General features: G+C 32.0%; 1 protein-coding gene across 1 annotated transcript; it reads left to right on the forward strand.

Moving 5' to 3' along the window:
• The first annotated feature begins 1,831 nt into the window (after positions 1-1,831).
• On the forward strand, positions 1,832-53,637 carry LOC149902570 (proton-coupled amino acid transporter-like protein acs). Its single transcript, XM_090110050.1, has 10 exons — positions 1,832-1,941; positions 38,677-38,745; positions 45,431-45,547; positions 47,261-47,411; positions 48,066-48,187; positions 49,269-49,353; positions 49,761-50,005; positions 51,846-52,058; positions 52,408-52,577; positions 52,850-53,637. The coding sequence occupies exons 2-10, from the start codon at positions 38,693-38,695 to the stop codon at positions 53,143-53,145; spliced, it is 1,452 nt and encodes a 483-aa protein (XP_089966176.1). The 5' UTR covers positions 1,832-1,941; positions 38,677-38,692; the 3' UTR covers positions 53,146-53,637.
• Positions 53,638-64,759: the final 11,122 nt, after the last annotated feature.

Below are 64,759 nucleotides of genomic sequence, written 5' to 3' on the forward strand. Positions count from 1 at the left end.
CTTTTGTCAATAACCCTGTCATTATTTACAAGTTTTATGGATTGACGCAAAACACCTGTGAGTTACACAAAAAATAACAAGTTCCTGAAAATAACAATAAAATATGTTGTTTTTTTCGTTCAGTTCGGTTTCAACAATTATCTATAGTTTGAACAATTATCTCTTCACACCTCTCTGTACCATGTTTTTGGCAAATAAATGTTATTTTATATTTTTTATTTTTATTTTTTTATTCATGACGGTTTTAAGTAGAGTCTTACTTTATGGGGATCATATTATGGTACAACAATATACAATAATTTTCTTCATAAGTTATTTAATTTTGTACCTGTTATTAATAATATTATAATGTGAAAAAAATGAACCCTGTACTGCCACAGAACTCACAAGTTCTGCTCTACATTATAATTTCGGCTAATGTTTTCTGTACAGACGCAGACACATGATACATTCAAAGGTAGCTGTCGAATCTCATTGAACACGTTAATCCATGTAAACTATGGAAAACAGCTTCACTACATTTAAATTTAAATTTTTAAATTTATTTATACCAAGAATATTAACGTAAATAAATCTAAATACAATATAGTATTTATAAAAAGAAATAACACGCTACGCTACTGTTAATTGTTTGATACACAAGTAATTTGAGCTTCTTACAAATCCTGTCATTTACTGTACCTAGTATTAGTTCTAATATTGCAGTCGCTTTTTTTAAGCATTTTTTATTATTACCTACTTTTTTAAAATACAAATATAGTACAAAACAAAGTTTCTTGCCACTCTCTGTGTGTCTATATCAATAAATTTCTTATACTACGATAATTTTACTCAATCATAAAATCAGTAGTAAGTAAACTTCTTTAGGAAGTGCTTTTGAATTGACATTAACATGCAAATTGGTTATACTTGTTATAAAATAAATAATACAATATTGCCCATTTCGTATGAAGTTTGTCAACTTTAATCTGCACTTAGTATTTACGCACACATGCAAAGCTCACGCACACGCTGGCGGCTGGACGAATACTTTCCTCTGCGTTATATAAAGGAGAGTCTGATTATCTACGACACAGTTTCAAAATAATTATTAAAGACAATGCAAAAAACTGGTACCTCTTTCCTTATTATGTACATTTTTTATTCCGTGCAATGCTGAATATTTCAATCGATAGCATCTCTCTTTTTGTCCTTAAATTTTCACATATTAAATTTACTTTCAAGATACTTATCTACCTTTAATAAATGAAATAATGAGTTAGGTATTAGGTTTCGTTATAACAATTTAAAGAAAAAAATGTCTTACCTAATATATAGGTACTCTTCAATAGCTAACCAGTATATTATGTACATCATATAGAGATAGCATACAATATATAGATGGAAAATCTAGGTTAACTCACAAATCACAACACATTACGGTAATTTTTGTAACTGCACCTACTCCAAATAACAACCACCGTTAAGGACACACGTGTTATCAAGCCAAGGACAAAGATAGCTAACCTTATAGAATATGCATCATAATAGTACCTACTAGCTAACGGGCACATGCCATAAAGCGAAAGACTAGTACGAGCGACCCGATTCCACGCAACCAAGAAAACTCGCGACGGTCAACTTTTTTCCCGAATTTCTCCCGAAGTCACTGAACCCACGAAAACGAGGTATTCGAAAAGTTAATGCAACCGTGGGACTAATTGCGACCAGTTTAAATGACACCTACTTATTCCCAAAGTGTATGGGTAATTATATACCATCGGGGGTCTTGTTAGTCTGGTCGATCGATCCTGCGCAAACGCAACCGCGTTTTGCAAAGTAAATGTTTGCTGCAGTGCCGTTCCGACGAGCGGGTTGGTCGCACGTGTGCGACGGTGTAGTAATAACGTAAAGTGATGAATGGATACATTGTAAACAACATTTAATTCAAGAAAATAATATGTAAGTTTTTTGTTAAATTTTTTCTATGGTATAATGTATCGGTGATTTTTGTTATAACGGAATTCGTTTATGAAAAAATTAAGGTACCAAATTGCACCAAATTGCATATAGCGGTTTAAAAATAATTATGCGAAAATTACAACTGATTTTCGCATCGATTATGACAGCACAAACTGAATACATAAATGAAAAGCATGTCGAAAAAAAATATTTTTAATTTAAAATTTTTCGCTGAAACCTCTACATAAATGTGATTTATAAATATTATAATAATCCAAACAATATCACATCTGAGTGCATATTACATTTTTTTTTTATTTTCCGCAATAATATTATAATTTTTCCTTGAAATTTAATAATTTTAATGAATAAACTGCATTCGGTATAAAATATTATTTATTTAACTTTAAGAACCACTCCAAAATTGAATTTAGACAAATAACTACATTCAAAACAAACAACCTTGGTGTTAGAACAATGCGCCGAGAAACAGCCAAAAAATTGCCTTTCAAAAGTAACATTACACTGTAATAAAATATTGTAACAATAATCACAAAAAAATTATCATAGGTACTAAAATTTGGTGCATCTTACAGAAGTAATGCGCGTACGCCATTTATACATATTTTTTTTATTAAGGGCTGATTTTTCAATCCTTGGTTAAAGCTTATTCGTCGAATAATGTATAAAACTACCATTTTAAAAACGTATTCTAATTGCTTGTATTTGACAGTTTACGTGACATTTTAATATTATCGTGTAAAACTTTATTGGACGGATAAGTTTTATCCAAGCATTGAAAAATCGGCCTTTAATTTACATAATATCTCTATAACAATGACCCTAATGAAAAAATGTCATAATAATAATTATTCGCAGAGAACGAAACAAAAAAAAAACACAAATTTATCATTTTACGCAAAAGGATTTGTAAGCTTTTTGTAAAGTTTCTGTAATAAGCTCTCATCTCAGTAAAATATTATTATGCGATATTCGAATATTATAATTATGATATTAAAATAATTATAATATTCGAATATCGCATAATAATATTTTACTGAGATGAATGAACGAATATTATTTTTATAATTCTGATACACTCAAATACTCCTCTAATTTTGATGAATTCAACACACAGTATTTCAGGAAATATTCCACCAAGCCGTATTAAAAATGTAGTACTTACATGTATTCATAGATCCAAAAAATAAAGCAGAAGTTATAAATTTATAATGATTTATACTAAAACTCCTTTTGCCTGTTAATATTTGTTAATTCTGAGGTCAAAAGAGAACCTTGGTCACTTTATAGTTGACTTTCCTCTTAATTCTAAGCAACTTTTATCAAGTACTTTTGCTATTATCACTCTTTTAATCTTATTTTTATTTTTATTTATTTATGACACTTTGTTGTACAATACCAGTAATAACAAACATAATATATATATAATTTAACATGGAGAACATGAATATGGTAAGTGCACAATTATTTTTATTGCAATTATTTTTTTTTTTGTAAAAATAAAATGGATCAAAATTGCACAATTTCTTCGTAGTTAATGTTTTTTTTTACTCTGGTATTAAGAGTCATAAGCATGGATATAAATAACGAAGAAAACACATATTTTATAATATTTTTTTTGTTTCGAAATCACTACACAGAGAGATTTATTATTTTAAACAACTTGACTTTTTTCTGTTCATCATCGTGAACGATACTACTCTAATAATTGATCTCTCATTGAAATTTGATAATTGACCACAAACGATTTTCATCATAAATCAATACATTATTTCATTACTATCGTGTTAAAATGTGAATAATTGTAAAATTGTGACACTTGCATGAAAAATATTTGAGGGCAACGTACCTTATTAGAATAAAAATTTTGTTTTTGGTAGAATACTTATGTTAGTGAAGATAATTAATTATTTGAGCAATTAGTCATGATATTAATTAAAATTAAATCAATCATTATAGGTAGGTACCTACTATTACTTTAACATAATTATTTCTTTTACCTTAAATTTTCACATTACAAAATAATATATTTTCATTAGCAAACATTCATATCGTTTTTTATTTAATGTAATAAAATAAAATATAATATTTGTTTAGTTCATAAAATGCCCATTTTCTTGATTGGTTTTATCGTAATGTGTCTATCTATAAGGTCTTTGAATATATCTTTAAATTAAAAATACCACAATAGTGGCATTAATTAATTATTCAATTTACTTACAATTTAAATAAGATTATGATTTAAATTGTTTGGAATAGAAACGAAATTATATTTCTTTGTAATAGACACAAACAATTGATTTTCCCTCTTCCAATAATTACAAGATTTCTTTTATTATGATTGAAATATACATTTTGACATTCCTACACAGCAATTCTAATATTATTTCACATAGGGAATTCTTGTTATAATTATTTTATTTGTAGACAATATTAATTAAAACAAAAATAAAATTTTTACTTATAAAAATATTTTCTCAGTTTTGAATGTTTTTTACGATTAGGTACTATATTAAGTTTCGTAAAAATCTTTCTCGTCACTTTTTTCATAAAATTCCTCATTAATAAATAATAACCTTTTTTCATAATATCTGTGGTTATACTATTTATTGAATTTACAAATAAATCAAATAAAATACCGTGATTATTAAATGACGACCGGACTCACTGCATCATCATTATATTATCTTTCTAAGGTACCTACGATAAATTATAACTTAAACTATTTTTTATTGAATAGTTAACAAAATATCAATCAAACTATCAAATTATTAACTAATTCATTAACAATTAACCTAAAAACAGGTCTAAACGATGACTTTACATCTCCAAAATTAACAATACTGGTTTTATAGATACTGGTACATTTAATAATATAATTATATGCTTTTCTACGTCAAACGTTTCGTACCTACGCGAATTGATAAGTCACGATAATCGTGTTTATTTACCATTTTCGTGAACATACAAAACGCCACAACAAAGTGTGTTAGAAATTTTGGCAAGAAAAATGCCTACTCAAAAATCTAATTCAAATTGTTTTTGTTTTTCCATTAAATCTAGATAGATAAGTAACTCAACACTACCAAAAATAATCCAATCTTAATAACTCTACATTTTTAATCTTCAGTTACTCAACTAAATGCTAAACCAATAGAATAACAACAACAACCAAAAAAAAACAAAAAAAAAACAAACAAATACCTTACGCAGTTTGAACGCTAAGCACAGTAAAGCGTGGTATTGTTACAAAAGTAGTGAAAGCAAAGGTTCTAGTAACACGAGCCTGAGTCAGTCATTGCGACAGACATACATGCATATTTACTATTTGTTAGTACCTACATTGTTTACTTCTCTTTATTTCATGCAAAATATTAAAAAAGCGTGTGTTAACACACTTCTTTGGCAAGATTCAAAATACCAAAATCGTTGCCTTACTCCATGACGAGACGGTATTGCCATGACACGATCTTGAAATTTTGCTCTCAATGCGCCTAAAGGTTTTCCTTCCCTGGAACGTACTAAAATATTTGCAATTTTATTCTGTCGAAAAAACCTAATTTAAAATTAAACTGATGAAATGGGCAATGGTAGTACGGAACAGTAACTAAAGAGTAAATGGTTACAATTTTAAACGGCTGTTACTTACATTTTAATAATAACTTCAATAGTTTTTATTTTCCGCTAACACTTACGTATCGCTAAAAAAATTCATATATATTCGTCAAGCCATTTGAGGGAAGTTTGCTTACAAGCACTTGAACAGCAATTGTTTATAGGTATTTTAAGAAATAAATACGAGTGGCACTCGGGGACTGTCGCGGTAAAGCTATAATTGCATAGCATGCCTTCAAGCCACACCTCCGAGCCCGTCGGTGAGGTTTTTTCGTTACGGAATTTCTCGATTCGGTCCCCGCGCTCAACGCCCGCGATAGAATCTATGCAATAGCTTAAAATTATTTGTATTTGGCGAAGTATAAAACAGCAATTAAAAACAAAGTTTCACAACCTGTTAACTATTGGTATATGTATCTCGATACTTTGGAATGCCATAAAAACATTCGAACAATGAACCAAGGCCAGGCCTCTAGTAGGTCTTTTTACAGTTCACAATTGGCAATTTTTTGTACATAATTAAATAATAGTCTGTTTTCAAGAGCACAAATGGTTGAAATTGATTTGTTGAAATTCAAATGTTTATATTTTGGAAGAATTTACTTTACTTACATACTTTAGTCACATCACATCATACATAATGAATAATGTTTCAAGGATGTATGACAATTGACAACAGCGATGCAAATAAATTTATTTCAAAATATTTTAATCGAACAACAATAAAATCAATTTCCGTAGAAAAAAATACCTATACCTAGTTACCTAAAATTAAAAATATTGCTAAACAAAAAAATTAAAGAACGTCAAATATTACACCATACCTTTTATATGTATTATGTTTCGTAGATACCTTTTATATAGGTTATTTTAATTTAAGCTAGTTGGCTATAAAAATAAATCAAGACTCGAAATGGTACTGTTGCTTTTAACTGAGATTTACAGCAGTTTAAATATGCTAAGAAAATTCAGGGTATATTATTTAGTTGCCATATTATTTGGCTGTTTAAATTGTGATTACTGACTCATCATAGAGTATTTTTTTAAATAAGGTAAATATATTCATTAAATCACACACGTATTAACCATTTAACCGGATGCTTCAATAACAATCGTGAACAAATAAAAATATAGGTATAATATGGTCAAATGAAGGCTAAAAATTCACGATTAAACGCTTCCTAATAACAATGGCTCCATTTTTTTACAGAGCTTTGTCAGTTCACTTTGTGTATGTGTAATTGTGTATGTGTATAATATGTATGTTGTTCACAAATACAATATGTGCTTCAAAGATCATTTATTTTTCAATAAATAACTTTAACACATTTCGGATATACCTACCTAAAAAGGGATTTTATTATAAGACCCAAAAAGATAAAATCAGCTATAAAAAATACAGTTCAATTTAATTGCACAACAAATCATATCAATAAAAATATTTTTTACTCCAAAATTATAAAGCTGTTCAACGACTAAATTCGAAAAGCTATCCCTTTATATTATTAAGCTATCACTTATTAGCTTCAAGCGTAGCTGTTAGCGAATCCTAGACTCGATTTTGATCCACTATAAACGGACAGATTTAATTCAAACTTTGTACACTCATCAAGGATCGGTGACAATTCAACAATTTCATGTTTTAGCGTCTTTTTTAGGTTTCTTTTATATTCATCATATTATAAACAGATGCTAATGTTTATGTATGCAGCGTAAAACATTGTACGCGTGACATTCAATGAAGGATCTATGTACATGACTCACTCTTACGTCATAGCAAAACCGGAAAGGTATTTAGGCAACGTCATAATTTCGTGGTCATCGAAGTTGACACTGCATTACGTAAAGGCGCGTGCTATTTGTATACAAATGGGTTATATGAAAAAGAAAACAAATTTCCAATTGATATATTTATTAAATAATTTGAAGCCAATAGTAGGTATTCGTCAGTAGGTAGATGATCCTTAATAATTAATTAAATCAAAATAATTTGGCGATTAGGTTGTTCATCACTTCATCGTAGTATAAAAACACAATAAAATTAAGTCGCTTCCCGCTGTCTCTCAGTACAAACTGATGTATTTCAAACTGCGCAACGGATTTCAATGTGTTTTTTTTAAGATAAATAGTTCTCGAGGAAGCTATATAATTCGTTAAGTTTTAGCGGGCGAAGCCGCAAGTGGAAAGCTAGTGATAAATAATAAACAAAAAGAAATACTTTAAAACCATCGTCTTACAATTTATGCAAGAAAGATTTATAAGAAGTTTGCTTATTTAATTACACAAGTTTAATGTTCAGTAAATTTTTACAAGCTCCGCCATTTTAACCTCAGGGAATAAAGAAGATTCTAGGTAATCTAATTAACCTTTTTGATTTCATAATTCCATTATTATAAGATTGAAATTTTCAACGGCTATTAATTAATAGGGAATACGTATTTTAAAAGCATGTTGCAATATAGCTTCTATCGCGGGCCTTGAGCGCGGGGACCGAATCGAGAAATTCCGTAACGAAAAAACCTCACGCTCCCCACTCCGACGGGCTCGGAGGTGTGGCTTGAAGGCATAGCATGCAATAGCTTTACCGCGGCAGTCCCGGAGTGACACACGTCTTTTTTAATTATTATGCAAGGAGATAACATTACAATAGTTTGATATTTGATAAACCTTTGTGATTAAAATTAAGTTTGGATTGTGGTTTTTCTTTCGATACCTTGACAAAATCAAATATCGTAATTAATTGTAACTACGGTTTATGTTTTACTTATTTCATATAAGTTATCCCATAATTGCATATAATATATTTTTTGTTGTCAAATAGTGAATTTATTATTTTTTAAGCTATTGCATAGCTTTAACTCAGACTTTGAGCGCGGCGATCGAATGTAAAAATTCCGTAACGAAAAAACCTTACACCCCTCACTCCAACCGGCGATGCTATGCAATAGCTTTACTGCGGCATTCCTCGAGTGATAGAAACTCGATTGTTTAGTCTCTTCTGTCATTATAAGATATCTATTAAATGATAATTCTGATTAAATAACTATAGCATTAAGGCTGCAGTCTAGCAAAATTGCGTTTTCAACAAGTTATTTGACAATTTTTTCCCGGCTAATGAAATGATAAACTGAATTTTTTTTTCTTGTTTATCAATTAGTGTTATATACGCAATGCGCGTGAATTTTTTCACATTTATAAAGTTACTTTATTTTACCTTAATCAGGCCTTCAAGATAAGTCTCTTTCTCCCAAAGACATTTCGAGCTAAGTTTGTGCACTCACTACGTTGCAACCGATTACAATTTACACAATCTGATCAGCACATTATTATCCTTATATAGTCGTTATTAAAAACTGCTGAATACAATTGCCGAAAAACTTATGATTTTCTTAATTAGAACGTTATAAATTCATTAAATTTCCCATTTTTTGCCTTACAAAATCTATTGATAAATACTGCTAAAAGTTATTTTTTCCATTAATTTATTCGAGTTGGTTGAAGACCAATGAGTATTAATCCTTTAAAAAATTTTTTTTTTTGAATTTTGATAATTCTTTAAATATTAAAATATATTTAAAATAATTAGGAAAAATCCTAGCGAATTTCTTTAGTCGCGCTCCTTGGGCCGGAGCGTTCTGACGTGTGCTCTACGCTCGATTTTCCTTCATACCGAAGTGAAAGTTGCTCTACTTCATTAAATTTAATATTTTTGTTAATTGATTATTTTTATCTTAGTTTTGTGCAAATATTCGTATTTTTAAACATTTGATTTCGATATGGAAAATAAACGAAAAAAATACGCGTGTAACTACTAGAAAAAAAAAAATTATCTTCGAACATAAAGTTAATGAAACCAAATAGATTGCAAAGGTGATTGGCAAACAATTTCTTTATTTTACGGGGTGTCAGTAAAGGGATGTATATTTCTTTAAAACTAAAGTAAGCTCATAAATGTATTGTATATGTATATATATATATTAATTTATGACATATAATATATTCTGCCCTAACATAAATTATATATGCATATATTTATTATATTTATTTATTATTAATATTAATATAGAGATTGTCTAATCTAAAAATGAACGCCCTTTCACTAAACTTAATTGTTTCAATGTGTGAGGACAAATAATTATTGAACCACTTTTATATGTGTGCGCGCGGCGATTCTACTGCAAACTTTGACTTTCGCGCACTGATTTGTCAACTAATCGGGCGATCAGTTCAGGTGCCTAGCATTGTATGGCGGGGAGAGTGCGCTATGTACGGAATGACACGTCCGTTCTGTCGTGCATCGCGTCATTTATGCACTAGTTGGCCAACTGGTCCTGTCGTTCGGGCATGGACAGGACTGGAGGACTGAACGACCAATGAGGCAGACCAATTTGTGTGTATTGCGTCTATACACGTACTTTGAATGTGAGCGTAAACACAGTGGAGGGGCGTTCATTTTTAGATTAGACAATCTCTACTTCATTATGTATTTATTTTAAGTAGATACGCTTAATTTATTTTTTTTAATATTAAGACGGACCTCAACCGCCGGTGCAGCCTGAAAATCAGCGCTGTTTTTGTGCAGCATTTTGCTGAGGCTGTATCCGTTTGCTAATCTTAAGTTAAATTTTGTTATGTTGTTGGCTGTGTTTTTTGCAATAAATTTATTTTCTTTCTTTCTTTCAAATGTTCTTATAATATAATTTTTTTGAAGTTCCAAAAATGTTTATTTCTCGTTTGAGAAATACGAAATATAATATAAACTTGTATTGAGAACTTGAACTTCCCAAGTTCATCCGGGGAAATCCCCATACGGGGAAAATGATTTGTTTACTCCAAAATTGATCCGAGGTGTTTTAATTTTTTCTTCTAGTCATTTTCAACGTAGCGGCATGTTGTTTGATTATTAATTTTGTAACTTAAATACAGGATGTTGTTTTTATATTCTGATCTTACAGACGCGCTGACAAATTTAGTCCGCCATTTCTAGTTTAGTCTACCAACTCTAAGTACCAATATTAAAACGAATGGATTATCATCACATCATCAAAACTCAGATGTAATGGAAGATCACAATAACATAGAAAATTCAGTGGGTGTTGAGAACTAAACAAACAGAAGTAGACGCGAAGAATAAAAAAAGCGGACGAAAACGATAATTCGTTGATGCTTTCCCTTTTCGACGTATTGTTAGGGTACATCACCAATCTGCAAAAAACAAAACTGATGATTCCCAATTGCTGATTAAAAATGAAAAACAAATAATCGACAACAGTGGTGAAAATTTGCTGATCACAATGAAACATCCTTCATTGGTAGCAGATTTACTCATTTAAAATGTATCGGTGAACAGCGTAAAGGAGAGGAGGACAGGAAAACATTATGAATGTGGATGGTGGATTGTATACAGGGTGTAATCGATAAGTATGTGCAGGCGATTATGACGTTATTATTGCAGGTATCAAAAAACTTAAAACTGATATCGAAATTACTTTACCTAATGAGCAAAATGACAATAATAACTTTTTAAAAGTATAACGAGAAATATCTAAAAAATTTACTTTATACACTCCCATATCAAAAAGGGAAAATGGGACTAGTAGAAGTTAAATGTCTAATTCCGGCAAAAGACATGAATGCGGAAGATGCGGTTAAAAAAAAATTTAATATTTGAAATACAATGCAAAAAATAACACTTTTGTCATAGATAAGAATCATGACTATTTTTTCCAAATTCAGGGACAACTAAACGTTGCAGAAGCAGAAGTCTGCTTATTTGCTGTTTGGACTGGAGTGAATCATTCGTTAAAAATAGAATATATAAAAAAAGTATGTAACGTTTAGGCAAAATAAAATGATGGACCATTATCAAGATTTTACATAAATAGCCTACTGTCAGAATTGATTGATTCGAGACTTCAGCATTCGATGCCATCAAGGACCCATCCTATATCATTCAAGCGATTGAAAAAAAAGAGATAAATCCAGTGCAACCGATAAAGCATCAGAATGCTAGCAAAAGATTTATTAGGTTTATAAATATAAATCTATATATTATACATAATATAATAAATCTGTAGAAGACGCGAAGACTGACATCCGCGCGGACGGAGTCGCGGGCGGAAGCTAGTCAGAAATAAATATCTTTTGTTTTCATTTGCGTATTTTTCTATTTTATAATTTTTTAACACAAACATTACATTTTTTTTATTATATACAAAATTTGTTTATCCGTTTTATTAGTTAAACTGAACAACTTTCACTAAGAAACTTAGGTCGAAAAAAATGTATAGAGTTATGCATTTTGTATGGAAAGCTTATTTTTTTTTATATTTCGTCCAAATTTCTTTGTAAAAGTTGATCAGTTATATAAACATGAAGTTGAAGATATCAATAGAAAGTATTCGCAAATCTTGTGTACTGATAAAAAAAATCACCCGGTGTAATTTTCTCGAAAATTGTTTCAAATTGTCATTTTTGGTACTTATTACGAATATTAAATTATACGAATGATTTAATTTTTAAAAATTAAGTGGAGCAACTTTCCCTTAGTACATTTGTATTATTTACATATAGGATGACAGGATGCATTTGTTTGCACTACTAGACCAAGCCCTTAAGAGCCGATTTTTCAATGCTTGGATAAAACTTATTCGTCGAATAATGTATAAAACTACCATTTTAAAAACGTATTCTAATTGCCCGTATTTGACAGTTTACGTGACATTTTAACATTATCGTGTAATAGTCCGTTTTCTTATGGGCATGCTTGTATGGAAAGGTATACATTTTTGAGTAAAGCAATGCCATTTGGTACGAATGTTGTACTCGTCCACCTAAGCCCAAATCGCCTGGTAGCCAGTGTCTACTCCCCGGCAGAAGGGAGGGAGGGGGGGTTATAGAACAGAGCGCCCGGCGCTCGGAAAAAAAATTCTGGCGGATTCATTTGGCCCTTTGAGTCGAGTTTGGTGTCGTTATCAGGTAACTAGATGATGCCCGATTCATTCCCCATACCAGTTTTTTAGGGTTCCGTAGCAAAATATGTCACAATCTTTAAAATAATAAACTTTTGGCAGTGGCAAAATCCAAACAAACCAGTATATTTTTATATTTTTGTATCAAACTTGGTTTATAAAAAATACTGTCTGAAAGGCCATTTCATGCAGATTATAAAAACATTAACATCTAACATATATCTTACCATTTTCAATGTGAAATAAATTATAGAAAGTACAGGAACGTTCGTCAGCGCAGCGTAGGGGACGGCTAATAGACCCGAAAAATAAGTAATAACATAAAACAAAAACCAGTCAAGTGCGAGTCTGACTCGCCCATCGAGTGTTTCGTACTTATTTGTCCTATACCATGTTATCTTGTCTGGTAGGACCTGGTTAACTGATACACACACACTTTCGTCTTTATAATATTAGTGTGATTTTTAATCATCTTTAAATTATAAACGAAGTCAGGTAACATTGTTAAAAATAAAGATATATAATAATAGAACGTTTTTGTATTAATAATAATGACAACCACCTCCACAATTACATAATTCGGTACATTTGAGCTGGCGTATAAAACACTTCAATCTGGAATTGCAAGATTTCACGCACCGACATCTTATCAATTCAAAGCTTCTCTTTTCTTTGTATTTCAGATGGGCAAGGAACATTTTGATTATTTTAGGTCCCTAAATATATACAGCCTGTAAAACTGCCCTTAAGGTGTGTTGTTTAAGGGCAGTTTCTGTGGGAGGCAAATTTTCGATTTGCCTGTCCGTTTTTGTTAAAAATTTGTTTGCGACCCTCATTTACTGTCACAGCGGGGTACAATGTGAAAAACAAACATGTACTTATAATAATTATAAAAAAAATATAAGTTCTGGATAAGAGTATCCTTAAAATACCGTGACCGTCCTTACCTATCATGCATTGTAATCACAAACTTTTCAATTTCACTGTCTGCAAATTTGCCACTGTAAAGTGCTTCAAATCCTCGTGTGACATTCGGATATGCCTTCTATACCTTAAATGCAGGTGTACCTATAGTTCTTTTAGACCTTCTGGCTTTGAAACACACGATATAGTAGTAGTAGCCAAAATAATGTTAAGAACAGTCGACAGATATGGCTAGTACAGAATATCATGTATTCCAAGGTAGAAGGTCTAAAAGAACTATAGGTACACCTGCATTTGAGGTATGGAAGGCATATCCGAATGTCACACGAGGATTTGAAGCTCTTTACAGTGGCAAATATGCAGACAGTGAAATTGAAAAGTTTGTGATTATATTGCATGATAGGTAAGGACGGTCAAGGTATTTTAAGGATACTCTTATCCAGAACTTATATTTTTTTATAATTATTATAAGTACATGTTTGTTTTTCACATTGTACCCCGCTGTGACAGTAAATGAGGGTCGCAAACAAATTTTTAACAAAAACGGACAGGCAAATCGAAAATTTGCCTCCCACAGAAACTGCCCTTAAACAACACACCTTAAGGGCAGTTTTACAGGCTGTATATATTTAGGGACCTAAAATAATCAAAATTTTCCTTGCCCATCTGAAATACAAAGAAAAGAGAAGCTTTGAATTGATAAGATGTCGGTGCGTGAAATCTTGCAATTCCAGATTGAAGTGTTTTATACGCCAGCTCAAATGTACCGAATTATGTAATTGTGGAGGTGGTTGTCATTATTATTTATACAAAAACGTTCTATTATTATATATCTTTATTTTTAACAATGTTACCTGACTTTATTTATAATTTAAAGATGATTAAAAATCACACTAATATTATAAAGACGAAAGTGTGTGTGTATCAGTTAACCAGGTCCTACCAGACAAGATAACATGGTATAGGACAAATAAGTACGAAACACTCGATGGGCGAGTCAGACTCGCACTTGACTGGTTTTTGTTTTATGTTATTGCTTATTTTTCGGGTCTATTAGCCGTCCCCTACGCTGCGCTGACGAACGTTCCTGTACTTTCTATAATTTATTTCACATTGAAAATGGTAAGATATATGTTAGATGTTAATGTTTTTATAATCTGCATGAAATGGCCTTTCAGACAGTATTTTTTTATAAACCAAGTTTGATACAAAAATATAAAAATATACTGGTTTGTTTGAATTTTGCCACTGCCAAAAGTTTATTATTTTAAAGATTGTGACATATTTTGCTATGGAACCCTAAAAAACTGGTATGGGGAATGAATCGGGCATCATCTAGTTACCTGATAACGACACCAAACTCGACTCAAAGGGCCAAATGAATCCGCCAGAAATTTTTTTCCGAGCGCCGGGCGCTCTGTTCTATAACCCCCATCCCTCCCTTCTGCCGGGGAGTAGACATTGGCTACCAGGCGATTTGGGCTTAGGTGGACGAGTACAACATTCGTACCAAATGGCATTGCTTTACTCAAAAATGTATACCTTTTCCCATAAGAAAACGGACTATAATACTTTATTGGACGGATAAGTTTTATCCAAGCATTGAAAAATCAGCCCTTAGTATAAAGGTAGCTTAATATCTTATCTTATATATAAAATTCTCGTGTCACAATGTTAGTCTGCATACTCCTCCGAAACGGGTGGACCATTCTCATGAAATTTTCTGTGCATATCGGGTAAGTCTGAGAATCGGCCAACATCTATTTCACGGGCGAAGCCGGGGCGGACCGCTAGTTTAAAAATAAAAATCTGGGTTAATTGTTAATTAATCATATTGAATTTATTTTCATTACTGGAAACAAAATTTTACGTAGGTACCTAATTGACGTAATGGTCTAAGATCCGAATATAGGTCAACCTGTACCGGCGTGATAATAGAATGAGACCAATTTTATAATAAATGTAGTCTATTAAAAAATCTATTAAAGATGGGTTGCCTGAAATAATCCTGGACAGGATATTTTTAGTTAATTATTAAAAAAATCTTTTTATTTTTTTAATTATGCAGTGTTGAGACAATAAACAGTTTTGTTATAAAACAGCGCTCATGCTGATATATTATATATTTTTTTCTATCATCCCATCAAGTGAAAGTAACTGGTACGGACATGCCTGTTTATACCTGCCAACCTAGCAGTTTGTCCAGGTAAGGGCCGATTTTTCAATGCTTGGATAAAACTTATCCGTCGAATAATGTATAAAACTACCATTTTAAAAACGTATTCTAATTGCCCGTATTATTGACAGTTTACGTGACATTTTAATATTATCGTGTAATACTTTATTGGACGGATAAGTTTTACCCAAGCATTGAAAAATCGGCCCTAAATATTAGAAAACCCTATGACTGCACATTCTGTAGGTTTCATACTTCAAGTCTATTATAATTTTTTTATTATCTTGATAAGTACTGCAATTAATTAAAAAAATATTTTTTAAAAATTAATTAAAATGTCCTGTCCAGGATTTTTTCAGTCAACCCATCATTAATAGATTTTTTAATAGACTACATTTATTATAAAATTGGCCCCATTCTATTATCACCCCGTGAAGACACCCCTATATTCGGATCTTAGACCATAAATTAAAAACATTTCGACTCATATTTTTGACATAATAATTATGAATACACTTTTGGCTTAACTTTTATACAAATCTAACTTGGGTAGGTAGATAAATATGTATAAACCTTATTCTACTCTATACATAAATATAAAAATGAATATAAACTAAATGATGGTCTAATAATCTAATCTAATTCGAATTAATTGTTTGATTGACTACAATCGTTAAAAACATATTGGTTGATAATACGCTTAAACCATAATAACGATAGGTAGGTACGTGAAAGAAACCACAGAAACACTCAAATACGTTAAAGTCGAATTATTAATTTGAATATTAATAAAGAAATCTAGAGACAAAGATGATTATTAGAATATTTAAAGGCCTCTATAAAACCACTGTACATCGACATCTATAGATACTAATATTATAAAGCTGAAGAGTTTGTTTGTTTGTTTGTTTGAACGCGCTAATCTCGGGAACTACTGGTCCGATTTGAAAAATTCTTTCGGTGTTAGATAGCTCACTTATCGAGGAAGGCTATAGGCTATATACCATCACGCTACGACTAACAGGAGAGGAGCCACGGGGGTGAAACCGCGCGGAGCGGCTAGTATTCATACACATTTCTACAATATAATAATTATTAGGCTATAAGTATATAATGTGTAGGAATTTATTGTAATAATTAAAATCTTTCCACTCTATATTGATAATTTTGATTACCTGTTTTATATTTCATCCATTAGATATGCTAATTTTACTTGATTTTATTTCAAATTTACATTAAAAAACTAAGCAGTAGGCATTGCCGACAGAAGTGTAAACATGTAACATAGAAATTTTAGTAAGTATTAAAATTTTAAATTTAATAACATTAGCATGTCAGTGACGTGAGGAGATTTTCTGCCAAAAAGTGTTCTACTCGGATAACAGGTTTTCAATACCTACTCAAAATATGAGCCAACGAATTTCAAACGTATACAATACTATCTATATATACTCACTAAAATAATGAAACATGTTACTACGTTGCATAAAACAGTTTTAATTTCAGTGTGAAAAAATGACAGAGCTAAATACGTCTCCTAGCCATCACTTTCGCACTGGAAAAAATACTGCTTAAAGACATCATAGTAACCCCCAGGTCTACCCTGGAAGTAAAATGTATATATTTTAGTAGGAAATAAATATCTCTAGACATTATAATGAACTTTTGATAATAACAAATTTTCGTAAGAAGAGTTCAGTAACCTTTAATCTCCGATTATTTTAAGCCGAAACTTTTAAAGGAGTAATTAATTTATAAGTCAATTTTCTAGCTAAATCCGTGAAACAAACATTTAATAAACCAGGGGTGATTGGCTTCCTTATTGAAAAGAGATCGTTAACTTTACAGTGAATTTCAAGCGGTTAATTCTATGCTAATATACAATTTATTGTTAATTCCAACGCAGCTGTTTCTTATTATATCTGAAATTACGCAAATTGCATACTATACTGAAAAGGAGTACCGTTTTAAAAACAATGTGTTGAAATTGTATGAACAAATTTTAAATTGAAATATAATTTAAAATGAACGAAATCCTTGAATTATGATTAAATGTTTAATATATTTTAATGTTTTACAGTCTGCATTTTTTATACTGATCTGTACAACTTTAATAATATTACAAAACATGCTAAACAATCAAAACTTACAAATCATTTTCTTATAAATACAACAAGAAAGTATTTTATTTATTTTTTTTTTTTTTTAATCTTTTTTATTAAGGGATTTTAGTCCTAAAGGACGATGCCAATCCCATCGTACCTTATATACAAATATTTAACACTTCAGAAACTATCTTAACTATATTTTAAATTTAAATTTGAATAGCATTCTAGCTGCATCAGAGTGTGGTGCAGCTAGGATGCTATGATATGCACCGACATTCAAAACATTTATTTTAAAATTTGTCAATAAGTCTTTTCTTTTGACATCATTCCGGACACACTCCATGAGGAAGTGTTGGATATCGTCATATTTATGACAAAATTCGCAGCTGGGCGAGTCAGCTTTTTTCAGGAGATAAGCAAAACTTCCGCACGGTACGTGTCCGGAACGAAGTCGAAAAGCGGTTACAGTTTCGCATCTATTAAACTTATTGCTATAAAACCATGGTATGTGAAGAGGCTCACATTGTATGCTCTTGTACCAAATGCCCTTTAGTCTTGACCTTTCATTAAAATACTCTTTGAACCTATTTAAACACTTAAATTTGAATTTTGTTAGAACTTCCGAATAATTTGGTAAGTAATCGATTTCTTCTCCATCTAAAATAGCCGTTTTTGCTAGCCTGTCAACCTCTTCGTTACCACTCAGACCGATATGGGAAGGAATCCATTGCAGTGCCAAAGTAACATTGGAGTTATTAAAATTATTAATTTGTTCTATTATTTTGTATGCTATCGGGAAACCTCTCTTACCGGACACACAACGTTTAAGATGATGAAGGGCACTTTGACTGTCTGTGAGAATAACTATTCTTTGGGCATTTATATCTGCGGCATAGATTAAAGCCTTAGACACTGCAAGTAATTCCGCTGACATTATGGAAATGTAACTATTATTAATTTTATATTTATAGGAGTATTTTCTATTGGGGTCCCAAAAAGCAAAACCAAGGCCATTTACAGTTTTAGATCCATCAGAATAAATACAATTGTAACCGATGAATTTATTGTGGAGTTCATTCAAAATATCTAGTTTTATCTGTTGATCAAGATATTGAGACTTTGGACCATTTATACAATCTAAGTTAGTAAAAATGTTATTTTGTAAATTAATATTGGACACCCATGTGTCTAGAGTAAACGTATGGAGTAAATCAGATGTTGAGACCGGGTCTTCACGAGTATCCTTATAGCAGGTTGCAAGCAATGGTTTCTTTTTATGATTCCAATAGCTTCTATCACATAGATTATACAGTTCACTTAATAGTGCATTATTAATATTGCTATTCCAAGAGTGTGTTTTTAAACAGAACTTATAAGCTAAATACAATCTTCTTACACTCATCGGTGGAATGCTCAGCTCGCATTCCATAACATGAATAGGAGTGGTCTTTAAAAAGCCACCAATAATTCTCAGTGCCTGGTTTTGCAGTCTATCAATCTTAGATAGGTGACAATTGGCTGCATTATCGTATATGTAGCTGCCATAATCTAAACGGCTTCTTATAATCGCAAAATAAATCCTACGTAGGTGAATGGGATGTAGACCCCAATTGGACCCAGCTAATACTTTGAAACAATTCAAAAACTTCAAAGCTTTTGCACAACACTCATTTATGTGTTTTCCCCACCTAAGAGATCTGTCTAACCAAAAACCTAAGTATTTAAAACAATCAACGGGGCTTAATAAAGAATTATTAATATAAATTTGGACCTGTTGCATTCTACGGGCTCTACTAAACACACAGTACCTAGACTTTGTACCAGATAATTCCAAACCCAGTTGTTCCACCAATCTAACAAAACTATTAAGTGCTTCTTGCATGTTTAAAACACTAACTTCAAGTTTCCTTTGCTTTTCAAAAATTACGAAATCATCAGCGTATTGACATATAAATACCTGATTGATATGCTGACAAACACTAGTAGTTACAATATTAAATAATAAAGGCGATAAAGGGTCACCTTGAGGAATACCTTTATTTGTCGACCGTATCAAAAATTTATCCTCATCATCACACTGGATTTGAAGGTGTCTTAACCGCAAAAACTCCCATAAATATGTGCATAACCTTATGCCCACCTTTAGTTCATCCAAAATACTAATTACTCTAGAAACCAGTACATTGTTATAAGCACCTTCAATGTCTAAGAAACATGCAAGTGTTGGAGTATTGTAGGTAAAGCCTATTTGAATGCTTGAGACAAGGCGGACTAGACAATCCAAGCTAGATTGACCTCTCCTAAATCCGACTGTATTACGAGATAATATGTTGTGATGTTCGACATACCATTCGAGTCGTCTACATAACATTAAATGAAAGGTCTTACACAAACATGACATAAGGGCAATCGGACGAAGTTTTGAATGTCCGTTGGAACTATTTTTTGGAATGGGCAATATATTTATATTTCTCCATTGAGCAGGAACACAGCCATAGGTATAAATTAAATTATAAAGATTTAGTAAGAAACGTTTACCGCTTTCTGGAAGATTATATATCATACTATAATAAATACCATCCAAACCAGGAGAAGTATCTTGCTTTTTTAAGCAGTTAACCATCTCATGCATAGCAAAATGGTCATCAAGTTTGGTGCTAGATGTACCAAAAGTAGGTGGAGGTTCAGATACGAAGTCAGGTGTTAAAGTGGACAATAATTCTTCTTTGGCTTTGTCGGAGGCATAAGATTTCGCTTGACTAAAACCTTTAATCCACCTCATTTTACGCCACATGTCTGAGAGACTTGTATTTTCGTCTATACTACTACAGAAACTACGAAAGCTTTGAGATTTAGCTTGCCTTATTAACCGTTGACCCTCTGCTATTTTTAAGTTAAGTTTTGACAGATTCTGTGGAGTAGGATTCCTTCTAAAGCATTTAAGCGCAAGACGTCGTTCAGCTATTACCTTAGAGAGTTCTTGATTCCAATATACTTTAGGTACGAATATACGGTTAGAATTGATACACTTTTTTTTGTAAGGAATACTTTTGTCTGCTATATCGTTAATTATATTTAAAAAATGGTCATACATATCTTGAACGTGGTTAAAATTTCTGCTAATTTGTGAGAATAACCTATCTGCTATGTTTGAGTATTCTGTCCAATCAGCCAGTTTTAAATTTCTTTTCGCTATAAATTTTAGGCTTTCCTGATATTTAGCACAAATCCTAACAATTAAGTGATCGCTTCCAAGGTTCTCATTGGTAACATTCCATTCGGCATTTACCGCAATATCAGTAGAACAGAAGGATATATCTGGTGAAGTTTCCTGGATACTACCATTAACAAGCTTCACTCTTGTAGGGTCACCATTGTTAAGTGAAATGAAGCCAAACTCAAGAGAGCTATCAAAAAGTTGGCTACCCCGAGGATCGATCCTATTTGACCAGTTACTATGGTGACCATTAAAATCTCCTAGTATCAAAGTTTTCCTAGAGAAAAGAGAAAAGACATCATCCCAATCTACTTGGGACGTTCGCACAGATGATGGACAGTATATGGAAATAACATGCTGCAAATACTTACAATTTAATATGTTGATACCTACAATCTCAATGCCAGCATTACGCAGTTGAATAGAAGATCTTGAAGCTTTCAGCGACTTGTGGCAAATGATTGCAACGCCTCCATAACCATCCGACCTATCTTCTCGGAAAATACTATAACCTGATAGATTTAAAACTGATTCCGAATTAAGCCACGTCTCACTAATAACTGCTATATGAGTTTTCTCTCTGTTAAGAAGCGCTTCAAAATTTAACAATTTTGGTTCCAGGCTCTGAGCATTCCACTGAAGAACGTTTAACTTAAAACTATAACTATTAGCCATTACTTATGTTGTTAAAAAATAATTGTAATAAATTCCCTTCCTTAAATATATCACACAAGAAAGAAGTAAGCTCGTCGACAACCAACCGTATGCACAGATAAATTTTTTCATTAAAATCCTTTCTGGACAGTATTATTTGCTTTATCTTATTCAAAAATGCTGTGAATGTTCTCTCTTTTCTCTTTCCTTTACCTTCTGATACCGGTTCTCTTCCATCGTTACACTCGAGTACTTCGTCCCTTTCTATTATGTCTTCTGTAAATATTTTTCCTTTTGATTTGTTTCTTTTTTTCCGAAATGATGTCATGCCACTAATTTCTGAGGTCATTTCATTATCTATGTTGTTTTCTAAATCTTCATCTTCCATTACTTCACTTGTAGTCCTGTTCTTACCCTGGATGACTATGTCTCTATAAGAAGGGGTGCCAACCTTAGCATCATTATTTTCTCGTGAATCTATATAAGTTGCTGAGTCGTTGTTGTTGTCGAGCCTAGATTGAATATTGCTTTCAAGGTAAAGAGATAAGCCCTTGCTGTAGGTGCAGTTATTTTCACTCATAATTCTTTTAATTCGCTTTTCCTTAATAAAAACTGGACAATTTTTGTCCAGAGCCATATGTTCCCCTTTGCAATTTATGCACCAAAACCTTTTAGTTTCACAATTTTCGTGCCTTTGGCCACATTTTGGACAAATGATCTTTCTACTTGGACAAAACTTTTTTGCATGACCAAATTTCCAACAACCTGCACATTGTGTGACAGGAAAGATGTAACGTTCAACCTTAAACGGACACCCGTAAACATGTACGTACGAGGGTAAGGACGAACTTTTAAAACCAAGACGGACCACGGTACTGTCTACCCACTGGCCGTCGCTTGTCAAGCGCTTTAACCTTCTGATTGAGACAATCTCATATTCACATGCGGACTCTTGAAGTATTTCCTTCTCTTCAATATCTAAATCTATATCTCTCACAATACCATAAGAAATATTCACTTCATCCATATTTTGACACCGATAATTATTCTCATTAAATCTCTTGCACTTCAACAGTTTGCTCGCATCTTCCTTGTTTTTGAATGTAATTATTACTTTATACGGACTTCTATACTTAATTGATATTATATTTCCAATATTTTCCACGCTTAAGAGCTTTGCCAAACCAAATTGTTTAGGTAACAATTCCATAGAGGATAAACGGACCCGAACACCTTCAATAGCTTCATCATCTCTTGTTTTCATATTTGTTGTTTCATCATTTTGATCGGACGAACTGCGCAATAATCTTTTGGGCTTTCTTTTAGCGGCTATAAATCCCTCATCATCATTTATAATCTCTTCCTCGCTATCTGACCTGTGTCTTTTTTCTGGACCCATGGGCATGTCAATTATCACTTCCTTTTCTTTCTGTTTCTCTTCATTCATCCCTTCTGATTTTTCAGAGCCAACACTCATAGATCGATTGAAACTAGCCATAATCCAAAGTCAAAATAAAAATTGACATGAGGGTAGAATTAAAATAAAACGCCGCTAACGCTCACGAAATACGAAACTGGGCAGCTGACGTGCGTCTTATGCCGTCGCTCGCGCGCATTATATTGCGCGCTTATTTATATTTGAAATACTGAAAACTTTTACGTCCAGTCCATTATTGCTCTACTTCAAAGCCCCTAAAAGTAAAAATCGTGAAGGATTATATTTTGACCTTCAAATTTTTGTAAATCCTTCGAGAATCGCTATTAAAGTCCCATGTCCCCTAGTGGGGTAAGGGGCAGATGCATTATACATTTGTTTCAGTGATCGATTTTCTTTTAGGGACAAGTAGGTGATCAGCCTTCTGTGTCCTACCAGACCGAGACATTTTTTTTCTACGTTTCCACCGGGAATCTAACCCAGGACCCCTCGGTGCTATGCTCACGCGTCAACCACTGTACCAAGGAGGCGGTCAAATAATAAAGAAGCTAAGCAATAAATATCTAGCTGAGAACAGAATCGTGGCAAGGAAATTTCAATAAGGATAACCTACATTTTTATTCTCCTTACCATCTGTTTTTAAATGATTTGATATAAATTTTATAACAACGCAAGTGCATATAGCTTATTAATCAGAGGAAAAGAAGATAAAACTTTAATTTTATCATAAGGCTCAATAACTTTAATGAATAAAAATCATTTTTATAATACCAAATACACATAAGTAAGAGCTTCAATCAGTGCCTTTCCTTAACCAATTACTATAACTTCATGGTAAATTAGTAAAATAATAGTTATTAATAAGTAAAAACCTAACTAAAAATTAATTGACACATACCTATACAAGCAATGACCTGAATTTCTTCAGCGTTAGAAATTAATCTGGCATTTTAAATGTAAACAATTTTGATAATTACACACTTGTTTTAATCGTGTTAAAGTAGGTACTTATATAATGTGTCATTCATTTTAACTGTCATCTAAGAATTTGACCGATAATATTATGGTTCACTAATCATAGATAAAACAACGATTTTCTGAGTGTTTACTTAACCGAGTTTACAGTAGCTAGGTCCGGGGTATGTAGACCTAATTATTGTTGAATTTCCTTAGATTATTACGTGCTTATAACCTTATGGTATACAGGGTGTCCCACTGTCGGTATACGAAGCTCAAAGGAGGTTATTGTTTTGCATATGCTGAGTACGTAAAAAATACTTATAAAATTCCAGACCCATGTTTTTTTCAAATAGATGAATTCTTAAAACTCTATGTGTACACCCCTAACAAGCAACCCGCCCCACTTTGCCTCCCGCACGTGAGCTATCGTTTAAGATTATGTTTTTATAGACAAAATGCGCACATAAGCGAAGCGTTATAATATGCCGGCGGTGCGAAGCTAGACAGGAAAACATGAATATTAAAGAAAAATTTAGCAAAAAATTTTTGGCGTAATTTTGTTGTTTAAGTATTTTTTGTGATCAGTGTATGCAAAACTACAAGTCCCTTTGCGCTTAGTATACCAATAGTGGGACACCCTGTATACTTATTAAATAAAATTAAACTAAAGAACACTTTTTCTGTACATTTCGTTAAATGGCTTCATACTGAGAGAGGTAGCAATATATATCTATACAAATATTATAAAGAGGAAAGGTTTGATTTTTTGTTTGTTTGTTTGTATGAATTGAATAGGCTCCGAAACTACTTGGCAGATTTGAAAAATTCTTTCACTGTTGGAAAGCTACATCATTTCTGAGTGACATAGGCTAGGTTTTATCCCGGAAATCCCACGGGAACGGGAACTATGCGGGTTTTTTTTTTAAAACGCGGGCGAAGCCGCAGGCGGAAAGCTAGTTGTATATATATAAGTAATAATATCTATGAATTAAACTTAATTTTCATATGTTTTTTTAAATGCTTAGCATATTTTTTAAATTATATTTTATCTTAAGTATTTTCAAAAAGGACTAGAAAAGTTGAAGAAACAACGCATTTGTAATTTCTTCACAATATAATAAAACGTAAAAGTATCTTCTTAAAAGAACACGGAAAACAGTGTAATTTCTCCATTTCAATTGGTTTTCATTAAAGTTATTATCATTCATGACATTCAAGGACCATTCTTAAAGACAATAAGGACAAAAGGAAACCATTTTGTACAATTTGCTACGGATCTTTATAATAACTAAATATATTAGCGGCTTTGTTCAGCGACATATTTTGTACTTTTCATAGAAATATTTGTTTGCCATTGGTATATAAAAGTATAATAATGAAATAATAGTAAGCGCCAACTGTTGGTATATGAGACTTATCGACTATTAAAACGCTAATTTATTTAATCTACTAGGTTTCCGCCCGCGGCTTCGCCCGCGCCGTCAAAGAAAAACCCGCATTGTTCCCGTTCCCGTGGGATTTCCGGGATTGCGTACCTAATTTTCCCGGGATAAAAAGTAGCCTTTGTCCTTTCTCGGGTATCAAAATATCTCCATGCCAAATTTCATGAAAATTGGTTCAGTAGTTTAGGCGTGATTGAGTAACAGACAGACAGACAGAGTTACTTTCGCATTTATAATATTAGTGTGGATTAAAAGGCTAGACAAACATGTGTGGAATACAAGTAAAAAGACAACGAATTTAAACCATTTTATTTTTCTCATGATGATTTCTTTAGAAATCTTAAGTTCGAATCAATTTGTCTTGACCGACATTGTTTTCTTAACACAATCATAAAAAGTTATTTGGTAGATAACAACGTAAACAAAATTAAAAATAAAGTTCTTAGTATAAGATTTTTCACTCATATTATTAGCCAAAATATTTTCCGTCAAAAATAGGATTTTAATAAGCTTATAATATTATCCTGTAAGTATCCATAATAGGAGCAATCATAGAGCTTCAGCTTAATTAATGACTGGTAACCGCGAGAGCCACGTGGTTGCGAAATTTAATTAGAAACTTATGTTACATAAAGATAATATTAATTATATTATTCTATAAACGATAATTTTGGAATTAAGCTTTGTTGAGAAATGGTCAAGTAGCATCGCGTCAGCTGTTTCGCACGTTTCGTCAAAGGATATATTCCTATAGGAATTGTTTCGCTGCGTAGAAAAGTCGCATACCTATGTATATCTATCTAACTATGTTCAGAAAAAAAGCAAGTCATAAAATGGCTCCATTGCGTCATAAACGAAATAAAGAAACGAAACACATACATTTATAATATTAACTAGCTTTCCACGCGCAGCTTCGCCCGCTTCGTAAAAAAAATTAACAAATTAATACTAAAATCTTTCTCAATAACTACTCTATCTATTAAAAAACCTCATCAAAATCCGTTTCGAATTAAGTTTTAAAGAACTAAACATACATAGAGACGGACAGAAGGCGACAGCTATTTTATTCTATATTATGTAGTGAATAGTGATTCAGGATTATTATGACATAATAGATCCTCTTACATTTTTCCTAACACCTCAACTCTATATATAAAAATGGTGAGTTTAACAAAAAAAATATCGCTCTATTATTTATCCTTACTTTAATAAAATCATACCCTTTAACACAAATCCAAAAGGATCTACTGAACGTAAATTTTCCATTCAAAAGCATCCTGTATAAGCCAGTATCTTCTTTGTATTGAGTTCGATTTATAGGAACTAGTTTTCTCAGATGTGTACAAAAAGTCAAGGCCGAGCATTATCCTTCAAGCTGGCCTACATTTTATTTACAAAATAAACTAGAAACGCAAGAAATGCTGATTTATGTATAAAAAAAGAGTTGCATTAATTCATTGATAGATGGATTTGCGTTGGTGCTTTAGACATATCTAAATAGGAGATTTTATGGTTTATTTATGATAGATAACAAATATTTTTCTTATATAAACATCGTTCTCCCGCATTACTTAATTATAACAGGCAGTCATTTTTATGCAGTAAAAATATATTTAATTTAATTCGTAACTTTGCGCCCGCGGCTACGCTCTTGTGAATACATCTATTTTTTTGCCAAAAAATTGGCTCTATCCTTTCGCAATAACTAGTCAATCTATCTAAATTTTAAATGGACCGGTTCAGTGGTTTATAGTACCTGTATTTGGTACTCTATGATATCTTTAAACTATTTTTATATATAAAAACGACTAATATTCATTAAATATCGTATCACGGAAGCTGCAGAAATCAATAATACACTACTTTTAATACACAATAGAAGTATCCATGACATATAACCAACAGGATCTTAAAAATCTTGTTTACAATACCATTTACAAATCTTCCGGATTATAATAGAGTAATAATTCAAAGTATTCTTGGAAGCTACGAACAATTTGTCGTGGGAACTAGTTATTATACAGCCTGTCGGGTAAATGCCATTCGCTGTAACGTATTTAAGCAAATGCTATATTACCATTTAATTTTGCCGGTTAGTACGTTATTATGTTATGTAACGTCACTGAAAAGTGTAAATGTTAAATTGCTTTTTGTTTTATATTGCATTGTGTGTTACTAAGTTTATTTTAATAGATTAATTGATGTACAAACTCTCAAATTTGTATGTTTAGATCATACTTAACTTCATATAAATTTCCCTTCCATAAACAGGAGAAAAATTAAATACAATATCAAAATGACTATATTATATTATGATTCAAAATCTCGAAATTTTTTAATATATTTTATTTTGATATTTTACGTTGTTACAAGGTTTTATCTAATGAATGTTTTTTGTCAGGTCATATCAACCTTTTCGTTTACAATAATTGTAAAACATAATGTTAACGATTAATAAACGTTTTATTGTCTACTATTTTAGAGACAATATTTGCTCAGAAATCTTTGTTCTTAATGCTTTTGTGCAAATAATTTACATGTCAACCAAGCTTTGATATATGATCATTTATTGTAGTCTAGTCACGATTTTATGTTTTAAAGTACGCTCTATAATGATACCTCCATATAATTCTACAGCATTTTGTATTCAAGTACTACTTTAGTGTTTTATGGCCTGTATTGTGTTTATGTGGTACAAGAGCAGTTTTCTGACCTGAATGTGTCTCTTGGATTACGACTTATATTTTTAAAACCTTCACCTTGGACTTTAGCTTATCTTAGAGATAGACTTTAGATATTATTATTGTTTTAAACTTTGATGTTATATTTTAGTTAAATGTAATAGTTTTTTAATAAAAAATAATTTATAACACGAAAACTTACCTACTCACTATTTACAAACAAACGTTTAAAATATAACCGGATTCATTGACCTTGTCATAAGAGACGAATTTATAATAGCATAAAATATTAGAATTATATTTTAGAATGAATATTTCTATATTTAGAACCAGAAAAAAACATCTGTCTGATGTTTATTTTGGAATAACAGCTTATATATGATAAGTAGTAGTATACAAAGTCCCTAGTAATTAAACAATAACAGCTTATAAATAAGCTTAATATACTAGATATCAGTCTGAGCTTACAATTAGGCCTGATCGTGTTCAAGCGCTTCCCTATTGTACAAAAAAATCCTTTAATAAAACTGAAAGTTTTGAAAATCTATCTTGTTTCTTTATATCTCCTCGCCAATCTCAATCGTGATTACCTTCATGATTGGCTTACTTACCTTATTATCTCATTTTTTGCGAATACAACCAAGACCACTTCCATAGTTATGATATATTAAAAAAGAATTAAGAAAAAACATGATTGATTCATTATTATTGAAGCATGATATTTAAGCAAGGTCTTGCAATTTTTAATGATGATTCAAGTAGGTACGACTATACAGGAGGAATTCTATAAACAAATAAGTATAATAAACGGAAATAATCTGAGTATTAATAAATATTGTGAAGAAAAATATTACTCATCCCTATATTTTCGTTCGTTAAAACTAATCAATAATCAGTTTCTAAATCTCACTGCTCCTGCACATAAGTCCTACTTCCTACTAATATTATAAATAAGAAAGTTTGTGAGGATGGATGTATGTGTATGTGTGTATGTTTGTTACTCTTTCACGCAAATACTATCTACTAAACGGATTCATTTACATGTAATTTAGCACACATATAGAACTTACTAATTACTATACTTAGGTAACTTGGATTAACACATAGGATAGGTTTTATCCCAGAAATCCCACGGGAACGGGAACTATGCGGGTTTTTCTTTGAAAACGCGGGCGAAGTCGTGGGCGGTTAGCTAGTTAATCATAATCGTAAAGCTTGCTTTTAATTTAAATTTCAGATATAAACCTAAATACAACATTGTATTCAATGATTTATTATTATTAATGATAATAATACACACAGCACGGGCATTTGAGAAATTATTGGCAATATACAACATTGCAATAATAGTACTGTGCAAATGTAAAAGGCAAACCGTATGTTGCAATTATCTGACAATTTTGTGTCGTACTTAATATTTAACACATCTTAACGAAATTTTGTATGTGTATTTTGGCTCAGAAGAAATTGCATATGTGTAGGTACTAGGTAGATAGGTACTCTGAAGTGTGTTGATAGAAATATAATGGTACGACTTGTATCCAGTTCAAAATGATATATTACGATTTATATTCTATTTACATGCATACTACAGCTTCATTACAAAATAGTTGTTTTAATATTTCTAAAGATATTTGATTAGCTTCACAGATTCCGCCGATCTAATCTTAAACTATGCTTATTGCAATCGAATTTTACTCGATTTTCATTCATGTTATCAAAAGTAAAGTAAAATGTAGGAAGAATTCTTAATTATGATCAATTTCCGATACACAAAGTTATTCAACTCAATCCTCGGATATTACACCATCCGTTGACACCATCAATGTTAAAGTTTTTAAATTTCAAAATGGCTGTATTGGTTTTCTTTAATTAATCTAAAGTTGTCTTTACAAAATGGTATAGCAATTAATCAATTTATCATCTGATCTCTACATTTGCATGCAACTATAAAATATTGTATAGCATTGATATTTAAAAACCGTATGCAACATTTTCATAAATAAATAATCAACCTAACCTAACAATAATAATCTAAACCGATAACCTTATTTATCGTAGACATTCTAACAATTTCTTCATACAAATAGTTTTGGAAGTCCTTTAGTGGCGCTTCATAAAGTTACCACAAAATTAAAACCTTGATATCTATCAACAAAGTGCAATGTTGATGTTACCCATTCAATTTATCAGCTTTCTATGTCAAGCCTGCTCCATATAGAGAGGTATGTTCTACCGGATTCCTCTAGATTGACTGGTTTCCTCTCAATTACGTTTCCTTCGCATATTTCAAATTGTTGTAAACTGCATGGTGTAAATTGATTGTTATTAAGACAATAATCTTATTTTGACGCGTTGATAACATAATATGATTAGTGTACCTATTATTTAGGAGGATATTCAAATCTATTTTTTAGAAGGAAGTTCAACTACCGACATGCTATGTTGTTTTATTTTTAGGGCAAGTATTTTGAAGTAAAGATCTTCGTCAAAATGTATCTAAATAAGCTCTTCAGGCAAAAATACAATTTACACAGGTATTTTAGCTTTTTCACTTCAATGTATTTATCATTGAATATTTCTTAGTTTAGGTACACAAATAAATCAGTCAAGGCAAACCATGTTTTAATGATTTATCATTAAGTTGTATCACGTTACACTGACCTCGGGTTAATTCTGTGAAAATCTCAATTATCCTATAATCGGCTTGATAGTTAACCACTATTTGATTACTATTTAGTACTAGAACTGTAAAATAGATTAATAATTGTAGTTTTGTAATTATAGTCAGTATTAAAGTCATGTTTTCATGTTGTAGATACCTAATATAAAATAATTTATCGAGGGTGAAATCGAAAACGAAAATAATTATGGAGTATTATAATATACTGGTAAGTTGTACAGTCTTTCCAACTTCCAGGAAATTTTTTGGGCTTGGAATTATACCAAACTAGCTTCCGCCCGCGGCTTCGCCCGCGTGGTATTTTTTCGCAATCAAAGGTAGCCTATGTTCTTTTCCAGGGTCTAAAGATTGTCTGTGCCAAATATCATCAAAATCGGTTGGGAGGTTTAAGCGGGAAAGTGTAACAGACAGACATAATTACTTTCGCATTTATAATATTAGTAGGGATTTCTAATTGTATAGAATAGGAAGAATACTTACAGTTGCAGTACCTACATAATATATTGAAAATACGATAATAACAGAGCCTATTAAAGTGATAGTAGAATTTCGTAGCCATAACTGATATTGTTTGCTTCCATTTGAAGATTAAGAAATACGAGAATACATAATTTGAACGTACAAAACGGGACACTATTCATAACTGTTACAATATGATTTGCAATGAATAATAACTTATACATAATGACAGATCAATTCACCACGAAAATAAGTCAACTGACCTCAAAAATACAGTGATTTTGAACCTTATTGTTAATGTAATAAGAAAGTAATAAATACATAACGGATACTCAATATCTAGAGCATTTTTTGCGCGGATCAATTCAACCGTAACTGTTTATATCGCAATATATTATACAGTAATGAGCCAAGTATTGTAGGTGACTGGATTTTAGCCAGATAACCTTAGACCTAGAATAACCAATTCTATTATTGTTCGAGATTTAAGATAATTTCTTAGAAACCACCTACATACCATACATCGAAATACTGGTAGAATTAATAACTGTCCCAAACTCAAACTCAAAATATATATTACTAGCTTTCCGCCTGCGGCTTCGCCCGCGTTTTCAAAAAAAACCCGCATAGTTCCCGTTCCCGTGGGATTTCCGGGATAAAACCTAGCCTATGTCACTCAGAAATGATGTAGCTTTCCAACAGTGAAAGAATTTTTCAAATCTGCCAAGTAGTTTCGGAGCCTATTCAATTCATACAAACAAACAAACAAACAAAAAATCAAACCTTTCCTCTTTATAATATTTGTATAGATGTAGGAATATTTCATTAGATTAAAACGATCCTCTGTAATTTTTTCATCAAATTATTATAGCTGAAACTCAAATTTTATGCAAGAATTTCTGAAACCCTAACTTATGAAACTATAATCTACACTAATATTATAACGCTGAACAGTTTGCTTGTTTGTTTGAACGCGCTAATCTCAAGAACCACTAGTTTGATTTAAATATTATTTCGGTGTAAGATAGCCCATTTATAGAGGAAGGTTATAGGCTATAAATCATCACCTTAAGACCAACGGCAACAGGAGCGGAGCAATGCGGGTAAAACCGCGGGGCACAGCTAGTATGTATATACAAATACTTTATGTTTACTTATTTTACTATTTTCTATTTGCTATAATATGTACACAATACACATATCTAATTTTGTACGGTACAAAATTTTATACGAGCCATCAAGGCTATTGAATGTCACAGTTTCATAACAATGATACTGACATTGTTCCCACAATACCTACGTGTACTAACGACCTTAATTTTTTATAGTATATATATTTTATAGTATATACTTTATGTATAGTTAGAACATCTTGTTTTGTTAGTAATAATGTATGAATCTTAAAAATGCATGCAATATATTTTGTGGTTTAAAAATATTTCGAGATATGAAAAGTTATGTGATAATTTTAATTTTTAACAAAGTTTTTATCTTAACAGTACTTCGTTTAGATATACTCACGATTTACTAAATACCAACATGCATTTGTTCCAAGAACGTGAAATTATTTAAAGATACGTGAACATTTTATAAAAGTGTGGTGCATGACCTACACATGTTATACCTACATTATTAAGGTACCGTTACAAAAATGTCATTAATAGGCCATAATGCACCGATTTTCCGAGATTGACATCCATACTAATATTATAAATGCGAAAGTAACTCTGTCTGTCTGTCTGTTACTCAATCACGCCTAAACTACTGAACCAATTTGCATGAAATTTGATATGGAGATATTTTGATACCCGAGAAAGGACATAGGATAGGTTTTATCCCGGAAATCCTACGGGAACGGGTTTTTCTTTGAAAACGCGGGCGAAGCCGCGGGTGGAAAGCTAGTAACATATAATTATTTACCTATCAATTTTTCATTGTTTAATAGATAAGACATATGTTTTTGAAAGCCTTCTATTGTTATTGGTGCGATTAAACACTATAGTATTCTGTGACTATGGCCTTGATTCAACAGTGGAGATAAAAAAAACATGGCATGAGATTTAAGACATATTATTATGGTGATTAAAAGGAAATCAGTAAACACTTTTTTATTGGAATAGTTCATAACGTTTTATTGTTTATCGGTTAAATCTCTACTTAAAATATAATTTTTGCAAATGTAAACTTTATAAACGATATTAATAATCCATATATTTTATTAACATTCTAACCTTCAATCAGATATTATATTGATTGAATGAAACAGATTTATTTGTTGTATCACTTAAACGCTTTCATTAATGAAATATAACGGATCATTTGTTAGAATAGCGTGGGTGCTGTAATCTAAACCGATTGTCTAAGCTCTAGGTCATATAGCCACAAAGGACGACCCGACACACCTTGAATGTCGCCAAATATGATTGAATTATGTATACAAATAAGATTATAAGAGTAAAACCATAAATATACTAACTGACCCGACAGACGTTGCCTTACGCAAACTGTTAAACACCAAAAATCAAGATAGTCGCTAAGTTTTTTACTTCATTATCGTTTATTTCTATCATAAGATCTTTCTCTTGGTGATAACGGACACAAAAAAAATAAAAATTTTCGAAAACGGTGCAGCCGTCAACGCGTGATGCAGTGACCAAGGGAAAAAGGGGATTCATTGTTATATCTTATATATAAAAATGAATCGCAAAATGTGTTGGTAAGCGCATAACTCGAGAACGGCTGAACCGATTTCGATCATTCTTTTTTTATTATATTCCTTGAAGTACGAGGATGGTTCTTATGTAGAGAAAACGTAAACATGTACCACGGGCGAAGCCGGGGCGGACCGCTAGTATATTATAATTATGTATAGAAATGATAAGAATGAACTTTATACATACCTAATTATATATATTTAACTAGGTTTCCGCCCGCGGCTTCGCCCGCGCAGTCAAAGAAAAACCCGCGTAGTTCCGTTCCCGTGGGATTTCCGGGATTGCGTCATTTTCCCGGGATAAAAAGTAGCCTATGTCCTTTCTCGGGTATCAAAATATCTCCATACCAAATTTCATGAAAATTCAGTTCAGTAGTATTCGCCAGATTAGGCGTGATTGAGTAACAGACAGACAGACAGAGTTACTTTCGCATTTATAATATTAGTATGGATTAATGATTTAAATTTAACTCAATTAGCAATATAAATCTTCATTCAGTAGTTCCTTAAAAATTCTTTATAGAGGAATTCAGCTAATTGTCAATTTAACGAGGTAAAGCACTAATTTTTAACGACGTTATTTCTCGCAGACAGTAATTAAAAGGTTTATAAGCGCTATAAAGCTGAAAGTCCAAAACGATATCGTCTTATGAATATTCAAAAAGTGTAACGAAACTGTTTGATAAGTTAGCCTTTGAAATGTATTCAGGAAGTTGGAAAAGGCTGCGGAATATTGTAAAACTATGGGATCTGTGTAAAACTAAAGTTAAGTTGTTTCTACTCCTGATAGGTAGAAAATTTTATTTTCATAAATTACGCATTTTTGATAATAAGAACTTGCGGCATCGTTCTCCTGACAAGTGGAAAATGGTATTTTAATAAATAACGCATTTTTAATATGTATTATGAATTTTACGACGTTTTTTATGTATATTTTAATTGTTAAAACGTATCATTGTTCACTGTATAGTGTATTTTACAAAAAAAATAACATATCCAAGAAAGGCAAGACCCCTTTGAATATAATAATATTATTTATCTATATATATTTTTGTTCATGAACATTTAAAGGGAAAGCAGTATCTTCTAACAAGTAAGAACGTATATCAGAGCATATAGCGAAGCTATTGTAAATATTTAAAGTTGTTAATAAACATCACTTACAACTTAAGAGGGGGCATTTATCGTGACAAAACCAAACGTTTATCTCGAGAAAAAAAGAGCGCCAAAAGTGGTTTATCGCAGATAAAACAAAAACTAAAAGTAATTACACAAAATTCTCTGACAAATATCTTGCAAATGTTTTAATATAATTTTTTATGAAAAAAAAAATCATAATAAGTATTACCATGTCAAGTAGAAAACGTAAAACTGTGAAAATTAGAGCTAACTTGGTGATTTTTTTTTATCGAGTCAATTTTAATATTTTATGTTTTTGATTAAACAGAATCGTTGAACATATCATCTAGTTTGATATATATTTTATTTTTTAGATTTGGTCTTGAATATTACACGTATCATCTAATAGAAGATTGGGTAACCTATTAAAAACTCGAATTTCTATTACCCGAATTTTAAAACCCCGAAAACGGTTGTTAGAACTTTTAAAAGACAGATGTAATGAATGACAAATTTTTAAAATTCCTTTTTTAATTTCCCAGATGAATCAATTTCCAGATGCACCAAAACCAGATTTTTAAAAAGTATTTTTTTGTTTCCCGTATTCTCATAATACAGATCTCATTATACCAGATTCTCAGAATACTTTTTTTTGTTTCCCATCGTACCATTTTCCAAATAAACTATTGCCAAATTTTCATAATCTTTTTATTTGGTTCCCATATAATCGTATAACAGATAAACTATTGCCAGATTTTCATAATCTTTTTATTTGATTTCCATACAATCGTGATTATACCTTTACTATCGACTGAAAATAAACATCGTCAGTAAGTAAATTTATTGTTTTACTTGTCCATTACAGACCGGTTTTAGTGTCAAAGTCGACTCAGTAGGTTAGGTTTGAACTACGACCCCCACGCTAGAACTGACTCGCTATTGTTTTACTTGCCTATTACAGAAAGGTTTAAGTAACAAATTCGACTCAGTAGGTTAGGTTAGGTTTGAACTGTGAACCCCCATGCACGAGCCGAGCGAGCGAAGCGAGCGTGCCGCGGTAGCGGCCGGCGAGTGCCAGAACCGACTCGCTTTTGTTTTACTTGCCTATTACAGAAAGGTTTAAGTGTCAAATTCGACTCAGTAGGTTAGGTTAGGTTTGAACTGTGACCCCCCATGCACGAGCCGAGCGAGCGAAGCGAGCGTGCCGCGGCAGCGGCCGGCGAGTGCCAGAACCGACTCGCTATTGTTTTACTTGCCCATTACAGAAAGGTTAAAGTGTTAAAATCTATTCAGTAGGTTAGGTTAGGTTCGTGCTGCGACCCCCTGGAAGGATTTCGTTTTGCTGGATATCGTTTATTTTAATTTAAAAAATCTGGACATTGTTTGTCTGGATATCAATTAACTGTATTTCAAAAATTTGTGTTTTAAAAATCTGGCTTTCGTGCATATGGATTACGGTCATCTGGATTTTGTGCATTTAGATTTCGTATGTCTGGAACTCATTCGTCTGGATTGTAAAACGTCGTACAAATAAAGAAATAGGCAAATGAAATTCGGAGTTGCGATTATATGGCAAACAAAACTTCGAAATTTTAAAATTCGGGGTTATGAAAAAATGTCCAAACGTTTTCTGGATTATGATATTCGGAATATTAAAATTCGAGATTAAGATAGGTAACCAGAAGATTGGTTATTTTGCTTTATGCCCCCTCTTAAGAATAAAACCGACTTCATTCATCTTATTATTACTACCACTGATAGAATACAAACATACAATAATATTACTAAACTAGATGAGTAATATTTGGCAGATAATAAAAACATAGTTGGCCCAATACATTCACCTTGTCTGCGAGTGCAGACCGGTTGGACGCAAAAACTTGACTCAGAGAGACCAAAAATGGCAATCAATCTTCACATCATTATATTTTCAAGACGAGCGTGGATGTAGAGTTGCTAGATGTGACAAAGTTTTGATTATAACAAACATAATGGTTGCAGAAATATGAACTAGTAGTTATTAGTTATGATTAAAATCATGCCTATTTTTAAAACATTAATAGCACTTACAAAGGAATCATAAGAATTAACATAATACGTATCTAATGGCTTGATAATTTCGAATGGTCGTTTTATTAATTTTATTCCATGTATAATACAGAAAAATGTTTACTAAATATATAAAATCATACATAAAATATAGGTATCATTTCAATATGTACAAAAAAAGATTTTTATTTAAATACCATCTAGCCACTTTAATATAATATTGCTACCGTGTGACCTCTTATATCTGAACTTAAGACCAAACGCGTAAAATTATCTTGACCTCAGGGTGCCGCAGGTTTCGACATAAATACTACGACATTCTCACGCAATTACAATGTTTGAGTTTAAGAAAATAAAAAATAAAAATAAGTTCCTCTTTTTTGTTTCATGGTTTGATTGATGCATTATTTATAGAGTAATAGCTGAAAATAATGTCTCAGTTTGTATTTACTTGTATAGTGCATTCGAGGAATTCTGGATGTCGGGTAATTCGGAAAATTGTGAATACCACTTCAGAGCATCGTTTTATTGTGAGCATCGTGAAGGCATCGTATGAAAATTAACGGGTTTGATAACAATATTATATTTGTACTAGCGGCCCGCCCAGGCTTCGCCCGTGGTACATATGAAAAATAGATGTTGGCCGATTCTCAGACTTACCCGATATGCACAGAAAATTTCATGAGAATCGGTCCACCCGTTTCGGAGGAGTATGCAGACTAACATTGTGACACGAGAATTTTATATATTTGTATAATCAAGCAATAGTTACGTATTCATTTAACGTTACTGCATTTACCCCGTCATCCAAAATTTCTCTAATACACAAATTTCATAAAATGCCAATCAATGTCTGTAGTAGGAACTATAAGTGATACGTAAACGTTATTATTTATTCGAATGATTCTGAGTTCGATTCCCAATGGAGACAAATAATATCGATCAATAGAAGACATGACGCTAATCACACGTCCGGAAAGAAATAGACATTTTAAAAATTATTATGTGCAACACGTTTTCTTATACCCCTGATATACACGGGACTTATATAGTTTGTGACAATAGGTAATAGAGAGGATCCAAAAACAATTTGAAACATACAGGGTGTTCCACCTATGGTATATACATTATACATAGTACACGGTACGCTGTGTACTCTGCTCAATGAATCAGTCTTCTTATATCTATTACTTAATAAGTCTATGAAAAATTATACATTTGAAATTAGGTACACTACATTTGTGACACCCTGTATAAAATGTTATTACTCATAATTAGTGTTGTGTCAACGATATTTTTCATTATTCATTATTTGAGTCATGGAGATCTTCTGATTTTCAAACAAATATTTCATACAAATGCAGTTAATTAAAATTCTGCCGTATTTTGTACGGTAAATAAAATAATTTAGATCGCGTTTTAAAATACGTTAATTCTATAATTTAAAATATGTATATAATTTAGGTAGAGTCAAACATAAGAAAATACAGAAATATTTTTTGTTACAGAAAAGAAACCACCAAAATGGGTCACGGCGAGAAGAAAGGCACCATAGTTTTGGAAAACTTCAATTCCACGTAAGATATTTTATTTTCTTTATAATAATAAAATAACAATTAGATAATGTATTAAATATTAATCGATCATAAAAAAAAAATAAAAAATAAAAATAGTTTATTTCCTTTCTAAATTTTACACAATTTGGAGTAGTCAGATCATCATTCGTCGTTATTGTAAATGAACCTTCCTATATTGATTCCTGCAGAACCTTGTTCTCTCTTTCTTACATAGATTAAATATATATAATTTGACATTAAAAGTACACTGAATAAATGTTAAATTATTTTAATGAGCCAAATGATGTCGCTAGAAACATTCAAAGGGATTGTGTTTGTTGTTCATTGTATGTTCGTTTTCTTGTTATGTACATACTTGGTACTTCTATAAATTTATGTCTGCCTATTAATTAGATTATTTAAAAATGTCACGGTATACATAATTGTATTCTCTACTCTACAGTCTACTACTATTACAGTCTTCATCCCTGCAGTGGTAACAATAACTGACTATATATGGGTGATTATACAAAAATGGGGTAACTCGATGTCATCAGCCAATTTAAACAAAGTCTTATTATATTTTATTCAAATAACAATCTATTTTAAAACAATGAAGCGTCCTTTATTTGGTCACTCAATTTCACTTCTTTATTTAAAATACAAATGAATAAAAAAAATAAATTAATACCTCAAATGTCAGTACTTTGGCATGTCACAACTCCGAAAACCAACAATCAAGTGACTATCGTTTAAACATTATCATCGATTTAAGAAAACTTACAAAAACACTACAATCTTTGATGTACATAGTATTATATACTACAAATTTCATAACGCAATGTTTTCCATTTTATTTAAAAAATAAAATTAAACTTTGTCATCGTTTTCACTAGTCAGTCCGTTGTGTGTTTTTTAAATTCGAAATTCTCGCTAAATATCACCAAGTCGAGGTCAAATCCCTGTCTAAGTATTAATGTTGGTAATGAAGTTACTTGTGCACCGCATATTTTGACGGCCGTCATAACTGTACCAGCGCTAGGGTTGTGTTTGTCCTCTAAAATCTTGCTGCGCCAGTCAACATTTCAGTCCTATGGTGAGTCGTTATTTTATTGTTAATTCGATTTTTATTTTCATTTATAAATGGTTAACTATGATTTGTAAAAATATAGTTTGTTGATATTAGAAATTAGGCAAAAAAACATAATTTGTGATTATAACCTCATATTAAGTCCCTTTTCATCAATCCGCTGGCATCAGTCCTTTGTCAGATATCGTGCCAGAGGACTGACGCGACCCCATAGTACCTACTGATGATTCTGTCGTTTTTGAGAACTTTTATCTTGATTGCTATTGGTATAAGCATTTCTATTTTATATTTCAGTTTAAAACATCATGCGCCACGCTAAAAGAACCTGAATTTGACTAGGGAAGAAACATTTAAGAAAGAGTAGCAAAGAAAAGAGCTATTGAAACAAACTACTAATAATTTTATTAAAAAAGATCTTATTTTATTTTAATTATTGATTTTGATGCTTTCAGGGCATAGCTTTTTATATTTATCAGATAAATACGTATACGTATATTACTGTGAAGTTAAATTACCTCAAAATAACATAAAAGTTAATTAATATACTTAATAACATTATAAAAATGTCAAGGGGCTCTTATGAAAACTCAGATGAGACTTTCATTCGAGACTTTGGTTTTTAATTTTACTATAATTAGTACTTTTAACATAAATATTGGTAGATTTTTAGGGCTCCGAACCTCAAAAGGAAAAAACAGAACCCTTATAGGATCACTTTGTTGTCCGTTTGTCTGTGAAGACGTTTTTTTTGGAACGCGTGGAGGTATCAATCTGAAATTTATATTGGATACTCAAGATTAAGAACCCTTGGGGCTGTAAAAAAATCAAACTTATAACGCAACGCAATCAAAAGATACCTACATCCGTTAATACTGCAAATTTCCGCAAAATTAAATATTCGCAAGGGAATAAAAAAAAACACAGGATGCTTGCAGTGTATACAGTCTACTATAAACTGCTATATAGTTTACTTCTACTTGGTAAATAGCAACGTCTTTATAACACAGATAAGGAAAAATTGCTAAAACTGTAAATTTTTAGTTACAAACATAATAAAAAATAGGTTTTTTAGGACTCCAACTCGCACTTGGCCGTTTTTTTGTTTCTATTGTTTGTGAATTACTTGAAATATCAAGTAAAACTAAGTCAAAGTAGAAAAAGTTAAGTAAGAGAGTAAGAATATTCACGTAGCGTTAAATGTCAGAAGGCTGTTTTGAAACTTGAGACATTGTTTTTTCCCAGTATCACATATTATTAATTATCATTTTTAAACGTAACTAAGTGATTTTAATACTTAAAAGACATGTGCCATTATTAAAACTGAGAGATTTGTAGTAATTTTCATTCAATTTCTTTAAGAATATTACAAAATTGTGTTTTTTATCAGTACCATGTTAGCCTCGTCAGTCCCCTGGAGGCCAATTTCAGAAAATTTAAAATATCTCACAATCTACTTAAAAAACTGGCTGGCCCGATTTGGAACAATATATTCATTAGATTAGCTATCATATACACCCTAATTTGTAACAATCTGATATAAAAAATATAGTAAACAAAATATCCTCAAAAGTTACCCCATTTTTGTATAATCACCCATATAGATAATTAGCTGTGCTCTGCGGTTTTACCCGCAGTGCTCCGCTCCTGTTGTTCTTAGCGAGATGATATATAGCCTATACTCTATAGCCTTCCTCGATAAAAGGGCTATCTAACACCGAAAGAATTTTTCAAATCGGACCAGTAGTTCCCGAGATTAGCGCGATCAAACAAACAAACAAACAAACTCTTCAGCTTTATAATATTAGTATAGATAAACCATTAGTCTGTCTCTATGTTGTACGGAGTTTATAATTTATTTACATACATGATGTAAGACGTTGTATCATGCTTTGGTATAATATACTGATCTTATCGGGAAGCAAAATCAATATTAAATGCAAAATGAGTGTGTTTATAACAAGAATACGTAGTTATACCTAGAGCGACATAATAAATAACTTTAACAAAACTAATTTGTTTTTATAAATCCGCTTTGTACTTACAAGAGACATTTATAACATTTATAATTTTAATCCATACTAATATTATAAATGCGAAAGTAACTCTGTCTGTCTGTCTGTTACTCAATCACGCCTGAACTACTGAACCAATTTGCATGAAATTTGGTATAGATATATTTTGATACCCGAGAAAGGACATAGGATAGGTTTTATCCCGGAAATCCTACGGGAACGGGTTTTTCTCTGAAAACGCGGGCGAAGCCGCGGGCGGAAAACTAGTTTATAATATTTCAACGTCTAGGTATGCTTTTGGATTTACCATTCGGTTTCAGTCTACAAGATGTGAATATACGTTTATTAATTATTTCAAAAGCTTATGTCGAACTATTGAGTTCAATATTTTATTATAAAATGCAATATAGTTCTAACTTACTAGTCGTTCAATTGTTTCATTTGTAAATTGAGAGCTTTGTGTGACGATTCTTTGTATTCTAAACACTTTTAGTTTCATATTATTTTATGTATATATCTTTTATGGTTTTTGTAATTCAGGGCGAATATAAATTAACCTACAACTGCAACATTATTAAATATATCTGTCTGTTCACGATAGCCCAAAAACAACTGCACCGAATTTCATTCTGAATACCAAAATCATCAATAGTTGGTGCTCTCTATGAGATTTTAGGGTATTTTTTTTTTAATTTAAAGATAACACGTCAATTCAGGAAATAGATAGAATTTAAGTTGTATAGGTATTGCTATGTTAATTATTATATGTAAATACAATATAACATTAAACAAAACAGTTTAAACGTATGTACATGTAAAAAGTAACACTACTAAGTATTATGGAATTATTGTCATTTATTCATAATTATTATCATAGTAAATAGTAATTGTAGACATCCGATATAAAATGTCGATTTATATAAAACTAGCGGTCCGCCCCGGCTTCGCCCGTGGTACATATTTCGCAATAAAAAGTAGCCTATGTCCTTTCTCGGGTATCAAAATATCTCCATACCAAATTTCATGCAAATTGGTTCAGTAGTTTAGGCGTGATTGAGTAACAGACAGACAGACAGACAGAGTTACTTTCGCATTTATAATATTAGTATATAAAATAAAGACCGGATAATGCAAAAAAGCCTTATAAGAATAAAAAAAATCGTTATTTATTTTAATATGGGTAAGTAATCAAGAATAGGGCAACAAAATATCTATGTCTCTTTATACTCGTATATTATTTTATCAATTCTACAAATATAATTCATAGTAGTGTGTCTTAATGCTCTTTATTAATAACTTAGTATTTAAAATATTATAACACGCTAGCTCTGCCCCGCGATTTCAACCGCGTGCATATTGTGAATTGTGATGTTTGATTCAAATATGAACGGAAATATTATTTTAGCAAAAGGAAATTATTTTAAACATAAACACTGAGTGTACATTTAAAATGAATTGAATTTTAGTTTAGGTATCAAATGCTTTTCTTAAAAAAAAATATTTAAATGCTTTGATAAAGACAACGACCTAATCACCAAAAAAATAATTAACATCTTTTTTATTTAAAGTAGGTAATCAATAAAACACATCATAAACTAAAATACCTACACAAATAATTATTGAAAACAAGTTGAGTTTGTGTGGAAATTTTAAAACCAAATTCGAAAAGTAGCAAGAATTTAAATCTAATATATACATATTATAAAGGCGAAAGTTTGTAAGGATGTATGGATGTATGGATTTATGGATGTTTGTTACTCTTTCACGTAAAAACTACTGAACCGATTACAATGAAATTTAGCACACATATAGAGGGTAACTTGGATTAACACATAGGATAGTTTTTATCCCGGAAATCCCACGGGAACGGGAACTATGCGGGTTTTCCTTTGCAAACGCGGGCGAAGCCGCGGGCGGAAATCTAGTAACACATAATTTTGCATTCAAATTGGCACGCAAACCCCGGGGCAAAAGTAGTTGGATAAATATATTATTTCTACGAATTAAGACGGTGTATTTTTTTAAATGATCATTATTTTAACAAAAACTTTACGACCCAACTACAAGTTAGCCTTATGAGTTTTTGTTGTCATTGAGCAAATAATCTTATGTGTTTTTTGCTTTTTAAGATACCTAGCTTTCCACCCGCGGCATCGCCCGCGCAGTCAAAGAAAAACCCGCATAGTTCCCGTTCCCGCGGGATTTCCGGGATAAAACCTATCCTATGTCCTTTCTCGGGTATCAAAATATCTCTATACCAAATTTCATGCAAATTGGTTCAGTAGTTAAGGCGTGATTGAGTATCAGACAGACAGACAGAGTTACCTTCGCATTTATAATATTATTATGAATATTATGGATTATTATGTCAATGATCTGTTTTTACGAACTATATTATGATATAAATTCAAATTCAAATTCAAATATACCTACACGTACTAAAAATTACATATACAATATATATAATTATATATTGTATATTTTCATGTTCACAAATCAACGATTTTTTTGAACCACGCCAATTTAATCTTCGTTTATACAAACAGGATACTTAACATATTTTATTAAAAAAACTTATCTACATTCTTAGAATGTTAATTTGAAACATTAATTAACGAATACGTGATTTTTTATTAAAAAGCGTATTAAAAAATACAAATAGCTGCGCATTCAAGCAGTAAACAGTTTTGCAAGGAAATAAAACACTCATTGAATAAATATTAATTATAATTTCCTTACAAAACTCTGCCATATGCATAAACATCAAACAATTATGCTTTCATTAAGCTAAGTTAATTAATTTTTTGAAATGCAATGCTCCATATTGCAAATATTGATCCTTAAATTTTACGATGTATTTTGTAAATATACTTGAAAAGGAACAAAATCAGGCTTTAACTTACAAAATATTAACTCATTATAGACTCGTTCTTTCTGCGTGAAATCACAGATTGAAAAAGTAGCATATTATGTGTAACCTAATAGAGCAAAACGTTACAGTAATATTTTAATGTAGCTACCTACTACCAACATTATCAATGATTTTCTAAGAAGCCTTTTAAATAGGTTTTCCCAAAAGTCGAAAATAGTTTGTTATACGCTGAATGTAGTTACGATACTAAAGCTATGGTATATTTTTTTTAGCCAGAATCGTTCTCTCCAGTTACTTTTTCCTACCAAATATAGGTACACTAGTGGTCCGCCCCGGCTTCGCCCGTGGTACCTACATGTTTAAACTATCCTATCTCTCAAGTTGGATCGAACTGCACATGGTGTGCGAATTTTATTATAATCGGTTAAGTAGTTTAGGAGTCCATTGAGGACAAACATTGTGGCACGAGATTTATATAATTAAGATTTATCTGTCAGCTTCTCTTCTTATTTGTACGAAAATAAATTTCTTTTTCACTTCCAGATTATTATTAAAAGTATTTTTGAAATTTTACCCTTGAATAGTGTATAATAATATGTACATAGTTAACATATTGTACGTCTATAAAAATAGGTTTATTGGTTTTGGGCATAGATTAGGGAACTTTATGTGTTTTAAGTGCGTTTGAATATAAACCTTATTTTTATCTAATTATGGCTTATTTTATTTCAGTGCCAACCTCGCTTCAAATCCTGGCTTCCAGTCAACATTGAGCCTGGGGTCAAAAGAGGTCATCAATGAAAAGGCTTACAACCCCTTCGAACATAGAAGGGTTGAACATCCGAATTCGTAAGTTACTTTTTATGACCATAACACACACAAATAACAAATAATTACTAAAAAATACCATTTATACTAATTAATACACATGTCTTATCTAAATATAATACTAAAAAGCCTGTCCACTAGCAGAAAAATTAGTTTCTGAAAGACATACATTTTACAGAAACGCATTAGCCAACCCCAATTTCGATTTCTTTTAAAAATAACGAAAAAGAGGTCTTATTAACACGAAAAGATTAACACCACTTGATTACCCACTAGAGTATCTACACGGGAATTCCCTCCACATTCTAATAACTTAATGAACGTTCAAATAAAAACAAAACCAATACAAGAAAATCGTTACAAGGTAAAGATTAAATGAATCCACTTAACAGTCCTCTTTCTCGCTCAGGATTTAATAATAATAAACGAGATCTGCACGTGACTTTATAAATATTCATTGATCAATACTATCTCTTAATTGCATATTATTAAGGAATGTCAAGGACTCGTTTAGTTCTTGCTATTATTTATTAACAGATAAACTCAATGCCCATAAACGTGTATCTGTAAAATAGAACGATAGTTTATATATAAAAATGATTTCGATAATTCTTTTTTTAATATATTCCTTCAAGTACGAGGATGGTTTTTATGTAGAGAAAACGTAAATATGTACCACGGGCGAAGCCGGGGCGGACCGCTAGTTGATGATAAATGTGTGAATTTAAATTTAATTCTAATAAATCAAAATCAATACACAAATCAGCTCTGATATTATTCTAACATTTCGCCCGCTGCTTTGCCCGCTTTGTCTAAAACCTAATAAATTATAATTATACTAAAACCTTCCTTTTGAATCATCTTTTGAAAAAAATCGCATCAAAATCCATTGTGGAGTTTTAAATATGCATACATAGGGACATAGGGACAGGGAAAGCGACTTTGTTTTATACTATGTAGTGATAGTGATAAATAATTATTAAACCAATAAAAAAAGCTTTGTTTCCTCACGTTCGCTTTGTTCTGTGAATCACAAACCGTACTGACCGATTTTGAAGAGAATATTTCCCCCAATTCATTTATTTTTCCGAAAAAAATCATCAGAATATCGTGGAAACTGAATGTTTATTTTACTTCATAAACTTGGATATCTAAAATTTTTATTCAAAGACTTTTATGGAAGTCTGTCGCAATGTTTCGAATGCAACTTTATACTTCCTTTTCCAACTTGTATTTTATCGTAAATACTGAAATCTATAATTCAAAGTTGTCGTGAGAAAATATTGAACATCATGCTAAAACTTGTATCAACAGAGTAGACCGTATGGTAGTTCAGGGAACTATAAATACATATTGACTTGAATGCGTTTTACAGAAATTCTCGAATGTGTAAAGTTTAATGTGGACGAAGTTGTTCTTATGGTTAATGTATAAAAGCATGAATATGGTTCAGTTTTCTTGGTTTCAAGCCATAAACTATTGCAGTGAACTCACTAAACAACGCTATTATTTCAAGCATCCATTATAAAAGAACGTATAGAAAAACAAAAAACTTTTATTAGACTCTCAATTTTCAACGAACCAGACACGTACTTTACTAACTCTATAGACGCTTTTATTACTACAGTCTCTTCTATCATCGACTGTTTCTTTCCTGTTTCCTAAGACACTTTTGTTCATCACATAATCTTAATTATCATTACATAATAATTCTTCTTCTCCACCAATTTTCAGAACAATCGGTTCCTTAGTGCACTTGCTGAAATCTTCCCTGGGATCTGGTATCCTGGCGATGCCAGCCGCTTTTAGAAATGCTGGTCTGGCCGCTGGAGCGATAGGCACCATTGTCATTGGATTCATTTGTACACACTGCGTTTATGTTCTGGTAAGTGTATGATGTTTAAAATGTTATCTATAGAGCTCCATATTACCAGTTTTGATTAGCACATCATTTTATATTTTTTCAAGAAAAGGCCAAAATAATAGAGCTTATAAAAGTAGAGCTCTTCTATATTGTAGTAGACTATTTCGACGTTTCAAATTCAAACTTAAATTTAATTCGAATCCAATTGAACTTGAACTACATATAAATAATAAAACTGTAGAATAAAACAATTTTACGCTTATCTAAAAATCGGAATTTATAAGAAATACTGCATACATCCTTTATTAAATGATGCGTTATCCATCATTTAATAAAGGACCTTCTATCTCGATACTAAACTTCATTCGGACTATTCACATAATCTATACTAATATTATAAAGCTGAAGAGTTTGTTTGTTTGTTTGTTTGAACGTGCTAATCTCAGGAACTACTGGTCCGATTTGAAAAATTCTTTCGGTGTTAGATAGCCCATGTATCGAGGCAGGCTATAGGCTCTATATCATCACGCTAAGACTAACAGGATGACATAAGACTAACAGGAGCAATACGGGTGAAACCGCGGGGAACAGCTTGTTGGATTATACATACGAAATCGTATTACTTAAAGGATATTTTCAAAATGGGATTGTTAGTGAATTCCTATTTCATTTCAGGTGAAAATATCACATGAAGTTTGTGTGGAAGCCAAAAAGCCATCTATGGGATTCGCTGAAACTTGTGGTGCGGCTTTTGAGTTTGGACCGAAACGATTAAGACCATGGGCTAACTTCGCAAGGTTACTATGAAATTATATTCGTATTTTGATATGGTTTGTCCAATTCTGAGTTACGTATGTATTATGTAGATACTAACCACGAGAAGTTAGTAACTCCCTCTAGGATGAGGACTAAAAATGCGATGTTTTCTATCGCTGAAGAATTTTCAATGTTATTGAAGTAGTTTTTAGCTTTATCTGTAAGATGTTACTTTAATATATTTTAATGGATATACAGGGTGTCCCACTTTCGGTATACTAAGCGCAAAGGGACTTGTAGTTTTGCATACGCTGAGTACGTAAAAAATAATTATAAAATTCCAGACGCATTTTTTTTTTAAATAGAGGAATTCTTAAAATTCCATGTGTACACCCCCAACAAGCAAACCGCCCAACTTTGCCACCCGCATGTGAGCTATCGTTTAAGATTATGTTTTCATAGACAAAATACTCACATTAGCGAAGCGGTATATGCCGGCTGCGCGAAGCTAGAGACGAATACATGGATTTTAAGGAAAAATTTAGCAAAAAATTTTTCGCGTAATTTTGTTATTTAAGTATTTTTTATGTGATCAGTGTATGCAAAACTACAAGTCCCTTCGCGCTTAGTATACCGAAAGCGGGACACCCTGTATATTGCGACTAAAAGCTTTTAATACAATTTAATACACCCAAATGACAAAAATTTAAAGAAATCTTTACATTCTAGTCTAATGTGGCATTTGGGAGACATTTTGAAGAAGACGCACATATATGAACCCTTACAACATGAAATTGCTTTTTGTTAATGTTGTAAAAATGTGAAGTTGGAGAATTGAAAAACTAAATCCTTCACTTTTACACCGCAATTTTGAAGTGTTTATACACTTTATATAAAAAACGGGTAGGAAATGAGAATTTCATTTTAAACTTTAAACGTGCATCTATGTTTATTTAACAAATATTTGGAAAAAGTTATCAATGAATACGTAGTTAACATAACATGTTTTTATAAAACGGCTTGGAAATGAGTTTTTTATGGTCATTAAAGTGTCTGCAATATATCCTTTTCATTAATTAAACTTGTCAATAATTTCCTTTTTAACCAAGAACCTTTTTTCAGGCTATTTATTGACTGGGCACTCACGTGTACTTATTTGGCAGCTCTTTGCGTCTACATCGTTTTTATAGCAGAGAACTTTAAGGAGGTAATTTTATTTTTTTGACTTTATATTTTTAAATCTAGGCAATACGGCGCAATAATTTACAGTATGACAAAGAGTGGAAAAGTTTTTAATTACCTTTAGCCATTTATCAATTTGTTTTTAGTGTGCTTGATGTTTCTTAGTAGCATAGCAGTTTGTTAATGGTACAAAATATTTTTTCTTGATTATCACTTTCACTTATAATTTATAAATACTAAAACATATTTGAAAGGTATATTTTCTTTTAATAAAGAGGAAAATAGCTATGAGGATACATTAAATAAGAAATCTTATTTTTATACCGATTAAGCAAGGTACGTCTTTGTTTAATCCAAATCAGTCTATTAATAGTCTTTACCCTGAGGAAAGAAATAAACATAAAACCTTATCCTCCTATATCTTATCCCCAGGTACTAGACGAATACATACCCGAGTACAAGCTATCCGTAGAAGCATACTGCGCCTTGACTCTCGTACCTCTAGTCTTGATATGTCAGATACGGAACCTCAAGTGGTTGGTGCCGTTCTCAGCGATTGCCAATGTCTTCCTGGTGATTTGTTTCGCAATCACAATGTATTATATCTTCACTGATCTGCCGAGTCCTACGGAACGAGAGATGGTTGCTAGCGTGACGCAGTGGCCACTTTTTATAAGGTAATACTTTGTTTATATAGTTAAGCTTTCAAAGATCGTTTATTTCCAGTATTTTTGACAGTCCATTGAAAATTACAGGTGTGTTTACATCTAAAAATGTGTAGCGTAATTTTTTTTTTTAATAAAAGTACTTACTTTTATAATGTTCAAGTAAAAAAGTTCCAGGCGGAAAGCTAGTTATTTTTGACGTGACAACGTCTTATAATTCGATAGCCGGCTGCACGCACGAAAAAACATGACTCATGCGGCGTTACCTCGCGCTCTGAGGCGTTCCGTAAGGCTTGAAGTGCAAGCGAGAGCGCGGAACGAGCGACAAAGAAGCACAATCGGCCGTTGTCACGTTCAACTATCGTCAGTAAACCGACTTTACAGACAACCAATTTTTTTGTTCTCCTTGTCTTGAACAAAAAACTACAGTAATGTTGTTTTAACGTAAACATTGTGGTTAATTATTATTTATGAAAAATAAAATATCTCTTTAATTGAATAATACTAATTAATTCTAGCTTTCATATTCAACAACAAACAAAAACCAAAGTTTGAATAAATAAAAGTATTTCAAAAACAACCCTAAAATGTTTATAAATCCAAATCCCTACATTTCTAAATTGTTGCTAATAAATACGCAATGAAGCCGAAATTTACATATCAGCTGAACTGTTATCAGGATTATTAGAACTAGTGACCCATTAAATAGGATTTTAGTGAGTTCAAAGCCAAATGAATTGCTTTTCAGCATTAACATAATAGATTATAGATAAGGATTAAACTCAAGATTACCTTGAATACTCGTGCTATCAATACAAGAGATGAGTCGGCACGAGTAGCCTAATTAATGATTATTCACTTCTCCCAAATATGTTTACTGTGGTTAACACTGTTCTAAACATTGATTGGTTTATATTACTACATTAATTAGAATGGTAGAACAAACAAATATTGGGTTTAATTTAGAGTGGGAACTTACAAAAAATATGTATCGGGTTTGGCAGGATACAGAAGGCTGATCACCTATTTATCCCTAAAGAAAATCGATCAGTAAAACAGACAGACAAACGAAACAGACAAACGGACAGAAAACTTCACTTATTTTCTACCAAATCAACGTTGCCAGACATTCACATATTCAATGTAGTGTAAAAATATGTAATGTGTAAGAATTTATAACGATACCGTATCAAAGTACAAAAATCCCCACTTTCTGCTTTATCGTAAACGTTTCTAATATAGAGAATATTTTAGTAATATTTTGCCTAGCAACGGGTCCTTGATGTGAACATCTTAGAAGCCCAAAAGGCTAATGTCCTTAAGCCTCTCCCTATCCATCGTTCATTGGCCATTTTATCTTGGCCTTACTTCCTTCCTTCGTGATATGATCTCTAATAGATATTCCTGAATAAGGCCTTTATTAAAGTTCCTTCCGAGAACCAAATATTTTGTGAAACAATATTAAACAGAAAATTCAATGACTCATTTTGTCTCGCTGCGAAAATAACTAAAATAGCTGATACTGTATTCGTAGTATATTATTATTAGTCTGTGCTGATACTGATTAATTATGAGTATTTCAATACTTACACTATTTTAATAATCGTTTTGCTTTCATTATTAAATAGTGAAAATATACAGTAATGTTTTTTATCAAGGGTGGGATATCTTATTGGAGACGATCATTATATTGAAAAAATAAGAGAAAAATTAGATAAAGTAGTTAGGATAATTATTGCTGGAAAAGTACTATTATACCTGTGATTTTGCCCATCCATCCTTCTAAATGAGAAATACTTCCCCTGAAATTTTAGATGTAAGCGAAAATATGTTAAATTAATTTTACTTACAGCACGGTGATCTTCGCAATGGAAGGTATCGGCGTAGTTATGCCTGTAGAGAATGAAATGGCCAAACCTCAGCAGTTCCTGGGTTGTCCTGGAGTACTGAATGTGGCTATGACAATCGTGATATCTCTGTATGGTATAGTGGGCTTCTTTGGATATATGAAGTTTGGAGATGACGTCCGTGGTAGTGTCACGTTGAATCTACCGCAAGATGAAATGTAAGTTTAATATTAGTAGTTTAATTTATGTAGTGATTCGTAGTAGTTTAATTTATGTTACTACAGAGATTCGGTCAGAACCTGTAATTAAAATGTCAAAGTAATGTCTAATTCGTAGAATCTTTTAAGCTTCTTATCTAATGGCACATTTTTCTGCGGATTAATGTTAATTAAGTTGGATCTTTTAATTAATGATTTAAAATGTTATATTATGGTAATCTTTCTCATTATCATGTAACATTTTGCGTTATTTAATTTTGTGTCGATTGATAATTTCTGCGACGTAGTGAACTATATCTTAAAAATTTACCGATACGTTAACTATATCTATTATTTCAATTTTTTTCAGACTCGCCCAAAGCGCAAAGATCCTCATGGCATTGGCAATTCTCTTCACATACAGTCTCCAATTCTACGTTCCTATGGAAATGATTTGGCGCCAATTGCAAGACAAGATTGCTGTCAAATACCACAACTTCACCCAAATTAGTATACGAACTGGATGTGTCATAGGATCTGGTAAGTTTTTAGTCCATATTAATATTATTTACATTTTTTTACAATTTGTGCGTGTATTAATAATTATATTAGGGCTCTTTCGTGCAAATATATTTAATAAAATAGCTATAAAGATAAATATAAGTAAGAGCCGGTCTAAGAAGTTTTATTATATTAAAATACAAATATCTAAACCGGTATATTGTTTGTTTTGTCTCTTCAAATCATTAGCTTACGACAAATTTCTTTTCTATTCTATTGCAAATTTAACATAGTTAAATTCTGACCAACAGTTGCGTTAGCCGCCGCGTTCCCCGACCTGGAGCTGTTCATCAACCTCTGCGGCGCTATCTTCCTCTCCAGCCTCGGCCTTCTCACCCCCGCCATCGTTGACACCGTGCACAACTGGGACAGGGGCTTGGGAATCTTCAAGTGGAAGCTCTTCAAGAACATCTTTATCACCATGATTTCCATGGTCGCTTTATTCGCAGGCTCCTATTCGTCTATCAGCGGAATGATTAGGAAGTTTAATGCACCAATGTTGGAAATGAATGCTACGAGTGTGTTGAATGATACGATGACGCTATGATAGTTTAAGTTTAGGATAGAATTAGTTGTGTAAATAATTTTGACACTGGTAAAAGCCAGGTTGTAAATGATGACAAATTAAATAGGTAGTGTTATTTTTGACGTGCAGTTGCATGTACGGTACAGATTGTGGTCTTTTTTATATAAATATTGATGAAAACATTGATACTGTCCGTTTGAAATATTATGTGATTAATAAAATTATTATGCGGCTGTAAGTATATATAATAGTGTTTAATAAGTACAAATAATGAGCTGTTCAATAACTAATATTATGTATTAAGATTTTTATTGTATTAATAATATTTTACTGTGTACTAACATACTATTTTATAAGTCTAGACGACTCTAAAATAGTTAATGCGATTTGACGCTGCAAGGTTAGAAGCGTGAACAAATATGTTTTGGCAGCTTTCTTTTAAAATGTTTACTGAATCTATAGGATTTCCAGTCGAAATAAAAATAAATCAGGTTTTTATTTCCTTATATCTATATATATATCAATATCAATACATATCTATGTAACGTATTATTTAAAATGCCGTTTCATGACGTAAATATTTAAAATTACTTTTTCTTCTTCTTTAGGAAAACAATTCGACGACAATATAGTATTATCTACGTAAATAATTAAACATTTTCAAATAAATCAAGTTAAAGAAACAGATTTTAAAATTGTGAGAAAGAAAAGGGCTAGCCATGACAATTGAAAAATACAAAGATAGTAGAGAGGAATGTAAATGATTATTCTCGGGAAGTACATATTAATACTTAGTTATAAAATTCCATATAAATATATTAAATAAATAGCTGAACCACGCAACTTCGTCTGGAATGCGTAATAAGGAAGGATACAGGATACAATAATAAAATTTAGTTCCAGATAAGGATTTTTTTCACATATTATATTTTATTATTTGATTTTTTCATTGCCTATAATATCTCCTATTGGTTGTTGCGTTTATGTCTCCTATTGGTTGTATTGTATATGTTTTCCCGATGAAGTTAATTTATCAAGCATAATAGTCACTACATAGTATAAAACAAAGTCGCTTTCTCTGTCCCTATGTCCGTATGTATGTATGCTTAAATCTTTAAAACTACGCAACGGATTTTGATGCAGTTTTTTTAATAGATAGAGTGATTCAAGAGGAAGGCTTTAGTATATAATTTATTATGTTTAAGACAAAGCGGGCGAAGCCACGGGCGGAAAGCTAGTAAATAATAATAATTAATGAATACTTAGATTGGTAAGTTCAATTCGTTCGTGCAAACAATCAAACAAACTCTTCACTTTTATAAAACCAGTACTTACATAATATATGATAAAAATTATTATTTTTACGAATTTTCTCTGTATCAAAATGATTTTTATTCCGAAATTAATATAAGAATCTAGATGCTGTACGGAATTTTCAATCTATTGTTTATATTTTTTTAATGTTACCAAATGAGATCAATATTATTAATTGACCACCAATTACCAAATCTTCTTCTTATATATAAAAACTAGCGGTCCGCCCCGGCTTCGCCCGTGGTACATATGAAAAATAGATGTTGGCCGATTCTCAGACTTACCCGATATGCACAGAAAATTTCATGAGAATCGGTCCACCCGTTTCGGAGGAGTATGCAGACTAACATTGTGACACGAGAATTTTATATATAAGATGAATCGCAAAATGTGTTGGTAAGCGCATAACTCGAGAACGGATGAACCGATTTCGATAATTCTTTTTTTATTATATTCCTTGAAGTACGAGGATGGTTCTTATGTAGAGAAAACGTAAATATGTACCACGGGCGAAGCCAGGGCGGACCGCTAGTGATTATAATAAAAATGTCATAAATTTGTGTCCCCCTTGTCCATAAAACAGTATTTACATTACACTAGCAAATACTTAAATAAACAAATATATATATCAAAATATGTATATGTGTATATATAATAATTTGTTGAAATATTAAACCTTTTAAAATATTTTTACTTTATGAAAATGCGAGATGAATATTTTACTTTACCTTTTACAAACATTATCGTTTCTCTTAAAATACTGTCGATGTTCAATTCCAATGTATGGAATTTCGATATATTTCGGACTCGTTCATGAAATCAAGAGCTCTTACAATTTTATTCATGTATTCAATAAATAAAATAAAATGGGAACATTTTAACGTTAACAAATTGCGAAAGAATTGAAGTAAATTATTACGAGTAAGTCATGGTAATTTGCTAAATGTGTACGTTTCTTTTAGCTTATATGTAGGTCTTCTGAATACTAAAGTCGATCAACAATACATATACTATGTTACTTATATACCTAATACTTTACAAGTAAAATAAAACCTTATGCTAATAGATGTAAAGCTTAAAGTTTATTGCTACTTATACCTAAAGGAAAGTATTAAAATTTTATTGGTAAATTTACTGAATTGTCAATAGGTACATTCCCAATTTTCTATTAATTGTATAACAAAGTTAGGCTAGAATAAAATTAATTAAGTTTCTGCCATATTTATAAGCAATACAATCTCCGTCCATTTTGTCAGCATGTAGGTATGTTACAGGTTAACTACGGAATTGTTTAGAATGTGATATTTAATATAGTTGTAGTTATATTTTGTGTATAGAATAAAAAATGACTTGTTTTATTATGATTGTTTTTCATTTACTATATAAACTTCCTAGTATTATGTGTACCTAAATATAAAAATACCTAGGTATCGACATAGTTCGGTCCCTCAATTGTTTTGCTGAAGTATTTCATAAAACTATTGATTTTTGTGTTTTTCAACTACAAATTATTAAATATTTTGCAACTGAATTATGATGACAATAGTTCAAAAATTGCTAAAAATAAGTTGCTAAAACTTTACACGGTAAATGCTTATCAGATCAATAAGCTTGGGTTGAATTCTCCATATTGCGTTATCACGTTCACATATAAATCTTAATAATTTTACTGTAGTCTGTAAATAATTCAAATGTGACATTTTTACAGCGCAATTCATTACGCCTATGCAAATTTAATAGCAACGAATGAATACTTAAAATCTGCCTTTTCCCTATCACAGGAGAAAAAGAAGAGTTGATACAATTTAAGAAACTGCTAATGTTACGAATACCAAGCTGTAAATGCAATTTTACCCTTGCATTAACCCGTGACGCGTCCTATGAACAGGCGGTTGCTCATAACTAAAACTGTACTGTAGCGTCCTGCGTAACAACGACTGTTCATAACGCGGCCAATGACTTTGAAGGTCACCTGTAGCTGCTTACAAGTGAATGTTTCCAGTATAAAAAATATTTGTCTATGCCTTATACATTTTTAATTCGAATCGGTACGACTCCGACGCTGGCAATAAAGACTAAAACCACAAAATAAAAAAAAAAAGTGAATCATTGATTGAGTTGCGTCATCGGCCATAGTTTGTGACATTTGTCTTGTTCAACGAATATTTGGATTGTGAATTATGCCGAGAGGAATAATTAGATGAGTGATAATTGAGACGTATATTACTGGAAATTTTACGTAGAATACGTTTATGATATTGGTTTTAGGGATATTTGAAGAATACTCAGTGAAAAAGTGTCTCAACTTTTCAGTGCGGAAGACGCAAAATGGCGCTTTTTTTCTTGTTTGTGAATAATGGAGATTTGTTATTATTCATAGTGAAATACGTTGTGTTAAATGTGTGAAAATATAAGTGAATGTATTTGGCAATCGTGTAGTGATATGAAAACGTGAATATGATCATTTGATGACTCAGCATTATCATGTAAGTGTTAGTATGTAAGCAATTAAAATTAAAACAAAAGAAAATCAATTTTTTATAATTTTATAGAAAAAATATATCGTCATGATTACATTTTTATGCTATAACTAGTTTCTTCCTCTTTCCAAAAATATATCATACATGGCATATAATTATAGAACAATAGGGTAAATAAAATTTTCAAACTCGGTAGTCATAAAAAAGCTAGATTTCGTGAACTCCCTTGACACTATCGGGATCGGTGCCGGCTGTGCGCCGGACGCGTCACGGGTTAATGGAAACATGCCTCATTTTTTACCTAAAATTTAGTAAAATGATAAGACCTGTAGATTTTATCATTAGAAGAATATGAATTAGCTTATTATAATTCTTCAAAATAATAAATCAATATTTTATTCTTTCAAAAACGTACATACGTAAATCTTAAAGTAAATTACAGTAAACATGCCTACACCGATTGATTTGATGAAAATTTGATACAAAGAATAACAAGACTTTTATAAATAACAACTTGATAGATGCTTCAAAAAAAATCTTTAAGGAATTTAACGTGGCAAATCTGTGTGCCCCAGTTTACCTGATAATGAAGACTAGAAGCGAAGCTGCGAGCACAAAGCTAGTTATTTAAATTATTCTATAATAAACAAAACTACAATGTCAGATATATCATATAAGTCAACTAAACTTCGCGTTTAAAGCGGGTGATCCACTGGCGAGCCGACGAGCCGACGGTTTAGATCGTTGACTCGTTGGCTCGTTGGCTCGTCGACTCGCGTTGGTGATCCATTAGCGTACCAAACAGTTTACTCTCATCGTTGGCGAAGTCATGGCGTGTTACTTGGGGGTACTTTTAAATCAGGAGAAAGAACAAAAAAAGAAGAAAAGACGCAGATATTGAATGGTGTTTTTAATATCAGATATTGTACCGTTGGGATCATTTTTTTGGTAGATCTCTAAAAGTTTATTGTACGCGGAAGTTTTTAGCAATTTATTTTTATAGTCTCTGCTGATGTACTTCCATAGACAATCATGTTCCTAAAAACATTTTATAAATTCCGACACAAACTCGCGACGAAACGAGCGTAAATCCATTTTTGTAGCTAGACGCAGCGCGTGCGGTCTACACGAAAGTCGCAAAAAGACTGTAGGCTCGCGGGCTCGCCTGATCCACTGGCGGTTTTCTGGACCGCGGACTTAGAATTTCAAGCATGCACAACGAGCCAGCGAGCAAATTCGCCGTTCTTTAAGTCCGCAGGCTTTTAAGTGCTCCATTGGCGGTTTAGACCTTTGGCTCGCGAGTTCGTTAGCGTACCAGCGGTTTTGCTCGCCAATGGATCACCCGCTTAAGCTAGTAGTAATTAATTTTTAATAATCCTAAAATAAATCTCAATGACAATTTATAAATTGTCATTGAGATTTATTATTATACGAGAAAATTATGATCGGGACCTTTAACAATTGACTGACCCTTATGTTTAATGAGAACACGAGTAGGTACATATTTTATTCTCATCAAATATAATAATCCGTAAGTTTTACTGTTTGCAATTAAAATAGTTATTTCTCGGATAGATGAGCTTTTAATATAGTGAGTACAAAGTATAATATAATATAGGTAACAATTATAATTAGATCTTCCAATTTTATGGAAGAGATTTTGTAAGTAAGTAGGTACCTATCTAGTTTATTGATAAGTCTCTCATTTAAATCTTATATATAAATCTCATATTATATAATAAATAACCTTACTAAATTTCACCAGAATCTGTTCATAGTCCGAGAGTCACATGCATTTTCGGTTCATTATTTCCTCCTGAGTGAACATCAGGGAAATTGGTCATGAAAATATGTCATGGGCTCCCGACCTATCAGTTCTTTAACTGTGAACGCATAATCAGACAAACAGAGGTTACTTTTGCATTTCTAATATTAGTAGGGATAACTTGTTAGTTAACTCAGTAAAAGTTTTAATATTGTTACGGTACCTTTTATGTCCCGTAATGTTTATGTGAATTACATATACAAACATTCACGATATTTTTATTTGCAACCCAAAAGCTTTATTGCACTAACGGTACTTATTTTGAAAGGCTTTTTTCCTTGTTGTTTCAAGTGAAGTGGTAAAAGGTGTTAAAATTGGCGAAGTTTGTACCGCATTGTGAATTCTCTTCATTCACAGAGATTAGACGCTTACCTAGGTATATGAGTAAAAAACCAAACTATATATATATATGTTTATTCATATTATTCACAAGTAATCCGCCAGAAAACATAGACTATTCCATTCCTGGAGTAGAAAGAAATTCGAACTTCCTCTTCTTCAACTAAGTCTGCTTAAAAAGCAATGATAGTATAATCGTAATTTTTACCTACTTGAAATGATGATGAATGAAACATATGAAATATTTAATCTTCGGAAACAAAGATAAATCATTAAACATTAATCAATCAACCATACTTACCGACTTACCTATGCATCGCCATATTATAAAACAGGGACGTATCTCCATCTAAAAAAACCCAAAGAATACAAGATAATAACTGATTTATAAATAAAACTGATACCGATGAATGATATTGATAGTCTAATATTAAATTTACTTCAAGGATCAATCATAAAGAAAATTATAAACCACTAGCGGTCCGCCCCGGCTTCGCCCGTGGTACATATTTCGCAATAAAAGGTAGCCTATGTTCTTTCTCAGGGTCTAAAAATTATCTGTGCCAAATTTCATCAAAATCGGTCCAGTAGTTTATGCGTGAAAACCATACATACATACATATTACATACATACAAACCTTTCCTCTTTATAATATTAGTATCTATAGATATAGATTAATTACAAAATATCCTTGACCAATACTTCATAACAAAATTGATTTTCTTGTTTGATTAAAATAATTATTTTGATGGGGAAATTATTTTCCATGAATTGATATGAAAAACCATGAAAATGGTTATGTGACGTCACCTTGCACCGTTTGTAATTAGATGAATGATATTCTATGACAAGTTCTTGTTATCTGTAAACAATTTCAATTCATCAAACAACTGTTTACAAATGCTAAAATATACAAACATAATAAGTACCTACCGCTTTATTTTAAATTCCAATTGACTGGAAGAGATAGATAATAGATAGCTTCCTCATCATAAGACCAATATTTGGCACCACAGCTTTTTTATAGCGGCAGTACACATGGGGCCAAGGCGTTGGGCCAACGTGTTGGGAAAGAATGAAGTTTCCTGTTCACACATTGGCGTACAGATCATTCTGCATTGGCGCTTCAAGGATGGACGTAGTCCGTAGAAGTTCTTGCAGCCGCGGCAATTTATTTATACAGTGCGTTTAATTATTACGTACATGTGCATCAATAACAATGAATGTACTCTGCCGTCTGCGATGATACTCTATTGTCCTTTTTTATTTCTGTATAAATATTTATTCCTATCATATCCTTTTTTATTTTTTAGTTTATTATGTTTAGATTTTTTCAAATGTTTAAAATGTGTACATTTTACACTTAACCCATTGACCACCGAGCGGCCCGATCGGGCCGAGACACAATAGATTTTCTATTGTGTCTGTGATCCGAGGACTGACGGATTTTAAATTTACCTATAAAACGAAACTTTAAAGATTATAATATAATATTATTATATTAAATGATAATATTATTTATGTAATAAAGCACAATTTGATCAAAACCACGCTCATTGTATATTGTTATTTAATTTTTAAGAACAAGTAACTTTTTAATACTATTTTACTCTTTTTATAAATATATATTTTTTTTATCGCATTGTATGAAAGTGAGATAAGAAAAACATCTAGAATAATATAATAAATAGAAAATAAAACATCTGATTTATTGAGATTGGTTTTTATTTTTCTGTAGTTCATGTCGTGGATTCCAAATTATTCCTTCATGTCGATACAATTCTACGAATTTTGAAACCTCATTGCTTGTCCACATCGGCGCCTCGGGCCTCCATCGCTATTGGAACATGGTTAAACGTAAATTTCATTGACGCGCAACGATACTGTCTCCGCTGACGCGTAACAACAAACTGAACAAGACACCAACGTGTGAACGCTGTTTGCGGAGCGCGCCAAGATCCTTTGATGTGTGCACAAAAAACCGACAACATTCGGTTGGCCTGCCAATATTGGCGCCAACTAGGCTAATGAAGCCAACATACCGCCAAGTAGCTCTCTACACGTTGGCCCAACCCGTTGGCCCAACACGTTGGGCCCATGTGTACTGCCACCATAAGCTTTTATAGGTGCCATCGTTCATAAAGTTTTTGTATTGTGTGTTTTTATTGTTCCAGATAAAGAATTTAGAATTTATTGAATTTGAATATTTTATTTGTGTCTATTTCTATTCGGTCGCTCTGATTAATTATTCGATTGATCGAAGTAAGAAAATTAGAAATTTTGTCAAAGACACCGAAATTTCAACATAAGTAATATATTACGTAATTATATTTCTTAAATTCTTGTAGCTAGTTGAATTACATAAATTAATGTATAGTTGGAGAGAATGACTACGACATGTTTGTGTGTAATATAAAAAAATAAAGAATCAACGCAATATATTGATTTGAAGGCCAAGGGAACGGGAATTAGTTCAATTGTATGGCTTGTTTACAATATTAAATTTTGGACTTTAGGATTAGGCTATGGAAAAAAAATTACTGTTCGATCAAGGTGACGGTTTTTTTATTAACTAGGTATGTAATGTAACTCATGTCTATAGTAAAGTCGTGTTTTTCTATATTTATTATTTACTAGCTTTCCGCTCGCGTCTTCGCCCGCGCTTTCAAAGAAAAGCCCGCATAGCTCCCGTTCCCGTGGGATTTCCAGGATAAAACCTATCCTGTGTGTTAATCCAACTTACCCTCTATATATGTGCTCATAGTTATCGGTTCAGTAGTATTTGGGTGAAAGAGTAACAAACACACACACACACACACATCCTCACAAACTTTCGCATTTATAATATAAGTAGGATTAACCGATACTATATCATTGTCACCATTGTTTAAATCTTATCTTCTTATATATAAAAATGAATCGCAAAATGTGTTGGTAAGCGCATAACTCGAGAACGGCTGAACCGATTTCGATAATTCTTTTTTTATTATATTCCTTGAAGTACGAGGATGGTTTTTATGTAGAGAAAACGTAAATATGTACCACGGGCGAAGCCGGGGCGGACCGCTAGTCTTATATATAAAAATGAATCGCAAAATGTGTTGGTAAGCGCATAACTCGAGAACGGCTGAACCGATTTCGATAATTCTTTTTTTATTATATTCCTTGAAGTACGAGGATGGTTTTTATGTAGAGAAAACGTAAATATGTACCACGGGCGAAGCCGGGGCGGACCGCTAGTCTTATATATAAAAATGAATCGCAAAATGTGTTGGTAAGCGCATAACTCGAGAACGGCTGAACCGATTTAGATAATTCTTTTTTTATTATATTCCTTGAAGTACGAGGATGGTTTTTATGTATAGAAAACGTAAATATGTACCACGGGCGAAGCCGGGGCGGACCGCTAGTATCATATAGAAATCACTTTTAAAGTTTATTTATTTATTTATTTATTATAAGCTGGAAACATAATATGCATTATCTATTTAAACTTTCATGGGCTTTTTTCATGGCACTTTCATTAAATGTATTATTTTACTTTTTCAATAAAGATATTCTTATTCTTATTCTTATGGGCAATTGCAATCAATCGCTTACAACAGCGACCCACCAGTCAGGTTGCCCATGGGTTGCCCACTTTGGCATAAAATAAAGAAAAACCTGCGTATCTAGTTAGATCATAAATCGTAAAGCACATCACACTCACCTTTTGTCACACATTTCTACGAATTATTTCCCACAAGATAACAGTTATTCCCTCGGCACAGAAACGATTCCCATACCCAAGGCCGATTAATTGTAAGAAGATTAACGCAATTTCCATCATTTTATATGGGATGGGATAAAAAAAAAAAAAAAAAATCTTTATTTCACCTTTTGGATATATACAATATTGGTTGATAATAGAATCTTTTGTCCTAATAATTTATTAGCTTAATTTTATTACGCGCGACCTCTACGGTAGAATTTCTAGAGATATGCAGAAAGTCGTGATAGTTAAACTATTTATAATTTAAGAATGGCTGAATACATTTGAATGAGTTTGTTGTATTTGTATCCGCCTTGATTAGGATAATGTGAAATTGAAAAAAATATTGAAAAACTTCCAAAAAAGGCCGAGGCGAGCATTTACTTTTGGTATGCTAAATTCTTCCAATTTTAATATGCGTGCGCAAAAAGTACATTTTTTGTCACAAAAATGTAAATAGTACATTTTTATGACAAAAAAGCGTCATTGCAATAAATAATTACACTCGGAAATAATTGTAGTGAAAATCGTTAATATATATACTAACATTATAAAGCTCAAGCTTTGTTTTTTTAAACGCGCTAATCTCGGGAACTACTGATCCGATTTGAAAAATTATTTCGGTCGTAAGATAGCCTATTTATCGAGGAAGGTTATAAGGCTATATCATATCGCTAAGACAAACAGGAGCGGAGCTCTGCGGACAAAACCGCGGAGAACAGCAAGTTTAGCTTTAACTATATTTTGCTGCATTTGTGTACCATCCACAGTAAATATATAAATATAATTTAATTTTACGCGGAACCTACTCAAGTGAAGGACGTTAAAAAACGAAACAAAATTCGTACGATAACAGTCAGTCATTAACATAATATTGCATTGTTATGCTCAAAATTACAACATTTAAAAATATACAACATGTAATACGTTTGTACAATGTACAGGGTGTCTCAGCGCCGATTTTAAACTTTAAAAATTTGTATAAAAAAAACAAATTGTATTCATAATATTTTTACTGTAGTAAATTAAAGTGTATTAGTGCGGATTTTATGTACAAAATATTACACCGTCAAGATGTCCTTCCATCATGGTGAATGCACTCTTCAAATCGGACACGCAAATTTGCCGAGACGCGCCGAAGGATGTCCGCTGAAATGGCTCTCACTTCTGTCGTTATTTTAGTCTTCAACTGCTCCAAATTTGTAAGAGGGGTATCAAAAACTCTTGCTTTGAGACAACCCCATAAAAAAAAGTCAGCGGGGGTTAAATCGGGAGATCTGGGTGGCCACAATATGTCTCCAGAGCGGCTTATGAATTTTCCCGGAAATGACGTATTTAGTGCGTCCCTAGCAGTGTTGGCTGTGGCCCCATCTTGCTGAAACCATACATCAGACTTGTCAATATCCTCTTCTTGCAGCTGAGGTACAAAAAAGTTACCGATGGTGGCTTAAAGAGGCAGCATGTTGTCTAAGTGAGCGTCTTGGATGTTCCGTGACCGCAGCGGCGACGCGGTCGATGTGTTCAATCGATCGCACAGGTCTATTTCGTGGTCCAATTGAATGATCCTGTCGCTCTAAACTTCTCTTCTCACGACTTAATTAATTGAGTACTCGGGGCATCACTCAAACGGTGGATTTCATAGCGACTACAAATTTACACCGTTTTTCACTCAACGAAAATGTATTGCATAAGTACGCTTCTACTGCGTACGCACGGTGCGTACCAGACCACTGCGCCATGGCCACAAAAAAATCCGCACTCGTCACCTATCGAACGCTACCACTCCCCTCCAGCTAACTCCGCAGGTTGCCGAGAAATTCGTGTTTAAAGTTTAAAATCGGCGCTGAGACACCCTATACATTACATAAATATTCAAATGGCTAAATTAATTAAAATATAAGAGAATACGCGAATATAACAAAGAG

This window comes from Colias eurytheme, chromosome 15 (genome assembly GCF_061535395.1).
Source record: "Colias eurytheme isolate Ceu_HAF_F1 chromosome 15, ilColEury1 Martin Lab GWU primary, whole genome shotgun sequence".
In the NCBI taxonomy this organism is placed as follows: domain Eukaryota; kingdom Metazoa; phylum Arthropoda; class Insecta; order Lepidoptera; family Pieridae; genus Colias; species Colias eurytheme.

Excerpts from the sequence above, each read along its gene's own strand:
- LOC149902570 (XM_090110050.1), top strand. The coding sequence starts at position 38,693 with ATGGGTCACGGCGAGAAGAAAGGCACCATAGTTTTGGAAAACTTCAAT. Across the intron at positions 48,188-49,268 it reads CCATGGGCTAACTTCGCAAG|GCTATTTATTGACTGGGCAC; the intron begins GTTACTATGAAA and ends ACCTTTTTTCAG. Across the intron at positions 49,354-49,760 it reads TAGCAGAGAACTTTAAGGAG|GTACTAGACGAATACATACC; the intron begins GTAATTTTATTT and ends TCTTATCCCCAG.